Source organism: Amblyomma maculatum, chromosome 5 (assembly GCF_055883805.1).
Source record: "Amblyomma maculatum isolate TAMU_Amacu chromosome 5, ASM5588380v1, whole genome shotgun sequence".
Taxonomy (NCBI): Eukaryota; Metazoa; Arthropoda; class Arachnida; order Ixodida; family Ixodidae; genus Amblyomma; species Amblyomma maculatum.
Genome location: NC_139348.1, coordinates 144,848,047 through 144,919,576, shown reverse-complemented (window position 1 = coordinate 144,919,576; position 71,530 = coordinate 144,848,047). Strand labels below are relative to the sequence as shown.

Here is a 71,530-nt window from a genome sequence, read left to right as displayed (position 1 = left end):
GTCTGTTGTAGGCCGTCATTGCACCCGCCACCACTTAGGTGGCCGACGACGGCTGCTGCGGCGTGCGTCTTTCTCTCCCTCTTCTTTTAGAGTGCAGCTCTTTGGCGCCCGTTCCTGCCCGCCGGGGTGGTGCAGTGGTAAGACGCCCGACTACTGTGCCGGAGTACCCGAGTTCGAACCCATCCTCGACGGCTGCGTTTCGATGGAGGCGAAACGAAGAGGCGTCCGTGTGCTGTGCGATGTCAGCGCATGTTAAAGATCCCCAGGTGGTCGAAATTACTCCGAAGCCCTCCACTGCGGCTCCTCTTTCTCTCTTTCCACTTTCACTCCCATCTTCCTCCCTTCCCTTACGGCCTGGTTGCGGTGTCCACAGAAAACAAGTGAGACAGTTACCGCGCCTTTCCCTTCCTATAAATAAATCAGCTCTGGCGCCCGTTCCTGAGTTTCGCGTCAGCGTCGACCGCGTCGGCCTCGTAACCAGCTCCGCCCCCCCATTCATCCCCCCAGTTCGAGCCGGCGCTTCGGCAACCGGAGCCTCGCTGGAAAATGGGGGGGGGGGGGTACAATCAGAGGCGAACGATGGGAGCAGGAATGCGCGAAGAAATCGGAGAACACGAGGAAAGGAAGGAGGAAAGAAAGTGTGTGGGGGGGGGGGGAGGGGGGAGGGGGGTCGCTGGAGGCAGCGCTAGTAGCGACTGACTGATGCCACTGCTGCCGCCAGCGAGTCAACGTGACTGCGTAGATTGATTGATTTATTTATTTATAGGAAGGGAAAGGCGCGGTAACTGTCTCACTTGTTTTCTGTGTGTACACCTCAACGGCGCCGTAAGGGAAGAGAGGAAGGTGGGAGTGAAAGTGGAAGAGCCGTAGTGGAGGGCTACGGAGTAATTTCGACCACCTGGGGATCTTTAACGTGCGCTGACATCGCACAGCACACGGACGCCTCTTTGTTTCACCTCCATCGAAACGCAGCCCACGGCTGTCGGGATCGTACCTGGGAACTCTGACCCAGTAGTGGGGCGTCATAACTTTCTTGAGTTGTCGATAGAGAATCGCGTCCATAGTTTACACAACACCACCGAGGGCAGTCTGCCGCCCCCCCCCCCCCCCCCCCCCAGTAGTTGGCACTGTGTTTGGTTCATCAGGTGGATAGTGTGGGCACGTTCGCACTGCGTTTGGGTCATCAGGTGGTATACTGTGGGCATGTCCGCATATCATATGGGCGGTTTAGGCCTGCCTTCTCCCCGCAAAGTTTGCATCTGAGGTCGCAGGACCCAGGGTGTATATTGTGTTTAAAGGGGTTGGTGAGTTGTACCTGCAGCCTGTATTAAACCGATGAATACGCCTTAGATACGCTATCTGGCCGAGTGCGGCCGAGGTCCGCTAGGGTAGTGTCGGGGTTGTGAAGGCACTGGCCACCACTACATCATCATCGTGATCATGCTTTTTCATTATCGCATTGCCGCGGGTATTGGGGTTCACGTCTGGACAGCCGCAAGGAGACGCTGCGGTGGACAGTGATGCGACACAGCGGGATGAGAGGGCTGTGGCTGTGGAGACAAGCAAACAACGCCTTGAGAACTGGATAAGGCATACTAGATAAATAGTGTTGGTGGCGTTGCGCCAGGGCGAGACAGACTCCGTCACAGTAGGGAATTGACTTGGCTAGGACCTGTATGTTCCACCTGGTAAAAAAGGAAAGCCTCAGTACCAATCCAATCCAATCTAATTATCGCATTACTGCATCTTTAAGGAGACTTAAGTGCACCCTTAGAATTTTAGAGCGCAGTTCTTCAGCACCCATTCGGCGGTTGAGTCGCGTTGCCGCTCATGCCGTTGCCGGTGCAACCGAGGCGTAATTCCGTTCCTCAACGGCAGGGTTTCACAACTTCTTTCTCCTCACTGGTTGTCCCTGAGCGGGCAAACGGCGATTGCTGCTGAGAGGTGTCTCTGAACGCAACCTAAAGGTAACATACACTCACTGAAGGCCTGAAATTATTACGGTGAAGGTAACTGCATAGAGTAAACGTAGTCATACTGTCACCTCCTGGCTCTGTTCACGGCTGGTTTTGCGGCTATTAAGAATCAAAAAGATCACATAATGCAACCTAAAGGGGAACAAACTCCAAGAAAGATATTGGTAACTTATTAATTAATGTTGTGAATTTAAGGAAAATCAGAAAACATTGCACTCAGAGGATTCGAACAGATGTTTCAGTGCTCAGGTGAGCAGTGGCAATGCATTGCGCCACAGAAGCAAAGTAAACGGTAGGTTTTAAATGCGCTATTATTCGACATATATTTCCTCTATTCAACATCGCCAGGTTAGAACGCTCTGAAGACCCTACTGTTGAGAGAACGGAATCACGCGTAACCGAGCGAAAGAGAGCCAGGAGCCAAAGTGAATTTCTCAGAGGAAAAAAAAGAAGAGCCATAAGCACTAAGCTCGTGGCTCTTCTTTTTTTTCTTCTGAGAAATTATGTTTGGATCGTGGAAACAGAAAAAAAGTGTTTTGTAACTGTACATGCACATAGAGAAACAAACATCTGTCAAATTCATTTTTTCAGTTAACCACAAGAACGCTCAAATAGCTGCGCTCAAATTTTGCGTTATGGGAGTATCGTAATCACCCTTTGAATGTTTGAGCCATGACGTATTGCGGTGCAGACTTGTCTTCCTTTACTCAGATGATTCTAAATGTATAAATTGCGGCCAAAAAGGCACGTTAGATCATATAATATGGCAATGCGCCGATTCCCCAGGCGCCGGCATTAACATTGATAGTAGAGAAGCCTGGGAGGTTTGGCTGCGGAGCGGAGATGAAGAGTGCTGTAACCTCACCTGACCTCAGCCTGCGGGGCCCTCCTGACCCGCTCCCCGGCCTGAGTGCCGGGGGCGGGAGATGAAGGGCTCCTTTTCGGTGGAAATAAAGTTTTCATTCATTCATTCATTCATTCATTCATTCATTCATTCATTCATTCATTCATTCATTCATTCATTCATTAACTCAGATGATCTTAAAACAAGAATTAATAAAATTAATGCAGGGCGCAGACGCAGAGACGGACACATGGACGACACTGGACTAACAATTAATTCATTTCTATGAAAACCACCACATGTATACCCTTCTACAGTGAATCAGTGCATGCGCACATTGTGTGAAAAAGTAACAAGAAAGGAAAAAAATACCTGCCACGACATGCTGATTGTTACCTATTATGCTCTAGAAACGTCAAGAACCTAAAATCTTGATTATTCTAGGACACGGACACTGACAGTTACAATTATCTTCATTTTGAAGATATGATATGCTTCCAAGATTTCGCTTGCCCCAAAATGATTGTGTTCGATTTTAAGCACAGGACTCATTAATGCTTTGGGCAGTGCTTTGGCAAATTCGCCCTATCGTCAGAAGGTGCATTCCTTTCACTTATCCAAGGCGGACATTTAAAGAAGCATAGACACCAAATTCTGGTGGCATTTTTCGTCTTGTTAATTATCGTAAGGCATTCTTGTACATGGATCACCATGCGGTTTTCGCCCGAACGCTAAATAATTCTTATTTGAATGTTCTTTTCTCGCCAGTTCGATTTCAGTTTCAGTAGCCGAGAGATTACTGCGACGTCACAATAAATGGCACGAAAAAAACTGCGATGTAATCGCTGGCTCTTCGCTTGCGATTCCTTTTCTTGGGGCAGGCGGACTTGTTGTAATGAATTCAAACGACACAGAAACAATTATATCTCTATTCTGTTTTTCGCCCGTCACGTGATTCAGACTTGATCTTGACGTCACAGACATCGCTCAGCTGTTGAAACCGAAACAAGATAGAAAAGAGGGAGTTAGCAATCTTTAATAATAAATGGAGCTGGAGGTGGAGGTCACATATTGGTCTCAATGCCTGCCCCACGTGCAAACTCCTAGAGGGATAGTAGCGTGGGTCGAGCCCTAGCGCCCTTGTTGCTCGGCGTTGCCCAAGTACTGATACGGTGACGAGGCCTAAAAGGTGTGTTTTTATGATGCCGTGGTAGCCAGGGCAGTCCCACAACATTGTTGCACCGCTGGGCGGGAGTCCAAGTTGCATTTTATGCATATAACTGCAACCACGTGTTCATCGTTGTATTCTTGCCAATCTTCTGGTTCAGCAGCGAGGTCATAGTGTCTGGGCTTTGAATTCGACAGCCATTTTGCAATCGCATCTGCGGTGATTTGCGTAGCCAGTGCGCGCCCTATGTATGAGAACTTAGGCACCGGGGAGAGCCCAGGTGGTAGGGGTTGGGATTAATAAGAGACTGCGCCTCGAGGCACACCGTCTTTTTTGTCAGGCCGCGCTGACACGTGCTATCGGGTCGGGGCCATCCGATGCAGGCCGGGCTGAGTGTGGCGGGACCAACACGTGCGCGGCCTCGTTGCCTACGCCGCTCGCGTGTCCTAGTACCCAGTCCGTCCTCACCTTGAAGCCATGATCTCGAGAGAGTACGTGGCTGCATGTTTTGCTGTTGCCCAATATGCCGATGGTAGGTCTGCCCCAAGGCATTTTGAGGGCTTCTGCGAGGTCGGTATGTACAACTACTCGGCGTCCGGTTCCTTAATTTCTTTTTCCATGATTTTCTGGACTGCGGCCGAGATGGTGGTGGTGAAAAACTTTATTTAGTGGAGCCGCAAAATACTCGTTACAAGGGCTGGGCCGGCTCCTAATCACGGGTGGTGGCCAGCAGGCAGTGCCTGACGGCGACCGCTTCAGCCCAGTCGACCAGTCTCCTTTGTGGAGCCGGTTCTGAGCTGGAGACCGCGATCTCCCAAGCCTCGTTGTCCGTAAGGCGCAATTCGGCCGGTGGTTGAAACTCCGGGCATCTGAACATAATATGTTCGAATGTAGCTCTCGGGGCCTCGCAGAGGGAACATTCGGACTGATGAGTAGAGGGGGAGAAGAGTGCCAGCAGTGCTGGGGAGGGAAAGGTACGGGCTTGAAGGTGTCTCCATGTTATTTGTTGTGGTTTAGTTAAGGAGGGGTGTGGGGGAGGGTAGTGAAGTCTTTCAGACCGGTAGTGTAGTGTAATGTCGTTGTAGGTGATCAGCCGATCTCTGGCACTGCCTAGGTCCTCGGTATCTGTTGCTCGGTCGACGTATGCTCGAGCAGCAGCATTGGCCGCTTCGTTACCGGGGTTGCCCGAATGGGCTGGTACCCAGACAAGGTCTATGGGTCGGGGGGTTTGAACGTTGGTAGTTAAGATTTTGTGAGAGGCAGCATGTAGCTGGCCTCGGGCGAAATTTTGTATGGCAGTTTTAGAATCGCTGAGGATAAGGGTGGCAGTGGAAGAGACTATCGCGATGGCTATAGCGGATTCTTCCGCTTCTACGGACGTTCGGGTAATGATCGAGGCTGATGTGATGTGTTCGAAGCGGTTGGATACCGCGCATATCGCATAAGCTGAGCGTTGTGGATATTCTGCGGCGTCCACGTAGACCGTGTCGGGTTCGTTCGCATGTGCTCTGTGTAGGGCACGTGCTCTCGCTTTTCGTCTGGCCTGGTTATGAAGGGGATGCATGTTTTTCGGAAGTGGGTGGACAGTGAGGTGATCACGGACTGTCTTTGGAATTGCATAAGTTTCTACTGGAGGGGGACCTAATGGTCTAAGTTGGAGAAAGGAAAGAATGTGGCGACCAGTTGGGGTAGTGGAGAGCCGTCCTAGTTGGGCGATGCGGTGGGCTTCCACCAGTTCGCTGAGGGTGTTATGAACTCCCATGCCTAAGAGTCGATAGGTTGGGGTGCGCTTAGGTAAGCCGAGAGCTGCCTTATAAGCGTGTCTGATGAGAGCATCCACCTTGTCTGTCTCTGTTTTTGTTAGATATAAATACGGAATCGAGTAAAGAATGCGGCTTATAATAAATGCCTGTACTAAGCGTCTGAGGTCATGCTCGCGCATTCCACAGTGCTTGTTGGCTATACGTTTGATTAGGCGGGTGATCTGATGTGTTGTGTTAGTCAGTCTGGAGAGTGTATCCGTGTTAAGGCCGTTGTCTTGTATGAACATACCTAGTATTCGAAGTTTGTGAACTTGTGGTACTGGCTGACCATCTACGGTGATGAGCATAGGGGGTTGGTGGTGTTTCCGCGGGCTTGGGTGGAGTATCAGGAGCTCGGATTTGGTGGAGGAACATGCAAGGCCTATTGAAGCTGCGCATCTTGACACCATGTCTGCCCCCTCCTGAAGAGTTTCTTCCATGCTACCTACATTCCCAGTGGTGGTCCACAGGGTGATATCATCTGCATACAGAGAATGGGAGAGGTTTGGGATCTGTGACAGCTTTTTAGCCATGGGGATGAGTGTGATGTTAAATAAAAAAGGGGAAAGGACTGATCCCTGCGGGGTGCCTCTATTACCGAGGGTAAAAGTGGGGGATTTTAGGGGACCGAACCGAATTTCTGCTGTGCGATCCCGGAGAAAGGCTGAAATGTAAGCATGTGTTCGGTTTCCCACATTCAGAGTGGATAGTGCATCCAATATAGAGGAGTGATAGACATTGTCAAATGCCTTTTGCAAGTCTAGAGCCAGCAATGCTCTTGTGCGTTTGCAGTGTCGGGGATGGAGAATTTCTTCTGATATCTGTAGCATAACATCTTGGGTGCATAGGTGGCTGCGGAAACCCAGCATTGTGTGAGGAAAAAGGTCGCGGGTTTGCATGTGTGTATGTAGCCGATTCAAGACGACGTGTTCAAAAAGTTTACCAAGACATGAAGTTAGCGAAATGGGCCTAAGGTTTGAAAGAGTGAGCGGTTTGCCGGGTTTAGGTATAAAGGTAACCTGAGCGTGCGTCCACTCTGAGGGAAGCGTTCCCTCTTGCCAGTGTTTGTTAAAGAGTTCCGTTATTGCCTGGATGGAGTTTTCATCGAGGTTTCTAAGTGTTTTGTTCGTGACCTGATCGGCTCCTGGAGCAGACGTAGTGCGGAGTTGGAGCATGGCTGCTCTGACTTCATACTTTGTGATGTCTTCGTCTAGCTCATGGTTTTGGGTTCCAAGGTACTGTGGTAAGGGTGTCTTCGGTGTGGTTGTGAGGTATGTATCTTTTAAGGATTGAATAATGTTATCGTTGTCCATGTCTATGCCATGGATAAGACGCGTCACATTTTTCTGCTGTACATTCTTGGTGTGATCGGGTTCAAGAAGGCATCGTAGCAACCGCCACGTGTCCTTAAGTCCTAGGTTTCCAGCAAGGCGGTCGCATACTTGACCCCATTGCTGGTGACTGAGCTGTGCCGCGTGCGTCTCCATTTCCCTTGTGAGAGCGGAGATGCGTAGCTTCAGGGCGCGATTGTGTTTGTTTTTAAGCCATCGCTTCTGTAAGCTCGAGTGAGCTTCCCACATGTGTAGTAATCGGCTGTCAATCACCTCCGAGGTTTGTGTGCACGGCATTTCCGATGTGGCCATGTTCACGTCCTTGTTGAGGTTAGCCAGCCAATTTGTAAGGTGGTCTATCTGCTTCGGGGCCGCGGTACGAAGATCGCGAAAGCGATCCCAGTTGGTGATTTTGAGTTTCCTCTTTACACGGGGGGTTAGGGAGGATAGTGAGAAAGAGGTCTCAATTATATAGTGATCGCTACCAAGAGAGGTTTGCGTGTTTGTCCAGTAGCATTGTGTTATGTTTTTCGTGAGTGTAAGATCGGGGTTGGTGTTGTTCTGTACACTGTTGCCGATGCGCGTGTGCTGTTGTGTATCATTGACAAGGGTTATGCCCTCATTTTGGAGAAGTGTCCAGAGTCGGGCGCCTTTACTGCAAGTCGTTTTGTATCCCCATGTGATATGGCGGGCATTAAAGTCTCCTGCCACTATCAATGGTTGGTTAGCGCTGATCTGAAGGGCTTTTTTCATGGCCGCCATTAGAGGAGCAGTTTTCCCTTTCGGGGGGCTGTAGATATTCAGAATGAATAGACTCGTTCCTTTCCGCTCTTTGGGAAGCAGCTCTATCAAATGGAAGTCGATATCTGCAACGTCCATGTTGTGATCAGTTGCTGTGTAGTTGCGGTGAACCAGCGTCGCCACTCTGTACTGAGGACAGTTTGTTGGTGTATGAGGAGTGTAATTGAGCAGTTTTATAGGGGAGTTTGTTTCCTGCAGTGCGATTACCGCTGGTGTTTCATCGGCCGGAAGGGACTGAATGTAGAGCTGCAGATTACTACGCTTGGAACGAAAGCCTCTGCAGTTCCACTGCCACACCTTAATGTCCTGTCGACGTCCTGCCATTTTGGGGCTGAGATTCGGGTGGGATCATTTGAGATACTGTGGTAGAGAGTAGCTTTTCTAGAGCAGTTTGAATCTGGATCTGTTGCTGCTGCATCTGCTGCTCGAGCATCGCTATCCGCGCGTCTACTCCAGCTGCCCATGCGTTCGTGCTGGTGGTCATAGATTCAAATTTTTCCGCAAGCTTCTCTTCGAGTAAAGCTATGGAGGCGACCAGATCAGGCTTTTGGGAGTCGACCACTGTAGGAATGTCTTGGTGAGGTGCCTTCCGTTTGGCGGGTGTATGAGTTTTAGTTGTAGATTCTGTGTTGTTGCATGTGGGAGGAGGAGGCGGAAGTGGGGTGGAATGACCTGGGAGGGGAGTGGAAGAACTTTCCATTCCATCTGCGGGGGAGAGCCTGTGAATTAGCGTTTGCATTTGCTGAGTGAGCTTTGCAATATGATCATTGAGTTTTTTTATTTGATCATTCTGTTGTTGAATTTGCTTGCCCTGAGTTTCTAGCTTTTCTTTAAGTTGCTTATTTTCTCGGACAAGGGAGGAAGATCGTGGGCCCCAGCTCACCTTATTTTCCGGCGGAGGCTGGTCGGTCAGGGGCGGGAAAGATGGCGAGCGGTTCCTGGCGTTGGTCGAAGCGGCGGACGCGGCGGACCTGGAGCGGACGCGGTTAGTGGAACTCGTCCGGTGCTTGCTTCGGGATTGCCGGGTTGTTTGCTCGGCGTCTGCACCAGCTGTCGAGCGTGTCAGTCTCTTGTTGCCCGGTCTGTTGAATCGCTCCGAGCAATCGCGGGAGCCCGTAAAATGGGGGCCGCCGCATAGAATGCACTGGGGTGGACACGTTGGAGGGTCGGTCGGTACATGGGTCTCCCCACATCGTTGGCATAAGTCCTTTTTGGGTGCCGTGCACACGTCGCTGCGATGTCCCGGACGACGGCAGTTGAAGCAGGCTTCTGCTTTGGCGATGAATGGATGGCAGTGGTAGACCGCTCCATAGAAGCGCAGCTGTTTAGGTACTGATTTGGTATTTATGAAGGTGACCAGAATTGATTTGGTTTGGCCGAGTCGGCGTGCATCGGTGATGAGATAGGAGGGGCTTTGGTTGAACGTTTTTAGCTCTGTAAAAATTTCTTCAGATGTCTGGTCGTAGATAGCATTATAAATGATGCCTCGAATGGCGTTGTCCGGAGGAGCGATATACGTTTTCATTGGGTAGACTTGGTCGATTATCTTTATGGATTCTAGTTGTACATATCTGCGGGCACGGTCTTCGGCTGGCGTGCTGATCGTGAATGAATTGTGCCTGGGGTTGATTCGGATGGCGTCTTGTGTTCGCACTGCGTCTATTGGTAGCTGCAGAGCGCTGGTGACTAGAGACAGCATATAGCCCCCGTTGTGTTTACTTAGGTCGAGGCCTCCACCGGGACGGAACACGATTTTAAGGTCTCGTGTCGGGAGCTTGGGCAACGGTGGCGGACGCTTTAGAACGGTGGAAGACTTGCCTTGCGTAGGCTGCGTTGGTGTGGCTGTGCCGGCCGGGGGCTGATGAGTCGAGCTCGTGGGGGCTTGCTGGGCAGAGAGGACATCGGGGTGAGCCATACGTCGAGCCTCCATGGCTCGGTCCCATCTTGATGCAGTATCAGTAGTCCCATCTTCAGTGCGTACCATGCCGCTGTTGGTGGGCCGTGAAGTCGGGGGAGTGAAGGGTTAGGCCTAGGCCTAATGTGGCGGTGGCCGGCTCCCAGAGCAATCTCAAAGTTTATCCGCAAATTCGGGAAGACGGACCCGAAGAGAGGGTGGACAGGTGCTTAACACCTTCATGCGTCGATTGCGGCTATTCGAAACATCGCGGCCGAGATCGCTGAAAGCTCAGTTTGAGCGGAGCTGGTAGTGTGGGCGTACGGTAATTTTGCGGTTACTATGAGGCGACACCACAACAAGTGTTGCGCGACTGGTCGATGGCTCCCATGTCGCATCTGTAAACATTGCGTTTTCAGTTTTTCTTTCCGAGCGTGCTGCCGCCATTTCGCGTTCGTTCCGAGTAAGCGGCTTGGGATGCCTCACCAGCATGCACGTCCCACTATGGATCAAAGAGTCTTAGGATTGGTGGCTCATCCAGTTGACTCAGATGTTGCTGGGCAGGTATGGGATCGTTAGGGAGTAGTTTGAGCAATTTACGCCCGGCCACTGTGTTCCATCGTCGCACTTCATAGCCCTCATTACGCGCCTCGTTGAAGGCCCCCAAGAGTTCGTTGATTTGCGTGTGTCGCAGCAGTCCTGTGATTGCTGTGGATATCATGTGCCGATTCGTGTGGTACCTTACGCACCAGTGCAACCCATGAAAGCGTCCTATACTCCTTTGAGCAACGGCCCGTTTGTCCAACAGCGAAAAGGCACAAAATTGAATCTGAACTGGTTTGGTTTGTGGAGTTTAACGTCCCAAAGCGACTCAGGGTATGAGAGACGCCGTAGTGGAGGACTCCGGAAATTTCGACCCCCTGGGGTTCTTTAACGTGCACTGAAAACGCACAGCACACGGGCGCCTTGCACCGAAAGGCGGCCGCCGAGGCCGGGATTTGATCCCGCGTCCTTGGGAACAGTAGGCGAGCGCCGTAACCACAGCGCCACCCCGGCGGGGTAAAATCCTTACAGAGCGGGGATAATAGCAGACAGTTTCTGAAAACGAAGCCTTCTCTGGAATTAGCCCTGTGACTCACTGGCAGTAAAAAGTTTCCTGGATGTAACATATTTTAAGCAACGCGTTCGTGGAATTCAATGGGCAAGTTACGTAAGTTATCTATATATTTAGATCGAATATCGAGCTTTGGGCACGGGGATGCAGTCATAATAGGGTCAGTCTATTAAAGCGGTATAAGAGCAGCAATATCCATCGAAACTTCCTTATGCATACATACATACATACATACATACATACATACATACATACATACATACATACATACATACATACATACATACATACATACATACATACATACATACATACATACATACATACATACATACATACATACATACATACATACATACATACATACATACATACATACATACATACATACATACATACATACATACATACATACATACATACATACATACATACATACATACATACATACATACATACATAATTTTATTACCATTCATCAATACAGATTACATTCTCGTGCCCGCAGAAGCGCAGGTGCGCTTGTGGGCGGGCCACGGCAATCGACGGGCGCGTGCTCCATGCCAAAATAAACAATAAACAGCTAATGTCGTTTTCTTTTTCAATTAGGCGGTATTTATAACCTCTCGTGGCCTACCTAAATTTCGACGATGATTGGATTTATATTGGTTGCATGTATATATTGTAGCGCCAATCTCAATCCACATATTTAGCTCGTTTTTGACACCTAACTAAAAGAAATATTTCAAATGACTCGTGTGGCTAAAGGCTTTAGATATATTATAGTGGATGACTTAATTTTTTGTACTTTTGAATGTTCATTTTAGGCAATGGTAATCTGCAAATTGCAGTCACCAAAATTTTGGACTGTTTGGATCATGTCCTAATGAACACTCTCATCGATCAGCAGTAATTATGAATTGCCACGCAGGCCGTACCTCTACTTGGTTTTTAGGCATCGTTCTAACTTTTCTTGACACTGTACAGACACTTTTGCTGGACCTATGCTCCACGAAAAAAAAAAAAAAAAAAAAAAACAACGCCTTGCTACCATACAGATCATGCCACTCAAAGCTTGCCTCAAAATCATGCTCCAGAAGAGCTGCTTTAACATCGAGCAAGATAGCCATTTCTGCAACAAGAGCATGGTTTAAGACAAGCACGGCTCCTTATGAACGTAATTAAAGGGGACTCCGAAAATCTTCTAACGACAGGCGGAACAAATCCGGAGCCGACAAGTAAAATAAAGGAGAGATGTCATACGTGCACACACTTTTGCATAACATAAAAAGACCGCCGAACGTCGACGTGTTGAAGTCGTATTTTCAGCCCCACGTAATTAAACTAGCTAGTTTTTGCAGGAGAACTGGTAAGAAAAAAAAAATTTCTCAGTACACTGTAGACCACAAGCCAAAGACTGTTAACTGTGCAACGCAAGCTGTTTATTTGCATACCATTATCTTGTGGAAAATTGTGCATAACGTAAACGGGCGGCTGCTTATGCCCGACTTCGAGAACATGAAAAGTCGTACGTACGTTATGATGACAGGGCGAACTCGCCAACACCATTCCGGGGCGGGGCAATTAAAACAAAGAGTCAGCGTGAAAAATGAAAATTGAATGACACGTGTGTGATCTTCGTAAAGAATTTATGTGTGAATATATATATATATATATATATATTTAAAGACACATAACAATGTTTCTTTGGGACAACAAAATGATGTTAATACAACGTGAAACGTAATATAACACTATTAAAATTCAAAAGTCAACATTAGTATAGTAATGTTTATCATGAATGTTATACCAATGTTCTCTTATTTCACAACAACGTTAGACCCTTAGCACAGCCCATTTTTTGACATAATTCTAATTTTCAGTGCTACCTGGGACCAATGACGAAAATTTGTGTAGTATAACGCATTTAGCAATGAAGCCGTTAGGCTGTTCCGACACTTTAGAGGAGGAGAACGTGCCGATAGAGTACGGGTCCTGGGCTTAAACGAATATACACGAAAATCATAAATGCATTCGCATGCTAACGAAATCGCCAAGCATGTGCCCAAAGAAGTCCTAGTTACAAAAACAGAAAGAGAAAAGGTAGTTTTTCTGTGCAAAAATGAGTCGATCCATTTCTTTCATAACAGACTAGGATAGCATGGAACTTTTCGGCTTTTGGATGCTCTCCATGAGTTCAGTGACGAAACGCGCACCGCTCTGATGGCCCTGTTTGCGATATTACACTTTGTGAGCTAGTGATTCAACTGGGGCGGACGCAACAGTCAAGTAACTAAAAGTAACATACGCAAAAGGCTAGATGATGCCAAAAACCGAAACCGAAACTGAACTGTGAGGGTTATTCGTAATGTATTAGTAGAAAACAATAGCTTAGACAACTAAATTAAGAAGTTGACATATTTCACAAAAATTAAGTAGATCTACTAGTGACAAATTCATTACCAACGTTAACAGTGCACGCAGGTCGAAACCGAAACTATTAGAGTCATGTGCTGAAACGCTGAAACCACTGCGTGGTGAAAACAAATATGTACTTCCACTGTATATTGTCACCAACAAATAGATAAGAAATGGTTACCTACAGGGGCAAGTAGAAGTTTTAACCTTGCGCTAATATTTTACTTCCACAATTTTTCTCTATTGTTCGTTTCGACTCTTACCACGAGGGTGCGACCCCATCGTCATATGAAATGTTTTTTTTTTTTTTTTTCGTGCTCTTCGTGAAATGGTGGCTGCGGATGTTTGTTGTGTGTATGTTCTCTTTCTTTGACGGCGCACCTCGTTGCCCCAACCGCGTGCAATGTGACATTGAGGGAAGCAGCGAAACGGGCCTCCTACGAGAAGGGAACCAACGACGCTCAGGGCGAGCACTTCCCCGCTAACCTATATACGAGCCCAGTGACTGCTTCTGGCGCCTGGCCCAATCCGCCACCAACGAAAAGAAGCCGACGTTCCTCCACGGCGTCGTCCTCGAAGTCGTCGTAATCGCCCGACGTCGTTCCTCTTTCGGGTTGTTTCGTGAGTGTGGCGGCGGACGGGAAAACGTCACGCGTGCGTGCGTACGCGCTGCGCAGTAGTCGTCGCGTGCTGTGTTTACCTCGACCGTCCGCGGGCCAGCGACGTTAGGAACAATGAATTCGCCGCATCCGCTGCTGCTCTGCTACTGCGGCGGTGGTGGTGGTTGCGTATCGGACGGGTCGCTGTCAACACGTCGTCGCAGTCGCGCCCGTGCTGTGGGCCGCAGCTTGTTTGCGTAGTTTGAGTTAACCAGCGGCGTCCAGTCTCGTGTTTTGTGCTGTGATTGCCACCCTCACCAGTCCTTTTCTTCACTCTTCACTCTCCTCCACGTCCTCGCCCATTCTGTTACGCCACCAACAGCTGTTTTTCTGCCAGCCGATCCAAGAGAGGCGGTGGCTTGGCTGTGACGGCATCGTTTGAGGGTCAACGACGGAGTGTTTGCGTGTGTTCGGTGGTCAGGGCGAACGCAGTCAGTAGCAACAGCGGTGTGTGTGTGTGTGCAGTGTCTGTGCGTGAAGCGAGGTAGCTGCGACAGCAGTGCGTCCGTGTTTCTGAAGGTTTCTCTGATTCCCTCGCGCGCGTTCCTTCGTCGAGCCGCTCTTCTCAAGGCAACCGCGCGCGCAGCCGCCCTTCCCATGTCGCTGTCATCATCGGCGCCGACGACGGCCGCTGTGCTATGCATTCCTCGAATTCGTCACCACCACCTTCGCGCCGGCGCGGAGGACAACAAAACGGCAGCGGCGGTCACCACCCGGGTTCCTTTTTCACGATTCCTCGATGGATGGGCGGAGGAGGCAGTGGCAGCAAGAAACAGCTGCAGTACCGCAGTCTCCGCTCACTCGAGGACCCAACTCCAACGTCGTCTTCCGTGGCTGGAGTGCCATCGTCGTCCTCGACTGGACGCCGCAAGCGTCCCAGCCTCTTCGATCAGATGGTGAAACGCTTCTTCACACCGCACGTCGGTCACCACCATAGTAACCGGGGCTCGTCTTCGGATGCCTGGAACGGTGGCGGCAAGTATTCGGCGCCTTCGAGAAGCGGCTCGCTCCGAGACCTGAGGACGCGAGCCGTGGGTGGTGATCCAGGAGGCGGCGACGAGGGGTTCTTCACAGGCAAGCGTCAGGACGCGGGTTCCAACTCCACCGCGCTCCCTCGCACCCACGTGCCCGCCGTGGCTGGGATCCGCAATGAAGGCAACACTTGCTTCATGAACGCCGTGCTGCAGTGTCTGAGCAACACGGACGCGTTTGCCGAGTACCTGGTATCGCGCGCCTACCGTCAGGACCTCGCGGAGGCCAGGAGTGGCGGTCGCGGTTTCGCGTCGTCATCTTCGGGCGGTGGTGGTTGTGTTGGTGGTGGGTCGTCCTCGACGTCAGCGCTCGTCACAGAGCAACTGGCGCACGTTCTCAGTGCTTTGTGGTCGTGCCGGACAGATGGTGATTTCGCAGCGCGTTTCAAGGCGTGTGTCGAGAAGCACGGCAGTCAGTATCAGGGCAGCGAACAGCACGATGCCCAGGAGTTTCTCATGTGGCTTCTCGACAAGGTTCACGAGGAACTGGCCGACGATTCGGTGGCTGTCGGCAGCAGTGGGACGACGTCGTCCCGAACGAAGCGGGGGTCGATGAAGCGCTCCAAGGTATGCAGCTACTACGTTGTGCAGGAATTTGGTGTGAGCTACCATAGCAGTTTCGAATGGCATTTTCTTTTTTATCATATGGCCTGCCCACTTGGCAGGGGTGGTTGAGTGCCAAGGTGCAGCGTCACAGTTTTGAATCCTAAACGAAGTTTTTTTGCCTTTAGTAGTGACTTCGCGTTTTAGCTTGCTGTGAGCTATAACAAGCAATGTTCAAGCAGTTCGTTACCATCTGTTTCAGCTTTGGCTTCTTTGACTTGCTGAGAGCATCAAAATGCTCTGGTGCAAGTCTTTGTTGCTTTTGTTTTTAAATAATTGAGGTTACGGTTGGATTTGGCCTGTCATCGCGTTGTTGAATGAGATGGGGAAAACTGGGCATGCGCTTCTGATTATATGTCCATGGTAGGCTGTAGTGTCCATTGTTGTGTACCTTCACTTTCTTGGCCCGCTGGATTGTCTTGGTGACTAGGGTGCCTGATTACTGAGCTAGGCTACCTTGGTTTAAACCGACAAAGTAGGAAGTTGGTGTCTGCATACTGTGCAATATAAATGCATGTTGCCCTGGGTGGCCGAAATTATCTGGCACTCTTCAACCCCATCAGTCAAATTTTATTTGTTTGTTTATCTTACTTTCTCTCACCGGCCATATTTATCTTTCTGTGTGTGCAATTCCATCAATGCCAGCATAAGTCGGTGAAAGTAGCCTGACCGGGAGGTAGTAATGAGCAATCGCAGATGCATTTCTATCACATATGTACTTTTTTTTTATTCTTTGGCTTCACAGGAAATGATGTTGGGGGAGTGACGGTTTCCAACAGCTGTCACAGCGTGACTCACATAGCAGTGTCGAAACAGATGTGTTCAGCCGGGTACACTCTGTTCACGCTCTGGGTTGCTGACACTCGGAAGCGAAGCCTTATATGGCAGTTGTGGATTTTACGGATTGAATTGAAACTGTGACTTGAAATGGAGTGCACACACAAAGAGTTGGTTGTCAATTATCATTTATAGATCCCTTAAAGGTCCTATCAGGGACATTAGATAAGGGGGAGGGGGAGTAGACAGCAGTGTTTCCACTTTTGTTGTTTTCCGCTTAAACGCCCGAATGGTGACTCTAACATCAAAGTGTAGTTTGCGTCACCTGAGGTATGCCATGACAGTATCAAAGGTATACTGATATTCTATGAATTAAGTGCGAAATCACATAGCCAGAGTCTACACTTTTCTAAAGCAAATTATATCTTCAGCATGAATTAGAAGCCACGAATTAGGTTATGCATACATTGCTTGCTGAAGCAAGCAAGAAAGCACATTTCTCATATGTAAATGAAACCATTAGTATCACCGTGAAAGCAGATCTTGCACTTAGAGTTAGTGTAACAAGCTTGTGGTTTGGACAGCTGAGAAATGATATAGCAATCTGATAGAGCACTAAACCACGAATAGCAAAGAAAGACCTTGCATGGCTCAGAGAATCTAAAAAGTACTCAAACAGCCCTCGCATACGCTTCTAGTAGGGGGGACATACTGTCATACCACGTGAACTGGTCAGAGCTGCACGATTTCTAGCTTCCGGTCTTATTTTGGGAGATATACCTCGGCTACCTGCCATAGCGTATCCGTAGATGACATTGATGGTTGTCGTTGTGGTAGTCTTTTTCCTTTTTTTTTTTTTAATACATAGAACCTCATACAGGCTTTACAATTTGGGATAAAAAGCTATGAATGTGGGCTCTGGCCATTGTGCAATTATTGTGAAATGTCCTTCCACACAACCTTCTTTTTAAATTTTTTTTTCAGCCATTTAACCTAGTACTTGCAGTGCCCGAGAGGTCTTTAAAAAGTACTTGTGGTCTTGGTAGAATAAAGTTTTCACCTTTTTGTTGCTCTGTTCTTGTCTGTTGAGCAGCGCTAATAGTATTGTGTTTGTTTCGCGGAGAAAATGGGTTGAGAAAGTGCAGTTTTGTTTTCCCCACCGTCACATACAAACTTGTGAGAATGATTTCGGTGTTCGTGGATTCACAGTCGCTGGCTGGAATCGGTGCGGTTGTGCCTTGAAGATCCACATACACAAAAAAAAATGTATCGACGTCTTGGTAGCTCGCATTGGAAAACGGCAGGTGACGACACTGTTTCTTCTGTTGTAGTTGTCGGCCCGTAGAAGCCCCTTTTTTTCCCAGTTGAAGTAGCCTCTGTGCGTCTATAAGGCTCTGATCGATTGGTAGAAGGCAACTTTAGTCTAATCTGAGGCCCCTCTTTAAGTTTGCACTCACCTTTCAGGGGAAGTTGTTAGAGAAATTTCATTTACGAGCGTACCGCTTTCCTTTCTTGCATTTCCAGCAGTCGCAGCTACTTTGTAGACTATGAAGTAAACCATGTTCAGGAAAATGAGGCTCAGAGAGCATGCTAGGCGTTTTTATTTTTTTGTTGCTTGTTGGGCTCATTCTTCAAGAAAGTTGAAAGGGTAAGGAAATAAAGGGATACTGAAGATTACGTGAAACCAGCCTACATCAATTATGGCTTTTAAATGGCAAAAAGATTACATTTCCCGGAAGTGAAGGTTCTGCACACTAGGAAAATACAGAAAAAGAAATAAAGGTGCAGTTCACACCAGCCATCGTGAACAAACTGCAATGATGTCGGTACTTTTTCTTGGGTGTGGATTCTCTTCCATCATCCACTTCTGACTAGTGATAGTTCTCCCAGCATTGTTATTGGTGTTGCCAGTTTTGAGGGGGGTGGAAAGAAAACGCTCTCTGTTCAGCTCAAAATTCCTCGGTAATAAGCACAGGGAAGGGACCCACTTCCTGCTTCATATGTGGAACTGTAGATTATAAAACTTTGAGCGACTCTTCTGAAGCAAGGAAACCAGATTGGGGATCTCCCCATTCTAATGTGACTTTGTTTAGCCTTATCAATTGGCAAGACCTTGTCCTGCGAAAAGGAGCTACCCACTACTGTGGGGGCCCCTTATGAGGCTATTTGCATTTGCTAGTGCAAGTTGTTTTTTTTTTTTTTTTTGGTCCGTCCAGCGGCATCACAAAAAAAGGTGGGGGCGAGGGAGGAGGGGTGACCATCTAATATTTGCAGTGTGGACCAATGTATGCTGAGAAGGAAAACCTTTCTGGCCCGTTTCTCCTCCTTCATCTCTCCAATAGTTACAATACACCCTTTTTCCCCGCTTTGAGAGAGCAGAAAAGAAAGCCCATGCTATATTGTCAATGGAAATGTCCCTTGTAATCTCTTTGACTGAGGATTACTGGCTGCATTTCTGCTCAGTGTTATAACTAATGCGTTACTATTGACTTGAGTCCCTTTGATCAGCCCCGCCGGGGTGGCACAGTGGTTAGGGCGCTCAGCTACTGTGCCCAAGGATGCGGGATCAAATCCTGGCCTCGGCGGCCTCCTCTTCATGGAGGCGTAAAGCAAGGTGTCCATGTGCTGTGCGATGCCAGTGCATGTTAAAGAACCCTCGAGTGGTCAAAATTTCCGGAGCTCTCCACTACGGCGTCTCATAGCCTGGTTGCTTTAGGACATTAAACCCCACAAACCAAACCAATCCCTTTGATCACACTTTGGTTTTAATGTGGTGCTGTTATTTCTACTACACCAAATTAAAACCAAACTGCGCCCTTCTAGAAACACTTGCCTTCCCTTGGAATCCACTCTGTCATCCTTATTTTCTTATCACTTTACATTCCCTGCCCACGCCCATTTGATTTAGACTAGATTGTCATCAACTCATGTTTGTTCCTCGACCGATTTGACACCGCATTCCAATGACATAAATGGGGGTTTCACCGTAAGGGGAGCTTTTGTAGACAAGGAATTTCACGATGAAAATGCAGGTGTCGCTGTCACGGGCTGGTTTTTGCAAGTTGAGTGCGTACGTTGGCACCGACTTTTCAGGCGCATTTCCCAGAGTCGGCCTACAGAGAGTCAAATTGACCAAGAATGATAGTTAGACAGTGTTCTCCTCGGTGTCCCAGTGCAGGCCTCTTTTGCTCCAGTGAATGCGTGTGAAATGTGCACTACTTATGCTGTTGTAATGCAAACCATATGGCTGTGTGGCGAGGGTTCTCATCTCGGTGTAGCGGAGCGCACACTCGCAGGTAACTTTGTATCACAAAGCTTACCACGGTTGGCACAATCGAGTGGCCTCGTAATCTTTGTCCCCATTCACGTCGACCGTTGTTTACCAGGTGAGGGGGGATGTCCGGGACAGGAATTTCGAGATAGCGGGGGCAACAACAGGCTCATATCAACAGTGCTGAGAGATAACAGCAGCACCTGGCTCTTGTGGGCTCTTATCTTGCGCCCAGTTGTGTTGGCAGAATTTGAGGTTTCGCAGGCGCATACTATGTGTACCATTTTTTTGTCAGCTTGATAACATCGGGCCCCTTCCTGTAACTAAGTGGCGGTTGAGTCACTGATCTCTAGTTGTTTTGTTCAAATGTTTGCTTATTCATTCGGTGACGGGTTCACTTTCCGTGTCAATGTCTTTTGTTTAATGAGTTTGCTGGCAAGGTAGATAGAGCACCGGTAGAAGCAACCCCTTCATTTGGAAATCTGCTTGGTTATTAAGGTGGCAACAGTGCACATAAGTGGCAGACTTTCACGGTCGGAATTCTGCATCTCAACTGGCAGCTTTGTGTATCCTTTGTAAGAACATTGCAGTGTGCTAGTGCAGTAACATAGATCTACAGTGTAAGGTGGAAGATGGACCTGTCACTTGAAACACAGAAACAGGCAGTTTTCATCGGGGGTGTGAGTCATTCCAGACACTGACACATAAAGCTTAAGTGTGTGCTTTGATCTGAAGGTCCTCAAGATAGCAGCACAGGCTGCACTTTTCTTTGCATTATCTGCACTGCACTGCTATGGGAAGTCACAATTTTAGGGGGCCGGCTAAGCAAACGCTCCTTACAAGAAAAAGAAGAGAACCTTGTGCATTTGTGAATGACCATAGAGGGCTACAAGCAAGACGGCAGTGTTTTCTTCTGGATGCATAGTGCCTTGAGGCGTGTTCAAAGTCACTGTAAACATGCGAACAGAATTTTTTTTAATTTGGAAAACGACTGTTCTTTTTCGTATTAGGCACGTATGTACACAGGTACATACCTGCCAAGTTTTACAATTTTATCGTAAAGTGCCCGATTTTCAGGGCTTTCTTACGAATATTGTAGAGCCTAATCTCGTTTTACGATTTTTCTTGATTTGTGTGTTGGCTAAAAAAAGCTAGCAGGGTTAGACCGAGTAGACATGCAAAAACGCGAACCCAGCTGGTTTTGTGCCGCATGTGCAGTCTCGTGGTGGGCTGTATACTCCCCGGTACATCTTATGTTTGCCATATCACTTGTCGGTGCCTCTACTCCAATCAGATCATGCTTGTTCAATAAAGTACGGCTATGTCATCATCTCAGTTGTTGACTTTTCGGCTAGCCGAGGCTGTCAAGCTGTTAGTTAGGCTTACCGTGTTAGTAGCGTAGTTGCTGCGAGTAAGATTATGAGATGTCTGCAGGAAGTACTTTCAAATGTTCATGCTCAAATATTCAAGAGAATTTTATGCATACAAAAATATAGCAAAGGCGAAAGTTACGCTTTGTGCACCTACTGCCGTTTGATGTGAATATTGCACATGCTGGTCATCGGGAAATTCTGCTCCATATCGGTACAAAAAATAAGGATTCGGGTAGTATCGTTGACACCAACGAGAAGATTAGTGGGTATTTTAATTCTGAAGTGGACCAAGCCACTATTCAAGCCGAGTGTCTCTTCACGGCTTTTCTGATCAAGTAGAAGTAACCATTCAGGAGTGCACAGATGAGCAGGGCACATTGTTGGTTGCCAGTCTTCAGGACATTGAGCATACTTTCAAGTATGGCAAGCTCTCAGAAGTTATGTTAGGTATTCTGACTCTCCGATGCAGTAACGCAGAGTGTGAAAGAGTGTTTAGCAAAGTCAAGAAGACGTGCGCCAGATTTTGCTCCTTCATGTCAAAAAAGGACCTAGAACAACTGTATTGTCAAATGCAAGGAGTCTGGAGTTTGTCACGATCAGGTGTTCAGCAAGGACTTCCTGCAAAGCAGTAACCTCCTCAGTACTTTCCCAACTTTTCTCTTCAAATACGTCTTTATAAAGCTGTGTTTACGTGCCTTTTCAGTACTATAGTTTAGACTGCTCTGTTTTCCATCATTTAAAAGAGATTTTGAGTAATAAAAGCGTTTTAGTATTTTTCACCGAATTCTAGTATTTCTTGCCATCATCTGTAGTAGATTTAGCACTGTGTGGTTGGCATGTCTGCAGGTAAATCTGTGTGGGGTTGTGACCGTGCCACGTTCTGTTGCAGAGTCGGTCATCGTCAACGTCGTCCAGGGGTGGAGGTGGCAGCGGGGCGGCTGTCACACCGTGGCAGGGCAGTCCCGTGGCGGCGCTGTTTGCCGGCCAGCTGAGGCTGCGTCTCAAGTGTCCCAGCTGTGGCCAGCAGAGCAACACCTTTGACCCGTTTGTGTGCCTCTCGCTGCCCATACCGGCGGCCAGTCAATGGCTGTGTCACGTGCTCTTCGTCCCACGCAACTCTCCACCCGTGAGAGAAGATTCCGTTTTTTTTTTTCTTTTCTCTCCCTCTCACTTTTCTATAATCTGATGCAAGGAAAAATGGAGACTTGTGCTGTTAAAGAGAACATGAGATCGCGTGGCTCTCGGGCTTTACAAAGCACTTCCAAAAGAGCCGGCGGCAAACAGTCGCTCAAGGTGCAGGAGCAGTATGCACAGCCGGGTGCTTTGCCGGAGTGTGCACTTGATGTCAGCCATTCTGGCCCTGTTGTCAGTGGCAGCACCTTGCAAAGTGTTTAAGCCATGCAATCGCATGCACCCTTAACAGTGGACCGTACTATACAATGTGCAGCACAGGGGTACAACAGTTGTTGGAATTTCAGCATCAGTCGCTGCTTATAACATAATAGAAGTGGGTTTCAGGACAGAACCGGAGAGTTTTATTGACTCTTTGAGGTTATAAAATTTGCCCTATTTTCAAAATAGGGACACCTCTCATCAACAGCAGGTATTGGTTGTTGTCGCGCCCATCTTGAGCGCTCACCAAGCCGGCTACATCCCTGCAATCGTGTTATTTGAGCATAAAGTATAAACATGAGTGCGAAGAATTCAGTTACACAGACTTTTATTTGCTCCTCCATGGTGGCTCAGGGAACCCCAGGTGATGGAAGTCCTGCACAATGGCGTCCCTTGTAGCCGAAGTAATTTTGAGACATTAAACCCTATGAACCATATCCAACTTTTATTTTTATTGAGAGCACATTCTCAGTGATGTTTCATTAGATGTTTGCCATTTTTAGTTTTTGGGATGCTGGATGGGGTTTACATATCAGCATCATAGAGCAGCTTTTCTTGTTTGTTTGCTTAGAGATTTTGGGTAGCTGCCTTGACCTTCAGGACCCCTTGTAGCAATATCATGGTATGCGTGCTGTGTAGCGACGTACCATGTGGCTTTCAAGAGACTGGCTGAATTCTCAAAGGCCTTTGTGGTGCCCTCTTTTGTACCAATCTCTTTTCAATGCAAAAGGGGTTGGTTATAAATGTTAGAAGTCCATGCTGTGAACCTATTATGGCTGTTTCTTTACAAAAAAAAAAAAAATTCTGAATATTAACTGCGCACAATGTCTATGGGTTTATGATAGAATTGTTGAGTCTAATTTACTCAGGGATGGAAGAAAACGACGACACGACGTCGTCAAAAGCTAAAGGATGTGCACTGACATCACAGTTAACACTTGTTGAAAACCAGCATGATACAGTCTGCCTTGAGCCTTTAAGCTCGAAGCAGAGCAAGCATAGTTTACTTGTATGTTAGTGGTTAATGCAAAAGGGGATGGTTATAAATGTTCGAAGCTCATGCTGTGAACCTATTATAGCGTTTTTTTTACGAAAAAAAAAATTCTGGATCTTAACTGCGCACAATGTCTTTGGGTTTATGATAGAATTGTTGACCTAATTACTCAGGGATGGAAAAAAAAAGACGACACAACATCGTCAAAAGCTAAAGGATGTGCACTGACATCACAGTTAACACTTGTTGAAAAGTAGCATGGTACAGTCTGCCTTGAGCCTTTAAGCTTGAAGCAGAGCAAGCATAGTTCACTTGTATGTTAGTGGAACCAACACACTACTTTGAACGAACCACTAGTTTTGAGTAGTCGACTATGATTTGTACGTGTCTGCGCACATATTCCGGAGACATGCCCGTCCTCTTTCCAAGCTGCCACTAGGAAAGCCAGCAAGGCTGTGGAACTTTGTCGATTTTAACTTCTGTCGTACCGCACAAGATATTTGAATTACAGATGTAATTTTGAGTTGTCTGCGAACGAACTGATGTGAAAAAAATGCAAGCACGATGCATTGTCGTCGCATAGTCTCTGTCATTACAGCCAGCAAAGCTGCATTTAGTGTCTAGTGATTAAGGATGAACTCCTTCACCAAGCACTTATTTTGACTTGCTGTCGTCAGTCACAGTGTCATTGGTTATCGCCAGAATTTTGGCTACCCCATTCTCGACATGCCAATGTCCTGCTGATGTCCTGTAGACATCGGCATGCATCATGGCATTATGTGGCTCTAAAGCACTTGTTTTGAATGGCTTAGGACAGAAGCAGCTGTGATCGAAGGAAGTCGCAGGGGAATCGGGTGGGACCAGTGTAGTGTTTTGGATCGGCGAGTACACGCGACGTGCAGGGACCACATGATAAAACTATACTCTGCATTGGCACTGTCATGTTCTGAGTACACTGAACATGTCATTGAACACATTGACGGTCAGGTGGCGGTGAACGTTAGCTGTCACTTTATCCAGTGTGGCGTTACCATGCCACACGCAAACTTGGAACATTGCTAATTCTACGAGTTATCCACAATTTTGAATTGGTTGACGTCGATTAATAGAGGTTTTACTGTATTGTGCTGGAGCAACAAGCTTTCTGTAGTGGCTTCTGGTGACGTGTCGTTCATCTGACAACAACCTTATAGGAAAAGAAAGTCAGTTACAGACTGTAAACCTACTTTTGTCCTTAGCCTCCTCCGCTAGTTAAAAATGTGTTATCCGGTTCCATGAAAAGCACGAGACAAATTTTTGTTTTCCCAGTTCTCGTTTCTCACATGCAACCAGTACAGGGCGCCTCGTAATCTCTCCGAAAATATTTGGGACAAATTATTAGTTAAGGAGGGAGTTCAAAAGTACTAATAAGGAAAATAGTTGTAATGTTAGGAGGCAGGAAGGGAGCAGAGTGTCAGGGAACAAAAGCAAGTTTAATGCTATCCTGGGTTTACATAAGAAGGACGTATGTTACAAAGGAAAATTGAACGACTTTCAACAAGGATAGCAGAACAAAATTCCTAAGGAAGGCGGAAACCGTAGCTCTGGTATATGTGGCTTTATGTGAGTTGTCTTTATAGTGCATTCACAGCTTGGAGCTTCCACGGTCTTTCCAGTACCACTTTCAAACGTTTTTTTACTCTCTTTTTGCCAAAGTTAGGGGGTCTGGCCTATAAAATGAATATTGGGGGTTCGACCTACACTATTGAGTTTTTTTGTAAGGGTTACGACTCTCTTGTGGGGGGGAGGAATTCAGTACCATTCATGGACCTGTTGTAAGCTAATATATCAGTTACACAGAGACGGAGGAGACTTTAAAATAATACGCTTCCTCCAATTTTCGGTGACAGTGGCCTTCACTCCGTGTTCTCCTCTGTCTTTGCTCAGACGAAGCTGGCCTTCCACACAGACTTCGGAGCAGCGATGGATCAGGTGCGACTGCGGATATCTGCCGAATGCCACATTCCTCCGGATCAGGTACGGTCGTCTGCGTTGCACTTTTTTCCTGTTATTATCACCGCTTTACAAGTACAATTTCTGAAGCCAAACCAAGCTTTGCTGTGCAACCGTTTGTCACTGTGGTCACGTAAATCGTGCACAACAAGGTTGTGAATGGCAGATACGAGGCAGCACCCTCTGGAGTGGAATTTCTTTTTCTCAAAAATAGCCGGTTTGCGAAAAGGCACGACTATGGGGGGCTGTTGTGTTTTGCTTCAATCTTCTCCATTTACTTCTCTCCTAGAGGTATTAGCAGGGGGGTCCTGTTGTTTTCGTAAAAGAAAAATGACTTAAGCTTAATCCCAAATTGGCATGCGGAGTGATTGTTGTGTTTTTTCTGGCTTATCTCCGTGCAATTTCTGGCACTATTGGGAGTGTGTTATCATTGTGGAATCCTTCTGTGAGTGCACTTCGTGTTTGTTGACGTATTTTCATGCTGTACATCGAATGTAGCAAAACGTTATCACAGCTCTACCAGCGTTGCCGTTACCAATGCACAGTGACATACATACAATGTTTATATACTCAATTGTATGAGAGTTATTAGTTGTCAAGGAAGTGAAAAGTCACCCGTTGCATTGTAACTAAGTCAGCATTATGGATCAATTGGATAATTTTGCAGTGTGAGGCAATGAGGCTGTGTATTTTCCTCTTTGGCACTGGCAAAAATAACCGCCATGTTGTAACAATAATAGACCTGTTAGATTAAAATAAGCGTGATGTATGCGAGAGGGTACCCAAAAGAAACCAAACTAATTTTTTGGTGGGCAGCGCTTTCATAGTACCTTGTTTTGCCGCCAGGAGCGCATAGAGTGAACATTCCAGAGTTAGTCAGCCAGGTGGCGTCGCTGAAGGTTAGACTTACTAGCTTCGGCAGAGTTTATAGTGACAACTGTTTTCTGTGAGGGTCGTTTTTGCAACGGCTGATTTTCGTGAACAGCGTGCGGCGGTGAAATTGTGCTTTCTCTTCGGGAAAAAATGGAACAGGAACTCCTGAAATGTTAAAAACGGTGTACAAGGATGGTGCTATGGGGAAAACTCAAGCATTTGAGTGGTTCTCCGGTTTCAAAATTGGTGGAATGTCGATTGATGACTAACCTCGTTCTGGTCATCCTTCCACTGCCCGAACACATGAACATGTTGAAACAATTCGTGTAATTATAATTATTTGACCAAAAATGGTATCACCCCTGTTCCTCACTCCCCCATCACCGGACCTTGCCCCGTGTCACTTTTTGTTTCCCAGAATGAAAAATATACATGAAATTAATGCGTTTTGCTGATTTTGTGGAGGCAAAGAAAAAAACGACGCAGGCGCTGTCAAGCATTACGAAAGATGAATTTAAACAACTTTTTTTGAAAAAGTGGAATGAAAGTATAGACAAGTGTATTAGTGCAAGTAGAGAGTACTTTGAAGGAGATTGAAGGTTTGGGCTTAAAATGTGAATAAATAGGTTCAAAAGGAAATTAGTTCGGTTTCTTTTGGGTAGCCCCTCGTATATGCATATTGATTTTATTTATTTACTTTTTTTTTTTTTTCATTTACCATTACTGTAAACCTTGCCAGGTTCTGAAAGGCGGGGGAATGGCATCGTAAAAATTTCAAGCTTCTGACAATATGCACAAGGAAGAAAATACCAGAATCTTTGTCCAGCATTACACAATAATCATCAGGGACGTGTAGGTTGTAGAAAAAGAGTAGCCGGCATGTTTCACACCGGGCCATTTTGTTAGTAAAAAATGTTTCCACCTTCGCGGTGAACATACTCGCAGATTGCAAGAGGTTCACAAAGCTGGAGTGTACACGCAAGTCGCCGACCTGGGTTGGCTCGGTGTGGTCATGTTGCAAGTTGAATGGAGTGCGATAGTACATGTCCTTGATTTTTCCGTTATCACCAGCTTAATGTGAGTAGCAGATGCCGCCCTTCGAAGCCCCTTATGAAATAGATAATTGTGCTCCTACTGTTGCCCCCACCAATTCGGGGTGCAAGAGGCACGTAGGAGCACAGTTACCTATTATGGTGCGCATTACTCTGACTCACACATCGAAGCTAAAACCCTTTTGGAAGAGTCGATTGACGCCACCATGAGATAGTGGCTTCTCTCGCTGGAAGCCTGATGATGATATCACTGATCAGTAACTAAACGGGAACAATGAATTCAGGCTGGAAATGGTTTGGATTCATCCACAGGTAATACACGGCGGAAATCTGACAGGGTAACTCAAAATAACGGCTTGAGGGGCTAGTTGGTGCATCATCGTATTCAGATATGTGGCGCAAACAAACACAAACACGGGAGAAGATACACACCACACGCGCACACTACCAACTGTAAGAAGAACCGGAAAACACTTCCTCTTCTACACTCAGGCGCCACATATCTGAATACGCTGACAGGGTAAAATTGTAAAAAAAAGAAACATCATGTATTATGTGCGAGTCTTTACGGTAAGTGTCGCGGTGGCAAAGTAAAGGCCGACGTAGGTCAGATTTGCAGGTTTAATTCTTCGCTCTTAATGTGCTTGTTTGAACTGTTTGTAGTGATTGACGTCAAGAAATGCAATGTTGTGAGCTATCTGGAATGTCTCTAGACATTGCTGTTTAGCGTTTTGCAAAAGTGATGTAGCAACAGTTTTCTGGGCTGCTGCCCAGATTGGGACTTGCTACGGCGCTGCTTAGTTGCTGAAAGTGTGTGGGTGTGGAGTTGACATTTTGGTTTTATTTTTTGCTTAACACAAGAGTACTGTAACTTTGAACACTTGTGCACGACATTAGTTGCATACAAAACATTTATCCACAATTTTTTTTTTTCCTCGTTTTTTTCTAAATGGTCAATTTTTGTTCATTTATTGTGTGAGCCTCTCAAGTTTTCCCTATCTTGTTCATAAGCAGTGCATATTGTGGTTTCATATTAATGTTCATAAACATAGGACTTTGTTAGCTCTACTATGGTGGCCCGCGATAAATGAACATGTTTAAATGCCTGAGTGAAAAAAAAAGAAAAACATTTCATGTACATTGCCTTGAAAATGCGTTATTTTTTTCTGTAAGCTGTAAATTGTCAGTAAATTGTCTAAAATAATGAGCAGGCCAGCTGATTTGAGTCTAAACCTGCGATTGATGCATTGCATTAGACCAAATATCAAATACAATTCCGGTTTCACTTTTGCCTGGAATTTGGTACATTTGAAACCCTTCGTAGTGTGGAAACAAGACCTGCATTATGTTGTGTCGTGTGGTTCATTCTCGGAAATTCAAGCTCATGGCAGAAGCTTTTGCTGAGAGGAGGAAATGCCACGGCTGACAGCTAGCTCTTTTTTTGTGTGTTATCGTAGGAAGCACGCCTGAGCGAGGAAGCTTCTCGTTAGAAGGCACCTCCTGTTTGAGTTAGCGGCAGCTCTTCGCAGTTTTGTGCTGTATTTTTTTGCCTCGTTTTATTTTTGTAACACGTGTCTGGAATGCATTCTATGCTCGTGCACTTCCTCCATTTCTTGTACCACTGCCACTCAATGGAAACCCCATCGCCACTGCCGTGGCACGACTGTTCTGGGACAGTTAACAGGCAGAGATCCGAACTTTCACTGAAGCATGGCTACAAGAAAAATTGCTACCTTATTTGGTGGTTTACTGTGCTATCTGTGTTGGGTCCACAATGATAATTATACAGCGCAGCTTTCTAAACAGTCACCTTCTATTTTGCGTGTACTTATTAAGTATTTATTTAAGTATTATGAAGTATTTTGCAAATAGATCAACACATTTGGCATTTTGGAGCACTGATACTTTTAAAAAAGTGGTCGTACCAAGGGTTCTATAAAGCATGAATGTGACTATGTTAAAAGTGATCTTCTGCATTGATTCGCAAAGCCCGCCTTGGATGATTCTTGGATGTTTCTTGGACATCATGCAGTTGCTGCTGCTGGAAGAGACCAAGGAAGGATTCGGCACGCTGTTTGAGGGCGACGAGATTGCGAGCGCCGTGTCAGCAAACTCGCGCCTAGTGGCCCTTGAGCTGCCCCCCGCAAGCACGGACCCGACCGTGCCCAAGGACAGCCAGATCCTTGTCCTGTGCCGGTCCAGGGTGGGAACGTCCGGTCCCTGGTGAGTCTCCCATGAGCAGCCTTTTGTGGTGCAGTTGCGTTATACTCCCGGGCAAGTTTTTGTGGCTATGCAGCCAAAGCTACAGAGCCAAAACGCATCAGCTCGCTGCGCAGCAGAATACAGTCCCTCGATAAATTACGCGAATTGTGGTCTGAAATATTATATCATTATAGAAATGTCTATGTTGTTATTACATCAAGATTGTACTACAATATAGGCCAGTACAAAGTTAGTGTAGTGCATTTTAAAATTAGTATACGACACAGTGCAAACAGGATGGCGGCGCCATCGGCTGGGAATCTCCCGAAGTGTACGTCGGCTGCTGCTGCTACATTTACCCGTCGGTTTCGATGCGCATGCGTAACGCGCTTGTTTTGGCACATGATTGTCATTAACCGTGAATATGCGCTCACTTAGAACTTAAGTAGTCTAAAGAAACACATTTCTGCTTCATTGGAGACCCAGAAGCCATTATTTCAAGAAAAGGCGGAACTGAAACCGAAACCGTACCTGAGGCCAGGTATGCCAGAACTACACGATGTAGTAACACCACAACGAAAGCTCTGCCCCCGTAGCCTTGACTCATAGCCAGAAAAACTTGTCCGTGAGTATAGTAACGCGGCTGTCGTACTTGTCACGTTCGGCGATGGCATGTCACATACTATTTTCCTAATCCCTGTCGCTTCTCTCTCTTTAGCATCCCCTATTCTGTGTCTAACTCCCCGTGTTTAACTCAGTCTTGTGTGATCCGAAAAAAATGGGTCCGCAACGGTACTTGAATTACAGTTGTTGAACATTTAATCGCACTTCACTGGGACAGCCGAAAAGTTCAAATGAATAGGAATCTGGAAAAGTAGATTCTGAGAGAGGGAGAGATGAAGTTTTTAATTGAGAGCAGGCACTAGGTGGGCAACCTCATCTGTCCTGGAAGCCGTCGACCTGAGCCATGTTTCTAGTCTGGTCAACGAGACTATGCTGGTCATCCAAGCTGGGGCTTGACAGCCAGGTTTCCCGCTGCTCTTCTGTTAGGTCTCTCGGTTAGGGCCTGTTAGGTTTGTTATGGTGCCATGTGATCCCTTGCATCCCCACACCATATGTTGTAGGGTGTTTAGGACATTACCGAATGTCCATTCATATTTGTAGGTGTGGGCGAGATCCCTTGCGGTAAAGTGCAGTGGACGTGACTGTTTGTTTGTACTTTTTAGAGGGTGACTGTAGCCACTGTTTGTACATGATTGTCCACTTCTAGCTAGAATGCGGTTTCGTGCAAGTGCTCCGCGGAGCGCCTCTCTCGCGAGTGCTAAGGAACGTCTGCGCCACTTGCTGCGCTCTCCTTGTTGGAGGCTGCCGGAGTTTTGTTTCTGATTGCGCTGGCAAACTTCCTGTGAAGTCAGTATTTCCAGTTTACGCTTTGTGGGCACAAGATAGCCTGGTAAACAGTAGTAAAAATTCAAAGCATGTTTTCTTGCCTTGTTTGCTGTCTTGCCTACCATCACTAGTTTGCGAGAGTATCTATGTCTGGCTTCAAGATTCCTCCATTGTAGGAGCGGTTTCTGTAACATCTGTAATCATACGAATAGAGTATGGAAAAGTTGACGACAGAGACGAGAGTGAAAAGAGCGTTGACTAGAAATGCATATCAGAACAGTTGCAAGACAATCTGTATCTGAACTAGTTGGTTTGCGTCAAAGGTGAAACTACAGCCTAACGATAAAAACCACTAAGAAGAGAAAGTGACAGAGCAATGAAAAAGCTTTCGGAGAAGTTTCTAAGGTAAAGAGCAATTTTTTCTGGTGTGGAAATGGATTTTTTTCAAATTCAAAGCTCCTGAGAAGCTTGTGTAGCTGTAGCCATCCGTTGTATCCACGTGTCTGCGTATATGAATGGTGAACACTGACGAGTATCGTGTTTACTCACTTAATGAATGCATTTGTATGGTAAATCCACCACCATGCCTTTGTTGTGAGAAAGTGCAGCTTTCCTCTATATTTTAGGCCACCTAGTAAATGCGCCACTCTCATATATTTCAGAACTCTTCGAGGAAAAAAGAGTGCGTTTGCTACGCAAGTGAATGCAGTATTTGCTCCTTGAGTGATGTCCTCACCTTGGGTGTTTTGTCGAAATGCACTGTGTAACTAAGTTAGCCTTTCACTCTCACAGATGTGCGAGACTTTTTCGCGGCAGTGGGTGTAAATGGGGTGACGAACTATGACACGACTGTCACTTTGAATAAGCTTTGTCATTCTTTTGCATTGTTCGTGATGGTGAGTAGAGCTATTGGATAAACGTGTTGTTGCTTTTTTTTGTTTTTTCTCTTGCCTAGTTTGGGAGCCACACGTGCTGCCTGGGTCCCAAGAGAGGTCTCGGTCATGGAGCTGAAGAAGAAACTCCTCGAGGTCCTCCCCACATCAAGGCAGTCAGCACTGAAAGACCAGGCAAGGGCATTCCTGATTTGGTTTGGTGTACAGTCGAACCTTACTATAACGAACACGGATATAGCGAATTATCAGACAAAGCGAACTAAAATCGAAGTTTGATTGGTCTGTGCTTTATTTCTATGGGAGACGAAGTGAAAAATTCAGAATTTGACACTAGATTGGTTACAGTCAAACCCGGATATATTGAATTCCAATAATTCAAATTTTGGTTATATGAAACTTCGGGGAATATCCCCTTGAAAATCTCATGTAAAAGTACAGGAAAGCTGCGTTGTATATCGATTCAATTTCACCATTTGTTCCATGTATCGAACTCCGCACCATGCACTGGAAGATGTGCCTTCCCCAAAGATGATCGCATTGCCTTCGTCCTTCTGCCTCTTGACGTTTTCAAGCCAAACATGTAAGGAATGAGAGAAAACAGTTCGGCGACGGCTGCTCTAGAGCAGTGCTGCGCCCTTTCCCCAAATGCCAGCACGTGATGTTTGCAAGCCATGTGTGGGCAAGAACGAGAGAGAACCAGTTTGGCAACGGCTGGTATCGACCATACGCAGCTAATGCAGGCGTAGTGTTCGGGAGAGGGGAAACAACGTGATATAGCAAAGCGCAAGGGTGTGCCGATTCTTCTGCTGAGCTTTCTCCTTCCTCTCTCTTTCCCGCTCTTCGTTCGCAGCACGCACTATGCATGCGCCGACAAGCCAGCTCAGCCCGTGGCAGACAGAACGTCGAACGCCTTCTCCGGCGTGTGTTGTGAACACTTTGCGCACGGCGGATGACGTGTGATGTGCGTCTTGTGTCGCCATGCTGAATGTGCAGGGTAGCGTAAGCTATGGCGACTGCGGACGTTGCGGTATTTTTTTTTCTTGCGAGAGTCGACCATCTTTGTCGTGCTGAACGTGCGGCGTTAGCGTAAGGTATGACAGCTGCGGACATTAAGAAGCGGCAGATCTTAAATTTCTTTTTGTGAGAGTCGTCCATCCTTGCATCTATGAATCTACGAAAGCACGCGGTCAGCTGCGATCATTAACTGGCTTTTAGCATTGTTTGCTTCAAACTTCATTTGCAGCTATCATGCTTTCCAATGATTTTGTGGCAGTGAACTCCGCCAGCCACAAGCACAGCGTAATAAATTGAACTAGGCTTGTGCAATCAAGCCATCACGGGCACTCTTCAAAGTTCGCTCCCCGCCACTGCAGGAGCTAACATCATAAGTATAGTCAAACGATAAATACGCTGTGACGCTATCGCTGCTCAGGATCTTGGCGTGCTGCCAATAAATGAGCAGTGGATGCGACGGCCGAAACGGAGGGACACGCTACCAACTAAAAAGCTGTTTCACATGCAAATGAAAATGCTCGCGATTTCTGCCGCGGTGACGCAGAAACCTGTTTTGAGCTTTTGCGGCAGCGAGAGTGACGCAGTTCCAACAAGTTGGTAATTTTTCGCTCTGTCACTTGTCGCTGAGTTCGCTCAATCGCTTGCATGTGAACCGGCCTTAATGCTTCTTTTTATTTCAAATTCTCGGTGGCAAAAGAGGAGAGTGGGTTTATTATGCAAGTGGGTTGATTACGCGACAAATACGGCATAATTTTTACGATCGCAAGCGGCGTCTCAAGCCGATTTTTGTATATCGAATTATCAATACAACGAACTGTATTGCGCTTCCCTTTGAATTCGATATATCCGGGTTCGACTGTATTAAAAAGAGGGAAGTTTTTTATTGACTACAGTGCAAATTTTGCCCACAGGTTATAAACACTTTTCTGCAGTTGGTGTCGGTGTTTGTTTTGTTTAGCTGTTCCGTCAAAGATGCTGCGAAGCATCGCGTGGCTGCACTCCGTCTAATGCTAGCAATTGAGACGGCCAGGAAAGAGAGGTTTGAAAAGGGTTAACATGGAGTGATAGTGGTGAGCATGGCACTGAAGGTGGCACTCTCGTGTTGCATGGACCCCAGTCGGCAACAACGGTGTTCTCGCGATGCCATAGCATTGACTGTGTGGGTGCATGTGAGAGCTCGATTCAAATATGAGGTTCATTCATCTCTCTCTGCTGGCTAATTAGCATTTTTTTACTGCAGCGCATGCAGTAACTCGACTACTGGCGAGCATGTGGTAGCGGTTCAAATGAAGCGCGCTTATTTTCTGGGCACTTTCTATAGTGTCCTTGTTTCTAGTTCTGCAGTGGTACCATACCCCAACTTGTGTGGTCATGTTTGAAAGGGTGCACCTATGCCATTACAGCTTAATTGGAGGGGTGGTTTGGTGTGTAGGTCATGCTTGGACAGATGTCTCTTCCCCGCTCTCCTGATCCCTCTCCTCCGTCTGTGTGTCTTAGGATTTGGTGGGCAGGCTGGATGTGCTGGTGTGGGACGCCCGTCGGAGCCTTCCCGCAGATGTGGATCACCCGCTGTTCCTCGAGTTTGTCGACTGCCTGCTGGAGGCCTCCAGAGACCTGGCGCCGGCCCCCTTGCTCCGGGTGGTGCTTCAGTGGGAGCCGCAGGTTGCCGACCGGTGGGTGGTCTCTTGCAACTTGTCGATTTGAATATGGGCTTGATCAGGTGCAACTTCTTCTGGTGCGTTCATGCCACAGTTTGCGTTGTTTTGCTGCAGTGAAGTTTTGCTTGAAACTACTTAGGCACAGCCTCGTCCACTTCTAGCTATAACACGGTCACTGCTTTCAAAGTGTCATTGCGTCCGAGCCGGCCATGCAATAAAGCTAAGTTACAGGCATATGAAGCGGCACGTCCGGGTCCCTCTGTGCTTGCATCGCTTTGCATTGAAATGCGACTGCGTGGGACGCAATGTTGCTTTTAAAGCAGTGACCATGTTACAGCTAGAAGTGGATGACTCTGTGCATCCTTTCTTTCAAGAATAGCAGGAAGTCTCAAAGAAGAAGGTTGATGAAGACACAAAGAAGAAGCATGCTGATTTAGTGAAAGAGCTCGACCTACCACTCCCGGTATAATTTGCAGGATTATTGAGCAGCAGAGTAGTCATGAGCAGGGGGTGGTTTTACAGTCGACGACCGATTTTTCGGACACCCAATTTTTCGGACATGCTTGATTATTCTGACTTTTTCCCGGCCCCAGGACATACCTTATAAAGTCGATGTATTACGCTGCTCAAAATTTCGGACACTTTAAGGAGGGCTATTCAGTTTTTTGGACATTCCAAGTGTCAGCCGAGCCAACTGCCACACGTTTTGATTGGTGTCGCCGTCATCTTATTTGTTTTTCCTTCGATAGCCTCAAAGCCTGTACCGGCCTTGCGTGCCGCTCCTCAGCTAAACTGACGCTGGATCAAGGCTATATTATTTGCCTAGCAGCTTCCGATTCCGGGACGTCACTGCCATCGCTGCTCACCTCCAGAGTGCTTTTTTTGTTCTTTTAGCGTGATCACTTCGACTGCCTGTTCCTCTGTGTGTTTGCGTGCGTTTCAAGTGCGTTGCCGAGCGTAGCGAATAGGCCTAGCCATGGTCGTGCTGATGTGAGAACTACGTTCTGTATCTACTGTGGCTCTCATTTAATTGAATTGGCTACAGTTCTTCAAGAAGCTGTTTCCGGATTTTATGAGTTTTTTTGCTTGCAATGAGGCAGCGAGAGGTCACTCAACAGAGTGGGTGTTGTGATCCAGTGGTTGGTAGTTGGTGGTTGTAGTTCTTTGACGAGTCGGCTGCCTTGGATGAGGAGAGCATTGTCGAGCAGCTGTCAGGCAGTGAGGAGCTCATTCACGACCTTCGCACTGCTGGGGTCGAAATTTCATAGGCCGTCTCATGAGAGTTCACAGACGTGGACCACGAGTTGGAATTGTGTGCTGGGCTCACAGATGTAGAAATTATTCGCCAAGTGCTTGTGGAGTCTAGAGCGAGGATGTCGATGACTCACCTGCAGCAGCGCAGCCGACGCAAGCTGAGCTGATGCATGCGAAATTCAGGCGGACCTGTTAGCACGGAAGCGGAGTGTAGTGCAGAAAAGCATTCATAACTTTTTCCAGCCTTTTTTGGTGCACATTTGTTTTTTCGGACATTTTCAGGGTCCGTTGAGAGTCCGAAAAATCAGTCATCGTTTGTCGCATTTCACTACGCAGTGAAAAATGGTCCAACTGAACCATCTGAACTTTTAGGGCTGAAAAAAAGGGCTCCAAGTTAGGTAGCATTTTCTTAGCTTTGGTATTGAAGTAGCCCTGTTTTGGACCATGCAAATTTTAGATGATATGGATATTTTTTGTGCTCCCAATGAATTTCTGCCATAAGGGATTCTATTGTGAGGTCAAAATTGCTGCTTCCATTGGTGATGCACCTTTCATAAAAATAAAAAGGGCTCAAGAGATGAAAAAAACCTGCTACCCGTTCATTTTCACGAGCATTGTTTGTGAACTTATGTAAAGGCTTAGTATCACCTTTTCTTTTTTGTTTGCGAATCTCCAAGGCACACTGCCGCTAAGCCGCGATCGCAGTTTTTTCTGATCTACACGCAGGGTGTTCGAATGAGTTAGTAGAAAAAAAAAGAAGGTTGCGTTTTTAAATACATTTTTCCGAGGAATACTAAAATGTGACCTTTTGTTGCCAAACAAGAATCGGCGTATACTAGCGCTACCTACTTGTATCATCAGCCAATCAAAGCCAAAGCAGCTGTGGCTGGTAGCATTACATGTTTGCTGTTGCAGCAGCTTGTGTATACAGTAAAAGCTTGTTAATTCGAACTTCACGGGACCGGGAAAAAAGTTCGAATTATCCGATGTTCGAATTATCGAATGGCCTCAAAAAAAACTGACAAGAATCATTTGTATTATGGTAAATGTACTGTATTTAGTCGTGTAACGAACTCACTTGCATAATGAACCCACCTAGCCCCGATTTGTGCCTACGAATCTAAAAAAAAAGGCGTCAGTGGCTAGCGTGACAGTCCACAACAAATTTCTTGGCATGGCAGTGCGCCAAGATGCTGCGCAGCAATAAAGGACGTGTTTATCATTTGACTTTAACTCCAGCAGAGGGAAGGGGGGGAGGGGAAGAAAACTTGGCGAAGTGCCAGCGCTTGTCTGTTGTGCAAGCCTCCTTTTCAGTACCCTTCCTTTATTATGCTATGAGGGACTGGGGCGGGGCGCCGTCTACTACCACTCCAGTCATCGATAGCAGCAAGCGGCTTTTGAAGTGAAGCGAATGGTTCTGCTAAAAGCTGGGGTCCACAGTATTTGTATCCCTTGTGAGCAGAAAAGAGAGCGGGCAGCCGCCGCCGCCGCGGCCATGCACTGACCTTGCCGCGACGGCCGTCTCCTCCCTCCAACCCCGCCGGCCGCCGTGCCGGTCATGGCGCCATTTAAGTTTTACCCACTCTTCCATGATCTTACCAGGTTCCATCTTCTGTCCCTGTTTTGGGCGTGCGCAACCTCTAAATAAGCCTTCCTATCACGGAGGTCTTTGCTTACTTTTTTTTTTCCGCGTGATGTGCGCCAAGCTGCCCAGACACGGCGGTGCGTAGTTCGAATTATCTGTAGCGGAACCGGCTCGAGTTCGAATTAACGGGCTTTTTTATACACAGATCTCTATGGAGCTTGGCCGGACCAAGTAGTGTAGTTCGAATTGTCAGAAAATTCGAATTATCGAGCTTTCACTGTAGTTAAATTTATGGTTAGCTTGGTTATGGTTAGTTCTGCACGGTGCGCAGTGTAAAGTTAGAATTCTTCTGCGCTTGAAGCCATTACACTGTCAGAACCTTAGAAGAGTTACTTGCAGAATTTCTTGCGATCTTGCATGCAAGCATGAATTTGCATGCTTCGTGTCGTCGAAAAAAAGATAGAAATTTTGCGTTTGGCACAGCATTTGGACGGAACATTATCATATCTCAAGATGGCAAAGATGATTTGAAACTGGAACTAGAACTGCTTTGAGCAAAATAGCTCTGACAGATTTTTGAAGCTAGCAGAGTCCGCCAAGGTATTTGGTTGATACTAGAATTGTCATACTTTTTCTTTGTCGTAGCAATCCATGCTGCCTTTCTTTTTTCTTTTGCCAAAAGTTTGGTCACCTTCTTTCCTTCCAGGAAATTCTTTGGTTCTCGAAACAAGCAAGTATTTTCTTCCTTAATCTAACGGCTAAGTTTAGTGCTCTCTTCTGTAGTAGTACAGATAAGCCTGAGAGTAGGAGAGAAAGCAAAGTGTGTTAAGTAACAAGCATTAAGTTGACTCTGTCTCATCTGAAAGCTAGGAGGAAGGATTCACACGAGAAGAGCGTTCAGTGTGGCAAACAGCCAGCAATTGCTTAGGCCAGGGGTGTTCGCAGACTAGCTTTCACGGAGGGGTTGTCAGATTCCCTGAACTCCTAGTTCGTGCACGGCTCAACCAGCAACATTTATTTCGTCCTCTTCATTTTGAGACTATCTAATCACGTCGCAGTTGATCCTAGCAGACTGTTTCAACTTAATTGGGGCAGGCAGTGGGATGCGTTCATTTTTTGCTCACATGTTAGGTGGAAAGAGAGACTTAAGCCAGCACACACGGAGTTCTTCGATAAGGCACACATAGCAGAGGTGATCAGAGAATCAGATGGGTGGGAGAGGCCTTTCTCCTGTTTCGTTACTTTTTCACCAATTTCACTGAAGGCCCGTTTGCAGTCATGATTGCACTCATGCCATTGGCGAAATTTCTTTACAAAATTTCTTACTCTCTCTTAGGTTGTTCCTTGCCGAGGACTCAATCTTGGATGACATTGGCACAACACAGCAGGAGCCGGAGCCATCTGTGTCGCTTTCTGACTGTCTCGCATTTTACTTCACCGAGGAAAAGGTGCGTTGGGGCTTGGGCTTTCGTCTTTGTTAGAGGGGCACCGGGATGGATTTCGTCCCATCTTATTTGTAGCGAAAGCTACAATAGGCTAGTAGAAGTGAGTTTCTCCACCGTGTCTGTCATTGGGCACGACTGCGCATGTGCCGTAACCATGGCAACAAGCTGCGCCGTTCCACAGGTGTTCCACCGCTGCGCGTGACTCACGACGTCACGTGACTCGTTATGCAGCTTGCGCAAACTGTTCACTGGTCCCCTCAATTGTGCCGAGTCTCCTCCACTGTGCCTGACTCCGTATGATCACGTGACTAACTGCTCAGTTGAACTTATAAGCTGAGTGTGTGGGCTTGCTAGTCAGATATGCCATGGACGAAGAAGCGGACAGTGACCGCGTAGAGTGCGCAGCATCGTCAGAGACTGCGAGCAGCTGTGTCAGACAACCAAGAAATCATTGCTTGGCATGAGGACGCCCTACAGCACACAAATGAAACAAATGAAGGCTAAGCATGCGTTCGATATGCCGGAAGAGCGTCTTGCATTAAGGGGGCTGCCATCACTTCCGTTGATGCATCACTGTAATTGCAATTACTATAAGAGCTTATGGGTTTCACATACCAAAGTGACAAACGGGCTACAAGGAATGCTGTAGTGGAACATTTCTGATTATTTTAGACAGGCTGGGGCTTTTTTTTTTAACATGCGCTGACATCACACTTATGTTTCTCCATTTCCTCTCCACCAAAATGTAGCTACCATGTCTGAGATTAAGTCTTGCAGTGCTGGGAGTCAAAGCAACAAAGCTACTGGGGCAGTTCAAATATGACTTATGCGTGAGGAGCATGGATCTGTTACAGCAATCTGTGTGCTAGTATTGCTGCTGCAGAATGGGCGACGGGCTACAGTGGAGCTCACTGGCCTTTAGTATGTGGGGAATAAGCAGTAGAGGTCCTACTAAAGCTAGCACTTCTTGATAAGGCGCCAGTTCTTGACTGACTGCTCTTTGTTGTCTTCCTGGAAATGTGCCACTAAGGAATGAGCAACACTGCTTAGGAATGAGGGATATGCCACTTGGGATGTACCACATAGGAACAGAAGTCATCTTGTGCAGGATTTCAGAATGTGACGCTGAAGTAGGAGCCTTGTTTTTTAGAGATGTGCTCTGGGACATGCTTAGGACCAGTGGATGTGCCGACTTGAGAATTGGGGACATGCTGCATAGGGTTTAATAGTGTGCTACTTTGGAGTGGGAAATGGGCTTCTTTTCGTGTGAGATCGTCACCTATGGGCTGCAGTCAGTGAATTGTGGCATCTACTCTCACAGCTGGAACCCGAGGAGGCCTGGCTCTGTCCCCAGTGTGACAGTCGGCAGCAGTGCTTGGCCCAGCTGGGGCTGTGGCTCTGCCCAGAGATCCTGGTCATACACCTCAAGCGCTTCCATCAGGTGAGGAGCAGGGTGTTAAGCGAATCTAAAAAAACATTTTCATCCACAGCCCACAGCAAGTCTGTTCCCTTTGTGTTTATGGTTCAGAGTGGGGGGCTGACCTCAAGAGACGAAGGTACTTAAATAACTCATTGTTTTATTGCGTAAGCAAAAGCAATACTGCACCAGGTTTCGAGCTGTCGCGTATACCCGGCGGACGCCACGCTTGACTTTGAGCCACAGCTGCGTCAACACCGGAACCGCGCCGTAAGGAAAGAGAGGAAGGGGGGAGTGTCAGCATTAGAACGAAAGCTGACGCAATGCTCTCTCCCATCCTCTCGCACCCTGGCATTCCCCGGATCGCACTCTCTCACTGCATGCGATGCAAGCAAGGTCCGATGTTACACGCGCGTGTCGAAATCCAGGCACGTGCGCCAAAGCGATGGTCGGGGCGCAAACACTCAGGGTCCAAGGGGCAGACGGTCGTCGCCCAGGGTAAGGAATTGTGCAGTAATAAAATACGCAATAAAAGACGATCGCTAACAGGAGTGAAAGTGGAAAGAGAGAAATAGGAGTTCTCGTCCGGGTAAATCATTTTCTATGCAGTTCTTACTAGGAGAAGCATCGGCGATGCTACACTACATGTCGAACCTTAAGCGCAATATTGCAGTATTGCTTGCACAACTTACCAGGTTTAACAGAAGTAAACTACTGCCAATTTATTTTTGTTCTGGTGTAGGTGAATTTCTTTCTGGCGCTATCTTGTTTATTTTACAGAGCTCGCAAGGCTGAAAGCACAGGGAAATCTGTGAAAACAAGCCCATGTGTGGGTGTGAGCAAACGATGTTTCTATACAAATAGTGCTGTGATTATTAAATATAGCCATTAACTCAAAATTGTGCCTGAATATAAGCACCTTAAGCTCGCCCAACCACAAGAACAAACAAAATCATAACCACTAGGGTTAAGCCCCAGTATAAGCGACACCTTTTCTCGTTTACCTTGCTTGTCACTCTCGAAAAATGTGTATGCAGAAAATGTTTAGAGCATGTTATAGTTTATTAAAGTTTTACACGGTAGTGCGCACCAATAGTGCAGGGTGTACAATGGGTCAAAAAGTCTTTCTGCGAGAGCAGGCTGTGGTTGGCTGGAAACTGTTCATTAGTCACTGGTAAAGAAATCCAGGATTCCATATATAGTGACTGGGCTTTTGCTGAGCTGTACGCTTCACAATTTAACTGAGCCTGCTTAGTAGTCTATGCAACTCTTGCACATGTCTAAAATTCTGAGGGCATTGATGTTTTTTAGGCAATTTGTGTCATTTCCACCGTCAGCAGCCATAAGGAGGCTATGCAGTAAGACTTATTCCGGTTTGCACGTAACTCTTCCGCCAGTCACGACCACCGTGTCTGCATAGGAGACCTTCTAAGTGCATTTACATGTTTGCACGATTCTAACGCACCTCTTTTTTTCCAACAACAAGGTGTTTAAAAGGACATGCGCGTTACAATCGAACTCAGAAACCTCGAAGCCGAAAGGAAGAAACTCAATAAACCATGGCCAGCCACATTGCCATCGGTATGACCCAGCGCCTCTTTGATGTTTCTTGGTTGAGCGTTTTAGGTGCCATTTATTGCTATTGTTCTGTTCCGCTAGAATATTCTGTCCATGTACACAGAAGTGGCATGCATCCATCCTCAGTGTCAAGATGGAAAGAAAACAACGCTTTCATTAGGAGGCATCGTTTAAGCGCATAGTAATTTTCTTGGCAGAAGCAGAAGGGAAACGGGCAGCATCCCATGCATTGTGTGTCCCAGAGACGTGCACGTTACATTTGGAGGTGCGTTAGAATCGTGTGAATAAGGTACTGCATCCCTACATAATGAATGTGCCAAATATTTTGTTTGTGAATATGTAACTTTTATTTAATAAATGTTTCTCTTGAGGGGAGAGGGTGAAAACTAAGGGTGTTCGTTTGTTGCGAGTAATGTACATGAACCGCACGTGTTCTGAACTGTTTCGCAGAACGGAGGCCGACACAGCAAGCTTGCAACGCGTGTTGAAGTTCCCCTGCAAGATCTCGATCTGAGTGGTCACCTTTGCCAAGGTGCGGCAGCGTCTGGTGGCGCCCTTTATGACCTGTATGCCTTCTGCAGCCATCATGGTTCGGGTCTCCAAGGCGGCCACTACACAGGTGAGCCAGTCTCCTCCAGCATCACGGGTGTCCTTACCGGAGCTGCTCCTTGCGGAGGTCCTCGAGCTTCTACTGCGAGCGCGTTTTCTGAGCTCTTTGGACCGATTTCATGCGATGACTCATTGTGGTCGTTAGGCTGAAAAGCCGTCGCTGTACCCTAGTCTGAGAGGGAGGTGTCAGAAATATGTTGGAAAATTTATAGGTGCCACTTAAAGGCCCACTGTCCACCCTCCGGTCGAAAATATTTTCTTCCCCAATGACTGTGAGACTTCGCCCCTAGAACGCAAGGCCGCAAAATGTTTTTGAAAAGAGTAACTAATAACGCAGTTACAGCCACCGCAATCACTCGATTCTGTCATGCTTCTCTCCTTCCGTTCCCTCGCAAAGGTTTTTCACTCTCCTGCCCAAGGTCGTCTAGCCTCCGCAAGACAAATTCCCCTTCCTCCTCCGCGTTTGGTGGGAGGTGGGGCGTGGCACTCCGCAAACGCGAAAAAAAAAAAAAAACCCGGCCGAGGGAGCACGCGCCGCTGGATTCAGTCTGGCCGTGGCGAGGGAAAAGCGCGCAGCGAACGGTAGACACCCATCCTTCTCCCGTCAGTCAGCGAGACGGACCAATGGACGTCGTTCGCAGTACGTACGTCATTACTGTGGCCCGTCGGGCCAGCGCAGGAAACGGGGGAGCTGGCTTCCCAAAGGAGAGCATGAGTGAGTTTTGAATATTATTTTCGATGCTTTGCGGCGCGCGTGTCACTGTAGCATTTTGCACAGACTGTCTCTGGTACCTGGTCGAAACACTGGGCTCCTTTGCTTAAAAGGGTCGATGACAGGGCCATTTGATGTATTGCCATCTTATACTTCTGTGAATAATATGCAAGAGTGTGATTGTACTCGAAACGTTTTAGTGCCTTGCGCGCTGCGGATATTGCAAAAAACGTGATAGAAATTGGAATTGGGAAACTCCTTCCACCGACAACGACCGCCATTTCGAAATGCATGTGTGATGTCGCAAGAGAATAGGCGGCGGAGTGTCGTCTGCAATGCATGGTGCAGTATCAAAGCACACTTTTCTTTTTCTTTTGTGGACAATTGACACAGCGGTCGTCTCTCATGCAGAAGTGTTTGATGAAGATGATACTGCGCAAAAGTGATATTGAGTAAGGTATGTTTTCTCCAGCATAAGGCACGGTCACAGTCTCTGGGCTGCGTGGTTAGGTCCCTTAGCTTTTCGACGCACTGATCTATCGCATAACACTGGCGATGACGTCAGCACAGGGTTCGGGCCTATGATTTTTGAGATTACGGAGCACGCATTCACAAGCTTTAGCGGTTGCATGTTGCCATCGAGTGTAGTTCTGGCAGTAGCGACCCCAAATTGAGGACTGCTTACATCACAAAGTGCGTGCACATTGAGCGGGAAGCATTGATATGACCCTGTGTGACGAGCATAGTCGGCAGCTGTGGGCGCCGCTTGTGAGTACTTGGCGCAGGCAGGGGACGTAGCATCCACAGCGCCTCTTGCAGCGCAATTGTTGTTTGTGAACAAATAAAGGTGCAACAGGTGCGAAAAGTGCATAGTTTTGATATTGTCAGCTCAGCTTGCAGTTTATGCCGTGCAAACGAACAGCATACATCGTGTGATTACAAGAGCAAAGTAAACAAATACACTGGGGGTGAAGGGGGCGGGGGGGGGGGGGGGGGAGGGGAGGGGGCATTTGTAATCCACGAATTTTCCAATACTTTCAGTTCAGTGTTCTTTTGGTGTTTCTGATCAGAAACTGAGCTGAGTGCCTTTCAAGTGCAAAGGAAATGGCTCGGTGTACTTGCTTCTTGAAAAGTATTTTACAATAGCAGGGCTTTAAAAGGATTCTCTTTTTTTGTTCACTTGATCGTGCCCTCTCATAGCATGCTGCAAGAATCCAGTGGACGAGCAGTGGTACCTGTTTGATGATGCTCGGGTCCGGCGGGCCCTCGATGAGGACCTTGTGGCACGCGACGCATACCTGCTGTTCTACCGGAGACAGCCTCCAACGTCCCGAGTGACGCGATCAAGCCCTCTGGGCCACTGGTTCACCAGGACCCCACTTCCGACCAGCAGAAGCCACCAGCAGCTGGTGCGCGGCTCGCCGTCAAGGAGTTCCAGCATACCACCACCGGCAGTCCGAGAAGAGCCGTCATCATTCCCGTTTGCATCTTCTCCGAGCAGCAGCAGCGATGTAGACGTAATGTTTCAGTCGCCAGGGTCTCCGTCATCGTCTCCTTCCGGCCATGAATTCGTCCCTGACGCTGTCGGCTCCTTCCCGTCTTCTCAGAAGCCGGAGGCCTCCTACTCGACAGCTAGCCATATGGACAGGCCAAGTCGCCTCGACAGTTCGCCAACGACCAGAAGTCGCGGCGACGGTGTGATGGACAAGCCGCAACACCGCCTCAGTCCGCCGCCAAAAACCTCTCCGACGAAAACGTCACCTACGACGAGGGCCAGTCGAAGCAGCGGCTACCGACCCCGACCAACTTACCTCTGCACGACCTCCTCCTCTTCTACGAGGGAGTCGCCTCCAAAGAAAATCGGTGGCTGCGATGGAGGCAGCCAGAGCGTTGGTGTAGTAGCATCATCCACTGCGCTACGAAGAAACTCTCCGACAGCGGTGAAGTTGACGTGGAATTCTGCATCATCACCTGTTGGACTAATGGCCACAGACATGGGCAGCGGTGCGGCAACGAAGAAGGGCAGGGTCGCGCTCCTTGCGGCAAAGTTCTCCCAGACAGACAACAATAACACGGCCTCCTCAAAATGGCCATGCAAGTTCTTGGAGGACAATGGCGGCAGTCTTTTGCCGGAGCGGACATCGTCCTCAGGTCAAGGCGCCTACTCACCTGTGGTCAGTGACGAAAACTTCTGCCCATCATCTCCTTGTGCCCCCATCAACGGTCTGTCAGCCCACCAGAGCGAGTCTCCGAACCGTGCATTGCCCGCGCCGTTGTCCCCGGAGACACTGAGCCGCCGCGTCCTGTCTCCCCGTGTTCCACGGACGTCGAGGCAGCTCCGGAGCCGCAATGCCGATTTTGGTTATGAAAAAGTGCGTGCCATTTCTAGTTCATTTTGTTTTGTTTTTTTGTTTCAACGTCATAGGTTAAAACTGAAGTTGGCGGCGTCCTGCAAGAATCAAGGTCCAGCAAAACTGAGACCTTGCTAAGTGATGCAGGGAGTGAGCAATGGCACAAAGCAGGCATAACTGGGAAGCATTTGTTTTGGACTGGGCATGGCGAGGAAGGTGGGTGGTGTTAGGGCGGTGGAGTTGTGACCGATAAGCTGAGGGGCGGAAGTCACAGTGTACTGGTGTAATGCGCCACTCCTAATTGGCAAGTGTCGACACGGTGTCCAAACAGGGTTGTACACGCTTAGTGCAACAATAAGCATGCCTTAATCTTAATCATCGCAAAAACGTTTGAATTGAGACCTTCACTTCCATCTTGCGAATCGGGCCTCAAATTTTGTAGAAAATAGATTTTATTTGGAAAATGAAATTATGTTTTAGTTTTGATAGAATGATGCCATAGCTTGTGGTGCCGTCCACTGCTATAAAAGGGTAACACTGTATATACGGTATTTTCCGGGTATAACGCGCACCTTTGTATAAGATGCGCCCCTAATATTTAGAGGCTTTCAGCAAGAAAAAAAATTGGTATATGAGACGTGCCCTTGTATGAGACGCACCTTAATTTATTCAGGTTAGGGCAATAGGACTTGACTATATATGCTTACTCGACCATTGTGTGCTATGTGCCTGAAAGAAAATTTGTTACATGCGCGTGCGAATGATAGAAAAAAAGGGCAACACTTATGCACATGAAAACTATAGCTCAGTGAGAGCAGAAACACTTTATTAGAAGCCTTGAAAGGCTTCACCTTGGTACGTGGTCGCCGATTTCTCACGACAGCGCTCAGGTGTCTTCTTTGCACTCATAATCTGGGTGCTGATGGTTATATGTGGCAAAGCACATGCAGGAAGGAGAAAACACATATGCAGTAGCCACCAAACAATGTTGTAAATCGTAAGGGGAAAAGAGAGGCTGCTCGATAAGGCTTGTCTTCGCAGCGTGGAGAGGGCGAGGAGCATGGACGTCGCCACCTTTTGGCATTTTGCCAGTGAGGCGGCTGTAAATAAGGTAGTCGCAGGCGTCGCTACTGTTACCATTTCACGATAAAGTGTGCCTATGAACATAGCGCAAAGCGGATAAAAAAACGCACATAAGACGCACCGATGCATAGGATGCACTACGGAAAATTTTGTTTAAAAAATCGAGTCTTATACACGTGAAAATATGGTACTCGTGTAATGAGCCCGCATTTTTTTTTTTCTTTTAGGTGATACCAGTTTTTGAGGACAGTTTCATTATGCAGGAAAAAATATTTGGCAGACTTTTTTTTTTCCTAAAATTTCTTATACATCCATCTTTCTATCAGTCACCAGCAAGAGCCTGCGGTCAGTCGCAATGAAGCACGATCATATTGCGAGTTTTCTAGCGCGGCCAGCATCTAAGGGCGTTCGCTTTTACTGCGCAATCTGATAATTTGGTGACAGTGGAGGCCACTGGGCAGTGGCGATGAAGCAGGCTAAAGGGGGAGTTGTTATGCGAAAGGGGTTCATCGCTGAGGTAAATACACTCTATGTTTAGCCATCATCAGCAGATGTGACATTGTAAGGACTTCTATCATCTAACTTGACGGCAACGAATTTGTATCCAAAAATCCGTACCTGTCGTGGTTTTTACTGCTACATGTCCGTCGTCATTGCTAGCAATTTGTTTGTAGGTGGCCCCTTTCTTGTTGGCCTCGTTTTCTATGTTTGTGACTAGCTGCCACATATGATTCAACGCAGGCTTTATTTTGTATTTGTAGTGGCCTTGTACTATTGTGGATGCCTTCTTGCACCAGTCTTTGTCAAAAGTTTACAGTCCAAGGGGTTTACTTCTGAGCTGTACCATATGACTCATAATACATTCCCACAATTCTAAATTTCCTGACTCTAAGGCAATTTTTTTGTTCTATCCTTCCCAATAGGATGGAATTCTATGAGTGATAAAACAACGCCACTGCATGTCTTAGAGGCAGACCCTCTGGGCTGTAAGCTTTTGACAGAGGCTGTTCATGGGGAGGACCATTGTACCTTAACATTATTTCAACTTGTCTGCAGTGTAACAGCCTCTGTGTCATCTGTTGAAACTGCGATATGAATTAAGAAGTTCAACTGCACAGATTATTTAGCAGACACACATCCGAATCTCACATCTGAACCCCACAGGGTGATTCATTTTATATACTAATCTCATGCGTTGCCATTTTTGACATGTTGACTTGCTCATGTTATTTTTGCGACATTTTTGCGGCCTAGCCAATCAGAGGAGCCGCTTCGTTACAAGGAATGACGACACAAACGGGCTTTATAGGTGTATCTGCGTCTCTTCTCTCATTTAATATGCTAGCTTACGACTGTGTAGCAATGACTGTGTGCGGGTTAATAGAGACATAAATTAAACGGTTACTCATTAAGTGAGCAGCAAAGGACGTGTACACGACGAAGGGTCTGCGATGAGACTCGGCGAATGGGAACCATTAACACTGTCGCTTTGTGCCCTTAAATGCGAAGGGGATTCTTAAACATTGCCATAATTCAGCCTGCCGCAAATAGGTTTAAATTGCTGATTTTTCTGCCTACAATGTAAAAATGGTTAGGTGCTGATATATGATTTTTTTGTGCAGTTGGAGCTTCTCAAGTTTCAAACATGCGACTTGAGGGCGTGACGGGTAATACGAAGAAATTTTGCAGATTGAGACTTAAAACTCTGGGTGCACGTACACATCAGGACTGCACTGCTCCCTTCAGCTCATTATAACAATGTGGATGACCTATCCACATATTCATTGGGCGCAGTGTTTAACAGTGTACGCAGTGTTTGCTTTGGGATGTGTCAGCGATCTTTATTGCTGGACATTAAACAAGCTGGATATTATCTTTTACATATTCTGCCAATAAATAAACAAGCCCTGCAGTGCAGACAGCGGCGTGTTGGTGCAAAAGTATTGGCTCTAAGTGCGGATACAAGTGTCAGTAAAAATCTGGTTTAGAAGTGCTAGGGAGTATTTTTCCTTAGGAAGCAGGCTGCCATCTGCCGTACAGAAATTTTGCATGGGCACGTTTCTTTTTTTTTTTTTTTTTTTGTCAGGTGGTTTCAAACCGAGAGTGCATTTTTGAAACCCTTCGCAGGACATCCCTGGCAGTGAACACAAAAGCACTCCCGCGGCTGAAGACGTCGGGACACCGGGCACTCTGAAAGAAGCATTCTGGACGATCACCTCAGTCTGACCGCCACTCCCCTCTATTGGGCAACCATGCGAAACTCAAAGCGGTCACCGCAGGTGAACAGGAGCCCGCATTTTGTCCCATTAGGCGGTGGTCCAGGGTACCACAGCATCGTGGAGATCATGTGGAATCTTCTGTACACACCACTACTGGCCACCGTGCAAATGTACCTCGACTCGTGTTGCGGGCGACAGACGTTTGAGGTGAGGATGATACGTGCTTGGCTCGGACGTGTCTTTCAAAGGCATCGGTCAACTCGTGGAGCTGCGAAAGAGGCTCATGGATTAGCGTGGGCACCGGGGGCCGCTTCCTTCCGACAACGAATTGTTGCCGTGGCCACATTGGCAACTTTGCAAGCAGCTTGTGACGACGTAACTTGTCTAGTCTTTTCTTTCTCTTTTTTTTTATTTCTGCAGCCCCTCTATAACATGCTACGAGAACCCTGACTTGCTGCCCCGCAGTGTTTAAGCCTTAAAACAAGACCGCGCCACCGTGTTGCATTTTCATGTTGCCCGAGAGTTTGTACTATGTAATTAGCGTCAGTGTCTTTGGCGCATTGGAAGAGAAAAGCACAGTGGGATGTGCAAGGTTGTGAATGCTCTGCGGAGCATGTATCTGCTTGGCATTAGCCACCCGCTCCCTTCCCCCTGCTCCCTCTCTCCCCACTTGGCATCTCTGTTGTGTTTTAGTTGAGACTGTTGATGTTGATGTTTGTCTAGGTTCTCAGAGCAATAAGGTAGGCCGTCAGCCGTGATTATACTGTCACCGTCGTTTGCTTCCAGTTGCAGCTGTGTTGTTTGGTTCCACCTCAAAAGAGGGGAACTCTTATCATAGTCAGTTTACTTTGTGTGAAAAGCGCACTTGTCTGGGCTGAGCCAGAGCAGTCTTCTTGCTAATTGGACATTGCACGCTTGATTTAAATAAATTTCAATGGCTACTGGTAGAATTTTGTTAGCTCATGAAATCTTGATGGATGTGGAAAGCAATGGTGTGTGTTCTTTTTGAAGACGTGAAGAGACGCCAGACTTGGGTGTTGTGAGTTCAGGAGAAATTTTGTTATTCAAATTCTCTGCATGCGTGTGTAATTTGGTGCCTCGGCCGAGAGGTCTTTGGAACATTTCTAGCAGTCCTGATTTTGGTTACGTTCCAATGTTAGTGTTGTAATATGGACTTGCTTTCACTAGTACTGGAAGAAAAGAGAAAAGAAATGCCGTGCCTCCTGAGGTGTAATACATTTTGCTCACCGTTTTCTTGTGTTATGTTTGGTGTTCAAGCACCCAACTGTGCCACGTCACTGCATTTTCCCCTTGACAGGAGGGAGACCAACTAGTAAAAGTCCTTTTAGGGTCGTCCATAAATCATGAGCTGAAGACTGATCGATTTGAGAGCTACTGACTGAAAATCACCGACACAGGATAGAAGAAGTGACATAATCTATTTTGGCCTTTCAGCATTGAATGGGCGTTATGTCATCATTTTATGCCAGTAGATGTTGGGCGACAAGCTAGTGGCCGCATGCCCACTCATTGTTGCTAACATATCCTTTTCTTAAATGATGGCACAGTCGGAATCAGTCAGTATCAAGGTGATCACTTTAGGGCTAGATTGCCACCAAACGTAACCACAGTTCATTTTTGCAAAAAAGAGGCAAACAGCAGACATGGGAAAAAGTGAACACCTTCATATTGGCACTGAATGTACATATGTTATGATTCCGATCATCTGAATGTGCTTTGAACATCATTTACTCATCACTAAGTTTGACCCCACTCGTCGACGTGTGCTAAATGTTAGTTGACCACATTGGGGAGTTACTCTTTCATATACAATGATAAGGGAACGTTACCTCTGGAGATTTTATGGAATGGCTGTCTTGGCTTTGCGCATGGTATTGAACGAGACTGCATAGATGGATTACTGCGCTCCTAGAATTGGCCTTACCCATTGATACCTGCTAACTTGTAACTCTTTGATATAAAAATTAGTTTTTCATATTCACTGCTGAGTCCAGCTCAGATAATTAACATATGAAGGACTAAGTTGCATAACGGTTCTGTACATAATTAAATCACTTATCACGCAACATCCAAGCAAGTGGAGGCTTTCATCACGCGTGTGCCAGGAATGTTTTGCAAGTGTCTCGCAAATCCATCCAGTCTCTTATATCAGGACAGGCATGTGTGTATCTGTGTATCATACACTGCCAGTGAAAGTTATTTAGCTGTTTATAAAGAAAATAGGCTTAACTATTCAACCTCTTGCAAATTAACGGGAAAGGGTGAGCCACAAGCAGATATCTTTTGCGGGTTGTCATCCGACCTTGCTTTTTTTTTTTTAAAGCTTTGGCATAGTCAAGTTCTGCAAGCGACTGCGTTTTTACTTTTTTATCAGCAGCGTAAGTAGACAACCACCTGTTGCTCAGTACTGGGTCATTTTTCAGCACATGCAACGAAGCTAGAACTAATTTATTTATTTTTGCATGTTCACACACACGCACACACTCAAAGTTACACTCTGTTTGCTTGTTTTTGTAACACTTGTTTTGCTGAATGACTGGAGGGCCAAGTCTTTTGTTGTTCAGCATCCCCATCATACATGCTCATGGAAATCTTGAAGTCTATTCTTTGTGCATTCTGAAATTATTTCCTTTGCAATGTAACCCTACCAGCCGGGATGACTGGTGCACTAGATTGCTTCTTAGGTCTCTTTCAAGGCTTGTTCCATGTTACTAATTCTTAGGTCTCTTTTAAGGCTTGTTCCATGTTACTAATGTGTGCTCAGGGTCGTCACTGTTGCATTTTCACCTCGTTTCTCTTGTTGGAAACAGAATCGGTAGGTAAGCTGTCTCGTAGAAGTTGGAAATGGACACTGGCATCTATTGCCCGCTGTCAAAGCACTTGTTTCTTACAATGCAATTCTTTTTCTCATTTGCCCCCTCTAAAACCTGTCTTTAGAGGTTTTTTGATTTTTCCCTTTAGGTGTACGAAGCAGGTTGATGTATAGAAGTTTTTTCTAGCATTGTCATTTTTGACATACTTGCATGTTCACTTTTTTTCTAGAAATTGTGTGCTTTTCTGAATTTTCGAACTGACGTAAGGATGCCAGCAACAAATTTATGGGGACCTTGGCCCGTATTCAGAGTTTGCGTCGTTATTGAAAGTGTCGATATCTCCCAGACATCTAGTCAGCTGATTGGTGAAAATGACAGAACCGGGTGTTGCCACCTCTTCTGATTCCGTAGCGGCAACACCCGGTTCCGGCATTTCGACCAATCAGAGGACTCGAGGTCACGTGAGATAGCGACACTTCGATAATGACGCAAACTCGGAATACGGGCCCTAGTTTCATAGATGGCCATTCTTTAATGGACGAAGACATTGTCACAGAATTCCAAGCTCTGTGAGATTAGAATAAAAAGGGGTGAAAATCAAAAGAGTTGCAGCCACAGGCTTGCTTAGTAACTACACAGCGTTGATGTCGGTTATTTCGTTTCCCTTTTTCAGGAGTGGAAAATGAAAAACTGGGGGCCATTTTTACCAGGGTAACACTTGCATCGTGACCTCTGGTAGACACTTCACAGGGCATGCTAGAACAATAGCTAACTGTAGAAAATATAACCTAGGTAAGCAGGCTTACAACTCTCTACATCTCTAATGTAACAAGTTTGAATTGTAGTGCCGGGAAAAATTATTTCAGCATAAGTTTGAAATTTCTAGCAGTGAAGTCATCTTTTGCCACTTTGCAAAAGGCTCAATTGTTGATTATTATTTAAGTGAAGTGCCTGATGGAGTTGACCATTGGGTCCATTTATATGTACAACCGCTTGTTATGGTACGATGTCCAGCTGTGATGCTGAAATGAAGTATAAGAAACCGTTACTTGTAAAATGTAGAAATTAATGCTGCAGATACGGCTACAAAATGACCGGGAGCATTCTGGGCAGCCTATATTTTCTTGATACGCCTTGACGGTTTCCTTTTTTTCTAATTTTGACCAGCATGATTGTTATACTAGCCGCAACTACTGCTGCCAGATTGTGATTTTCTTCAGCATCTGTGTTTGTTATTGTTTTTATCTCTGCTGATTTCAGGTTCGTTAATATACCACACACTAATTTGCTCTCAGATTGCAATGTATTCCAGAGGTTTCGAAGATGACAAAGGCTCAGTGTGACACAGAGTAGACTTTGAGCTTCATTTTACCTCTGTTTGCTTCTTTACGTTCAAGCCGTAGCCACTTTTCGATGGTATGAGACTTGTGTCTCGAAATTTTGCTGGCTACATGCCGTTGTAACATAGATTCAGTCTGCGAGCCTTTCCTGCTGTATGGACCAAAACAGTCACATGTTTTTTGTGCAATGACTAAAATGTTACCATTTGTAGGCTGCTTTAAGGATATTTAAACAATGCCTTAGCTATTTTTTTGATGGCCGACTACTTGTACACACCTTGCTGTCTGACCACTGTTCCCTACACAACAAAACAAAAGGGGGGCATCAAAAGTATTGTTTTCGAGCTAGAGAGAAGCCAGGCTCTTATTATAGCATGCATGCACTCCAAAGTTAATGCAGTGTTGGAAGAGTGTTAAAAGGGTGTTGCTCTTTGATTCTCTAAAATCTGTTGGAAGGGTGCTAAAAGGGGGGTGTTAAAATGGTGTTACTACCTGAACACTCCGAGAGGCTTTAAAACACTAAATTTCTGGCATTCTCCAGTTATGCAGTGTTAGAAAGGTGTTAGATAGTTAATGCTTTACTTCCCCAAAGGGGTTTAAATTGTAAATTTTGTAAAAGGAAGTAAATACTTTACAAGTACTTTCATTTGTCACATGACAATATTTGAGCTGGCCTTCATCCCAGGAGAGTACCGTAAGGTGCTTTTATTTGCACAGCATGTATTGGCCTTCACTTTTTCAATGTTTTTGCAGTCTTTTCACACAAATTACTCTCTGACAAACATTGACTCTCCGATTATTTGTCTCATCCATGCTGAATGGTTTGAAATGATTCATCAGTTCAGCGCTTGAGGTCATCAGTCTAGTGCTTGTATATGTTTTGTGATTTTGGCAGGTTTGTCAACTGAGAACTGTGTTGACAACTGGAGTGGCTGACAATGCTTTGAGCCCTTCAAAGGTGCAACAAGAATTCATCATTGCAAAACACTATCAATATTTCCAATGCATGTGCAGTAGGAGCATTGGTTATTGCTTCATTGCAGTTCCACCACTTTCAATGTAAAAACAAAAGAGCTTACAGTATAACTTGTTCAGCCCGACACTTCAGAGGGCAGCAATAGTTGAGACTAATTTCAGGCAGCTGTCTGTGATACAAAGTAAAGCTATTTAGTATCTGTTTTTTTTTCTTTAGGCGCTGCTTTAATTAGCTTTGTGTCCTTTTTTAACATTTGTTAGTTATTTTTGGAGAGAGTAACCAATGATAAGTAGAATAGCAAGGCGATAAGTTATAATCCTTTATGGACAGAGTACACTGACCAGAAGATATGCATGTTTGGTTTATTGTATATATTTTTTCTTTTTAGTCCATGTTGCCACAAGCAACAAGGTTGAAGATATTGCTATCGGCACTGGTAGTTATTGACGTGTTTCCATCACTCTGATGTGACTTTAACGCGCTTGAACAATTAGTTTGAAGTATTTCGCCGTGCACTTTGTTCTGTTTCACCCCGTAGAGTGTACATATGAGAGTTCTGTTTTATTTGATATATAGTCTATATGCATAGTTAGAAATGCGTTATTCAGTTGTTGCATTTTGATATACCTGTGGAGTTTTTTTTTGAAGGTGCAGGCCAGTGTACAATAGAGTCACGTGACCTGAATTATGGTCAGTTGCGTCTCGTTTTGTGTGTTTGTGTCGCAACAGGTGCAGCAGACAGGTTGTGATTGCCAGGTTCTTGTAAAAGAAATTAGATCGGAACGTGGGCGTGGGCAGCTAACAATTAAATTTTTTTTTGCTCTTTTTAAGTCTCAAACAAATAAGGCCCATATCACAGGCTGGCATTTCAATTGGTCTGCGATTACGAGAGTATTGGTCTAGTCGCAAATGGCTTGTGATCATTTTTTTGTCCAGTTCGAATTCACTTGCAACACGAGTGCAATTAGTCTTCAAATAAACATTAAGGAGCTTCATGAAGTTGCCGAAAATCGCAGAGCAACATGATTGTCTGCACCGAATTATTTTTTCTGCTCAAATCATTTCATGTAAAATGGCCTTAATTCTATAGCACTGATTTGCAGCCGTCACATATAGAGTAACTTAAATTTTTTTGTTTTTAAAGGATTTTACTTTTCCTCGTTTACTCCAGAACTTTTTAAGTTTTGAACGACTCCGGGAGTTACACGCTGTGATGATTTGAGCACGCTTTCCTTGCATAGCAGTCAAGTTGCCCAGCCGTATTTAGTGCTCCATATGTCAAAGGTGTGTTGTGCTGAAAGTGAAATCCTGGCAACATTTATTAGAAAGGTTTGTGCTGTGACACGATCATATCTCGTGGAAACTTGTCATTATTGGTTTGTACTGAATGAATGCAACCATGAGCAATTGCTTGAAGCACAACTTTCCAGTTGGTTGGCCATGCTTTACATTGATATTGGAAGCGTTTCTGCTTTGGAAGTGTGTTGGAGTTGTCTGGTATTGGGCTTTATGGTGCCCTTGTATGCACCATTGTGTTTGAAAATGTCTGAAGGACTGGTGCAAAAGAATCATAATAGCCGATTTTTGTTTTTTCATCTTTCAACTTCAAGAAAGAGAGTGGTGTTTTATATGTGTGGCCTTTGATGATGTGATTAGATGGACAACGTTTTATTCGGTTCAAAACCTCAGTTGGAGCCTTTGTTTAGCATGGAACCTGGTTTGGAGGAGTAATAAATCATATTTCTAAAGTTTTATGAACATGTGTGCTGTGCAGTGTTTTTCATGCCAGTGATCCAGCCCAAAGGCAACGAAAGCCCAGACATGACGGCTCGCTTTTGGAAGGAAGCAAAATGTAAACGTTCATGTGTGCTATAGGATGTCGGTGCACATCGAGATGAACAGAGAAATTGTTTTCAGTGTGGACACTATGACCGCAATCAATTCGAACCCCTCCGTTACCAGTGTCTCTTGTCCGTCACCCCTTTCCTTCATTCCTTCAGGCAGCCACCATGAGACTGTCATTGCATCTGTCTTTTTCTCACAAAACACTGTCATCATTTTTACAAGCCTATGTGAATTACTGGCGTAGCACGTATTGAAGGCTTGAATGCTTTCACTATCATGTTCTCAAACTCTAGTTTTCACAAAATGTGGCAGCTTTGCATTCTCGAATGAAGCATTCCACTCAGCTAATGCCTGTCCAGTCTGCCAGTCTACTTATTACTCTAAACTTTTACAAGCTACACACGGTTTTAGTTTGAAAGCCTGGGTGTCACCTTCTTCATTTTTTGTTGGCGTCCCCTGTTTGAGCTGAACAGGGAAGTTCCGCTCCGGTTCCACTTGATGCTATCCTGTGCCGTGCCGGCGTAATTGGCGCTGCGTAGTGGCAGTGTACAACGGCTACTGCGCAGTGCTTGTGGAAGCTGTCCAGCATCATGAGCTATTTTGTGTTTTGTTTGAGCACGCCAGCAAACCATACCATCTGTTTCGCTTAGGAGAAGCTGTTCGCACCAACAGTAGTGACCAGGGAGGCTACGAAAGACTGCGCTGCACTTCTGAAGGCCGAACTTTCATTAGTGATGGGTGCCATTGTTAACTATGAGGATGTCTTTGTTTTCAGTTATAGTATTTCACTATTTTAATGGTAACTGTAGATAGAAACACACAGCGAATGAGCCGTATACGGGCGCTACCGAGCACGGGATTTAATACGAGAGATGCTTTCAATTCATTACCACATTAATTTGCCGTGAAGTGTGGCACATTTTCTCTCAACAGTGCCTATTCGATACTGAGCTGCCTTTATACGGCATTATATGATTTTAGGCATGTTATACACAGCAGCGTTCATTACAGTTACACCGCTAACTGCTGCTACCGCAAACCAAGCTTGGCGAATGTTTGCATCTGTGGTGTACCAACTCCCAAGTGCGAAAAGTGTTCCAGCTCGGATAACCTCCAATCAGATAACCTCCGTTTGGCTATTTCTTCCAGCTTAAAATCTATAGTCTATTTTTTCTTCGCTGTCCTTAAAATCCCGTGCTTTGAAGATGAGGTAGCACAGTGGTTAAAATGCTCGACACGCAGTCGGTCGTAGGCGGGTGCACACGCGAGTGAGCGCGGGCGAGCTGCCGGCCACGCACGGCTCAGCTAGCACGGCTCACGGTCCCTTTGAACTGTGCGCTTTTGTCGGCCTCTGTCCTAATAATTTTCAGACATAAATAATGTTTTAGATTACCTGGAAAGGTTGTATTTGGACATAGCTGTTAATTGGGAATTTACCACCTAAACGTTCTAAATGTGGATGCAGCTTCACTCAAGCTTTTTTTTTATTTGCTTTCGTACACTGCATGAGACTCTGAAAGACATGCGCAGGAGCAGTTTTTCTTTTCACATTATCTTCGTTGTGTAGATGCAGTGTACGCGTGATTACAGCGTATATTTGCGAACACATTTCTCTTCGCTATTTTACGATGCATCATTATGCGATGTTGGAGCATCTTGAATTTGGGAAACTTAGCGCAAAAGCATGCAACCACAAGACACAAGAGAGCACAACGTGACACAAAGCTTGTGTCACGCTGTTTGTGCTGTTACGTTTCCTAAATTTGCTATGCATCTTTCATGTATGCTATCTACTATATCGATTTTATTACTTATGCTGCACATCAGATACTCAAAGAATAAATGTCAGTTACCGTGGCCTTTACCTACATATTTACTTCCTTTTTTTTTTAGTAAAGGACACCACTTACCACTACTACTCTGCAGTCCACCAAACGAAATGATCACACGCGATGACATTTGCTCGCTCTTGCGCTCACTCCGCGGCGGTTCCGCAGAGGCGGCTGTGTATATATATATATATATATATATATAGCGATGCGCTAGGTGAACGCTGCTCAGTCACACAATGGACTTACTGAAGAAGAACCTACACCAAGTGACTCTGAAGCTAGTTGCTCGAGTTCTAGTGGCACCCGGTGCATGGGCAAACGAGGACGATAGAGCACAACTAGGCGACAGCGTATGGCCAATGAAACAGAAGAATGAGAAGAATGATTGCGGAAATGAAGAGAAGTCAAAGCAGCTAGGCGAGCTACTTCGAGTGTAGAGGCACAGTCTAGACAATCCAGAGGCATAAGATACAGCATGGCATGGTCTACGTCGATAAAGCAAGCTAAACGAAACATTGCTGTCGGAAATCTTTAGTTTAACCAGAGTTAAACCACAGCAATTTTTTTCTTTTTTTTTCCATTCTTATCTGTCTACCTTTTGTTCACCTTTGCGGCAGTTTTTCTGAAGACCCACATATATATATGTGCGTCCCTGACCTCTCAATTTGTTTCCTTTCTACCTGGCGACATGTTTCTTCCCCGCTCCCCTTCCAGTTCTTCAACCTCCCTGTTTTCGCCGCCACATACAGGCGTGAACAGTTTTTCATTCTCTAAAGCGGATGCGCTCGCCGTTCATGTCGTCAGGTATGGTTTTAATTTTCCAAGGCATCTGTTTATAGCAGACGACGCGCTGCAGTCGGTGCTGTTTGTACGCCAACGCACAGGATTTTTTTCTGTTGGGCTTGCTGCGGAAATGGCTATGTATTCAACATTAATCTTGTTGTCGATGGTAATACAGTTTGAGAAAACTACGCATAGGAAGTAGTTTAAGCGCTCCCGTCACGACAAGCAAAATAAAACGCACGAAACCGGCAATGACGTGCGACCGCCCACATAATTGCCGGGTAGGAACAACGTTTGCGGCTAGGAAGCCGACCGCACCCTGATTGAGTGACTATACACCCGACTGCGTGCAGCGCCACCGCCGCATGCATTACGAGACGGACCCCATCTCCATAGGGAGGAGTGCAGAAACAGAAGACTAGCAAGTTTTTCCAGGGACCATAGCGGTTATGTGGCGGAGTGGTTGCGTTGTCGCCACGCGCTGCGAAGGAACCTTGTCCAAATCCTCAGGTTTCCCAACTTTTATTGTTTCTTTACTTCTCAATGTTGCGTTGCAACCACTAAGCCGATAGCGGCTTTTTGCTACACGAGGCCCTTAACGCTATCGCGTTAAAAGTAATCAGTTTAAAAGTGTCTGTTATAAGTAAAAAAAGTGAAAGTAAACGTTTAATGCCTGCCGCATCGTCTTTGTTTTAGAGTCCCGCTTTGCGGTTGCCTGCATTTGTTCCAGACTCTTGGACTCTGCAGCTGTTGAAGTGCAATGGCGTCATCCTGCGCGCCCACAGAAGCATACCAGCGCCTTTTAAGAATATACAATCTCGGGAGCATATGTCACCACTTTGATCTACTGCTTATCATCAGCGTTCCAGGTATAAACTCTAACTCCAGATATGAAGCTATCTCTTAACGCAAAAAAAAAACAAAAAAACGCGTCAACATAAATCCGGGAACAAAAGGATTGAACATCATATGGAGAACTAAACTTACATTCTTGTAAGAAGTGCTCGCACAAAGTCCACGATCTTCCTTTTTTGTCAGGTTTCCCAAGTCCTGAACATTCAGAGATAGGTGTACAACCGCCATTATGAGGAGAGCGTACGCAGATATTCTGAAACTAAGGAAGAGCTGACCTAAGGCCATTCTCTATGGAAGAGTGTTCCCTGACTGTTTCAGAACACTTGCAGTCTAAGGGGGTAGTATCTGAGTAGCTGTCGCTTTCCACAGAAGCGGGGGTGTCCCCGTTTCACGGCGTGACGATCTCCCTCCATGGTGACGTCTAAGGGGGGTGGACTGACGAGGTGGCTGAGTAGGTGTTTCAAGTCCGTTTTTGTAGCGAAAGCTACACTGCGGTAGGTTTTCGCAGGTGGCCGCAGCTACGTCGTGAAGAGGCATAGCTACGAGAGGAAGAAGAAAAAGGGCGAAGAAGGCGAAGAGGAAAAAGAACGCTCGGTCAGCCGCAGCTAATGCTTTTGCTCCACATTCGGTTCAGCAGCGCTGAACACATCTAATTTTTATTCTTTCGGCGAGCAGCTGCCGACACGAGCAGGCTGATGCAGGCACACAAGCATGTTATGACGGGATGGCTGGCTGTCGCGTCCAGCTGCACTGGAGCCGCATCCGGCAACGTTGCGCTGTGCCTCGTCGGTACTTGGATAATTTCTTTCACTGGAGCTTGCACCACAGTGCAGTGGCAGGCTTTGCTGGGTGGTTTCGTCGCTTGTATTTTCTGTGGAGGTTCTTGGCAGGCTGGGAAATCGTTTCGATGGGTTCTGCGCTGTTCTCACTCTGATGCTCAGTGTCTTCAGACTTCTCATTAATCGTGAAGGTGTCGGAGTCCGATTCGTCTTCTCTATTTCCGCCCGAGGCGATAGTTGGGGACTCGAGCGCAGGTGCAGCTTGCGTGTCCACAGCCGCTGCTGCAGCAAAGGACCTTGGTTAGACGCAGTCAACTGTGGCGTGATTGCCAACAAATTTGCGGCACGGTTCCTCACAACCTTCTGTGGGGGGAGGGAGGGAGGTGTCTGCTCCTGCCCCTACGGAGCTGGGACTGGTAGGTCATTACCGCTTGCGGCGGGGGCTAGCCTGCAACCATATTTTTATCTGTTGTAGGCCGTCATTGCACCCGCTACCGTTTCGGTGGTGGACGACGGCTTTTGCGACGCGCGCCTTTCTCCCCCTCTTCTTTTTCTTTCTTCTCTATTTTCTCTTCTATCCGCACGAGGCAGCGGGGGTGGTGGTAAGAACATTTATTGGTTATATAAGGGTCAGGTGGTATGTTTGGACCAGCCCATTAGGGACCGGTCCTTACAAGCACTAGGGGGAGGTTCCTAGTTTGGGACCCCAGTGGCGGTTGCCGCCGCCTGGGCGCGTCCGACTAAGGCTTGTTGGGCCTGTAAGTTGTGGCAGCCGAGCAGGATCGCCTCCCAGTCCTCCCGTGTTGGGTTGGGGATGGGGGGGTATAGCCAGGTTGGAGGGGCAGGCCTACAACATGTGATAGATGTCAGAAGACACCGCTCCACAGTGTAGGCAGCTGCCACTAAAGGAGGGGTCAAAATGGTTTAGGGCATGGTTTAGGGCTGTCGGGCATAGCAATGTATTGGTGAAAAGGCGGAGAAGGAGCCTCTCATCCGCCTTTTTGAGACATTTACATGGGCTGGGGTAAAGGCGATGACAATTTTGATAGTACGTCGTGATATCTTTGAATGTGTACACCGGAATAAAATTGGGTTCCTGATCGGGTGGGGAGGAGAAAACAGCCCGGTGAGAGAGCGTGCGGGCGGCTGCGTCTGCTGCCTCGTTTCCTGCCAAACCCTGATGAGCAGCCCACATAAGATAATGGTGTGCGGGGTCCATATCTTGTATGCAATTTGAGTAGATTTTATAGTCTAGGAAGGGAGTCCAGGCTTGTTTGACAGGCTCCTCGCGAGTCGGTAATTATGTATTTTGTATCGGAGTGTGAGGCCACGAGAGCAATCGCCACCTCTTCTGCGCGTGTTGTACTGTGAGCTCTGAAGGTGAGACCGTTAACCGTTTTGCTGTTGGGAACTACAGCGGCCGTGTACCATCCCCCGTGGTGAGGGCCGGAGGCGTCCGCGTAGTATACACCTGTTTTGTTGCCATAATGTCGGGCTAGGGCTTCCGCTCGTGCCAGGCGCCGACCATTATGATCCTCGTGTGACATATTGTCTGGACATTCTCGACGCTTAAAGTGCGTTGAATAAAGTTGTTTCCTCCTCCTCCTCCTCCTTGGCTGGAAGAGGTCGCACACAGAGGGCGCGTCTCCACAGTTCCGGAATGCGAAAGTTGTCTTACATGAGAGTGGTGTGTTCGATACGAAGTCAAGAAGGCTTGCGTTTGCAATAAACGCGAGTACTGGTTGTAAGGTGCGCCTCGCGGAACTCCCGGAAAGTATTCACCACCCCAAGGGCCATAAGACGGCTGTTTGACGTAGTGATGGGGATGTCCAGGGTACGGTTAATAATCTTGCGAAAGATGACCTCAAGGGCATCCTCCGCTTGTTTCCGTAGGTGGAAATAAGGTGTCGGTGGCTCAGCTAGAGTCAATAGCAGGCCCGTGCATTTTCTTTTCCTTCTTCCATCAGTCGCAACAACCTTCTGTGTCATGTCCGTAGATGCCGCATCTACCACAGCGGGGTCTGTGGCAGTCCTTTCCAATGTGACCTGCCAGGTGGCAACATGAACAAAGCTTCTGGACGCCATTAGCCACACATCACTGTGTAGCATTGTACCGTTAGGAAATTTAGAACAGGCTTCTTCATTTCTACTCGGGCAACTCGGATTCCTGTTCCAACTCTCGGGGCAGCCTTTGAACGCTGGCTCATGGACGTGTTGTAGTACTCACGGATTGAAATAGGACACTCGGAGCGCGTGGCCGTCGCTGCATGCAGCGCCGCCCGTGGATGCTCATGGAACCAAGGTGCTGCATTGTGGTATAGCGCGAGGGGGAGAACACCTAAAATTCAGAACTGCTCCTTCCGGTCGCCAATAAGCCGGCCTGTTGTTTACCACACTGCCTTGCATGCAGCGACGGCCACGCGCTCCGAGTGTCCTATTTCAATCCGTGAGTACTGTACGTTGCCGTAAGCTGATAGCGTTGCAGCGAGTGATGCGTTTGCCACCGACAATGGTACTCGGAAAACTGATACGTGCACAATTTCTGGACCGACACTGACGAGGGGGATCGAGACGCCATGAAGCAGGATGACAGTCGGGTTTTGAGCTTTGTTGCAGCGCTTTCTTAAGCAGCAGCTACACCAAACTTTACGCCTCCCATATGCTGAAGAAACTTTACTCAGTCTGGACCGGTGACAGCTTCGAGGGCGTCAATGACACCATGAACGCTGCTGCTTTCTGGGGTGGTTAACAGGAGACAATGGGCATTCGGCAGAGGGTCCGCGTAGGCCATTTTGCGGCAGGATGGAGCCCTGGCTCCCACGGCGAACTGCTGTGATGCCCGGGCAGTTGACCTGAGGCAGGACATTTGGAACGGATCGTTGGGCAGTATCCAGGGCTTGCCTTGAAAAGCTCACCAGCGAGCACGCCTGCGTTGCAGCTCACGGAACGCTACGCCAGTCAGATGCCTGAAGACTATTCGCGGTGTTCTATCGCCCACAACAGCATACTTTCGACAACTGCGCATAGAAACTGAATGGTAGTCATTGGCTATTGCTAGTTATGCAAGTAAGCGTGTTTAAGAGTAAGAAGCACCACTTCAGTTAACATTACCTAACATAAAAATTGATGTCTCTACATCAGTATACAACATCGCAATTTATTGCTTCGATGCCTTGCAGCTATTATTGCATTCTCTGTCTGCAATCCAGAAACGAACAATATAACCTTAAGCAACTGATATCTATATAGCACAGATTAAACTGTTTTTTTTTTTTATCTAGGCGAAATCACGACGCACACTTCCTATTAAACAGAAAGCCTTTAAGGCTCGTAAGTGTGCGTCTGCTCGTGTATGCGAGTGTCCGCGAGAAGTGTGTGTACATGTGTGCGTTTGTGTGTGTGTGAACTTTTATTTCCATGAGAATGGATGGAGGCCTCCAGCCCCTGGCACGCAGGCCTTGGGGATAGAGGCCGGGACCTCCGCCATTAGAGGCAAGCAAGAGGTCTTGGCTCCTCGAGACCTCTTCCGCCAAGCGGATGGCTTGCTTCCCCTGGTGACGTCATAGGCTATGACCGGAGGTCACATCATGACCGGATAAGACTTCTTCGTGACGCCAAATCTTGTCATGTCTAATAATCGGAACTAGTGTCAGCATAACATCACGCTTGGTCATGACCGACGACTTCAGGCGGTACACGCAAATACAAAGCTGACCCCGTTGGGCCTCCCATACAGGCGTCCGTTTCATTTGGCGCTTCCTCAAACGCCGCAGCACACAGAATCAGACGCAGTACAGGAGCCATCAGCGGCGTTTCAAATTTGTTTACAGGAAACATAATTGTGGGGGTTTAAGCATGGTTTGAACCAATGTTGTTTGAACCTAGTGATAGAGCGAAAGCTGCATTGCAGCGATAGCCCCTTTACCACCCGCTTTTGAAGCGAAAGCTTCACTACGCCAGCGTTTTAAGCCGCGAGTGTCACGGAGGTTTTCACTTTTAATAGACCTTTACAGAGCGCCTTCCTTTCCCCAAAACCTAAACTGCCTGATGCCCCGCCGGGGTGGCGCAGTGGTAAGACGCCCGACTACTCTGCCGGAGTTCCCGGGTTCGAACCCGACCTCGGCGGCTGCGTTTCGATGGAGGCGAAACGAAGTGGCGTCCGTGTGCTGTGCGATGTCAGCGCACGTTAAAGATCCCCAGGTGGTCGAAATTACTCCGTAGCCCTCCACTACGGCTCCTCTTTCTCTCTTTCCACTTTTACTCCAACCTTCCTCTCTTCCCTTACGGCGCGGTTCAGGTGTCCACAAAGCAAGTGTGACAGATACTGCTCCTTTCCCTTCTTGTGAACCAACGAACCAACCAAGTACCTAATAATAATAATAATAACAATATTAGTAGTAGTAAGTACTCGGGCCCCGCCTCGGTGATGCAGTGGTCGACCCCCGACTACTGTGTCGGGGTTCCCGGGTTTGATCCCGACCATGGCGGCTGCGTTTCGGTGGAGGCGAAACGAAGTGGCGTCCGTGTGCTGTGCGATGTCAGCGCACCCCCAGCAACGTAACTAGTAGCATTGATCCCCAGGTGGTCGAAATTTCTCCTTAGCCCTCCACTACGACTCCCTTTTCTCTCTATCCACTTTCATTCCCACCTTCATCCCTTCCCTTACGGCGCGGTTCAGGTGTCCACAGAGCAAGTGTGACAGATACTGCGCCTTTCCTTTCATGTGAACCATTTATTATTAAGGCGAAAGCCTTTAATGGCTCATACTGTCGTGGACAAAATGTGTCCCGCTTTTGCGGCGGCTGTTGCGTGGCATTCCTTGGCGCGCGGTGATGTGGGATTGCAGATGGCAGGAACGCTAGACAAGATAAGACTTCTGGAGGAAAGGCGCAGTATCTGTCACACTTTCTCCAACAAGTGTGCGTTTGGATGGCACACTATCGCTCCTGTCGCGTGGCGTTCCTTGACAAGATGAGACTTCCAAGGTTTTGTCTTTCACTATTTTAGTCACTGAAGTCCCTCGTAATGTTTTATTTTTATTAATAATATTATTATTGAGTGCTCGGGGCCTCGTGCGATGTCTGCACTTTCAAGATCCTCAAGTGGAGGATACTACTCTGCAATCCTCCACTGTGGCCTCTCTTTCCACTTTCACTTCCACCTTCCTCCCTTATGGCATGGTCGGGTGTCCACAGAACAATAATATCAAAACAATAATAATCGGTTCACATGAAAGCATTTGTTACACTTGTTCTGTGGACACCTGAATTGCGCCGTATTGTGTTGTTTTTTGGCGCATAAGCAACTGAGGCTATCATGCGCCGTAGGGGAAAGGAGGAAGGTGGGAGTGAAAGTTCACACAACAAGTGGGACAGATACTGCGCCTTTAGTTTCCTGACAACCAATTATTACTAAGGCGAAAGCCTTTAATGCCTCATATTCGTCGACAGAAGGTTGTCGACGGATTGTCAGCAGAGGTGTTACGCTTTCGAGATTGAGTTAAAAAAATTAGAGGGTCTCTTAGATGTCTCTTCAGAGGAGAATGGCGAAAACCTACCCTTCTTATCCTTTAATTTACCTCCCGTCGTTAGCCTCTTCTTAGCATTCATATCAGTGCTACTTGTAAATATAACTGGTTTACAGGAAAGAAAAGGCGCAGAATCTATCGAACTTTCTCCGGCAAGCGAGTTTGGACGGTATACCATGGCTCCTTTCGCGTGGCGTCCCTTGGCGCGCGTTCACTTGTGGCATTGTGGATTGCAGGGACGCATCCCGCCTCGGCCAATCAGAACGCCGCAAAAGCGGGACATACTTTGTCCACGACAGCATGAGCCATTAAAGGATTTCGCCTTAAAATAAATAAGCGTCGTCTACACTGAGAATTCAACCTCCATCACTTGGATCCCCAGCCCAGCGCTTTACCAACTGCGCCACGCCCCGGATCGTGAAACGATATTCTTGTCTATTGTGTGGGTGTTAGCGGGATTCCGCGAGCGACAGATACTGCGCCTTTCCTTTCCTGTAAACGAATTATAGAATACCGGTGAAGTTGTGGCTGTAGGAAGAAGAAAAAGAAAATGCACGGGCCTGCTACTGGCTCTGTAGCTAGCCACCTCCGCTGCCTCGTGCGGACAGAAGAGATTGATTTATGATTTATAGGAAGGGAAAGGCGCGGTAACTGTGTCACTTGTTTTCTGTGGATACCTCAACAGCGCCGTAAGGGAAGGGAGGAAGGTGGGAGAGATAGTGGAAAGAGAGGAAGAGGAGCCGTAGTGGAGGGCTACGGAGTAATTTCGACCACATGGGGCTCTTTAACGTGCGCTGACACAACACCGCCTAGACTACTCTAGGCGGTGTTGGCTGGGCGGTGTTGTGTGAGCGCACGTTAAAGATCCCCATGTGGTCGAAATTACGCCGTAGCCCTCCATTACGGCTCCTCTTTCTCTCTTTCCACTTTTACTCTGGGCGGTGTTGGCTGAGGATGGGGCAGGGACAGGTAGGCCACCGCCGCTTGCGGCGGGGGCTTGCTTGCCACCTATTTTTATCTGTTGTAGGCCGTCATTGCACCCGCCACCGCTTCGCTGGTGGACGACGGCTGTTGTTGCGGCGCGCGTCTTTCTTTCCCTCTTCCTTTTCTTCTCTATATTCTCTTCTACCTGCACGAGACAGCGGAGGTGGCTCAGCTACAGAGCCACCTCCGCGGGCAACAGTAGCAGGCCCGTGCATAATCTTTTCCTTCTTCCTACAGCCACAACAATAACACAATGTTGGCTGACATCGCACAGCACACGGACGCCTCTTCGTTTCGCCTCCATCGAAACGCAGTCGCCAAGGTCGGGTTCGAACCCAGGTACTCCGGCACAGTGGTCGGTCGTCTCACCACTGCACCACCCTGGCGGGGCGGACAAAAGAGAAAATAAAGAAGGAAAAAAAGAAGAGGGAGAGAAAGACGCGCGCGTAAACGCGGCCGTCGTCCACCACCGAAGCATTGGCGGGTGCAATGACGGCCTACAACAGATAAGTTTGGTGGCTGGCTAGCCCCCGCCGCAAGCTACGTTAACCTACCGTCCCAGCCCCGTAGGGCCGGGAACTGCCACCCTTCACCACCTCCGCTCACCCCGCCCCGGTGATTGGATTGGATTGCGAAACATTTCGTCGCTCAAGCAGGTCTAAGGAGAGACGTACTAAGTGAACTTTGATGCGTTCAATGAAATGCTGGTTGTGTTCGATAGGGGCGCGCGATGTACCTTCATGACAGGTTATGACGTCTCCAGGCGATCCATGCATATATGAAGCTGACCCCGCCGGGCGTCCGATTCAGGCGTCCGTGCGGTGCCTTTCATTTGCAGATTCCAACGCCGCACCACACAGCTAACAGAAGCAGACCCAGATGTCTAGGAGGCGTTAGTAGAGCAGGCATAAGTTTTGTTCGGTTTGTGGGGTTTACGTACCAAAGCAACTCAGGCTATGAGACAACGTAGTCGAGGACTCCGGAAATTTCGACCACCTGGGGTTCCTTAACGTGCGCTCACATCGCACAGCACACTGGTGCCTTTGCTTTTCGCTTTTCGCCTCCACCGAAAAGCAGCCGCCGAGGCCGGGATTCGATCCCGCATCCTTGGGAACAGTAGTCGAGTGCTGTAACCACTGCGCCACCCCGGCGGATTAGCAGGCGTAAGCGGCGTTTGAAATTTGAAATTGATTTTCAGAATAGAAGAGGCGCAGTAGCTATCACAATGCTCCGCGGACGCATGTAACCCGCCGTAATGGAAGGGACGAAGGAGGTAAAGAGAGAAGAGATGGAGATAGTAGTGCCGTTGTGGAGGGCTACGATCCACCGCGCTATAATGGCTTTCGCCTAATCGCACTTTAGTGGTCCAGTGCCTTCTCAATTTTTTTTATTAATTACTCGTGCTCGGTGCCTGCCGGCGGTGGCTGCGTTTCGGTGGAGGCGAAACGAGGAGGCGTTCGTGCGGTGAGCGATGTCAGTGGACGTTAAAGATCCCGAGGTGGTCGAAATTACTCTGCAGCCCTTCCCTATGGCACAACTAAAGATCTTTAGATGTTCAAAAATAAAACTTATTATACGCAAGGGTATTGGGGCATCCTCGCACCGGTACCCGCGCGGCCCGAAGTGGAGAAGCGGGTGAGCGAAGATAGTGATCTAAAGAAAGGAAAGACGCTTGATTCTACAACCCGTGAGGGCGTACGGCGAAACGTCAGGGGCGAGTGGCGCGCCACGTGTCGGGGCAGCGCCGCACATTGCGAGGAGGGGTTCTTCTGTGTTTGCCGCAAGATGGCTCTGCATATGCGCAGAGCGCAGAAATGTAGCGGAAACGTACTTCGCTACTCGTGTAACTGCGACTTCTGTAAGTAACATGCTCATAATTACCGATATACACCGCAGTATAACGTTCTACGGCATGTTTCTAAGGCAACACCGCATTCACTAGAAGCGCTTTTGTACCGCTTTCAAGCATCGAACTCGTGGCTGAGTGGTAGCGTCTCCATCTCACACTCCGGAGACCCTAGTTCGATTTCCACCCAGCCCATCTTGAAAGTTGCTATTTATGAAGTGCATGCCGGGATTTATCGCTCACGGCCAACGCCGCCGACGACACCGGCTTTTCTGCGACACGAGCTCCTTAACGCTATCGCGTTAAAATAAGCAGCCCTCTGCTGCGGCACCCTTTTCTCTCCTTCCACTTTCAGTCCTATCCCTTGCAGCGTGGCGGTTCAAGTGTCCACAGAACAAATGTGACAGATACTGCGCCTTTCCTTTCCTGTGAACCAATTATAAGAAAAAATACGAGAAGACCGCTGATTGAAAACGCGGTGTTAAAAAATGGCTATCACTGCAACGCTTTCGCTCTATCACTAGGTTCAAGCCATGCTCAAACCCAGCAATTTTATTCGACATGGCGTCGTTAACGCGGGCGCAATGATGTAGTGGTTAAGATGCCTAACTATTCTTCCGGAGTACCCGCGTTCGAAACCGACCGCCGGCGTTGGCGTTACGATGGAGGCCAAACGGAGAGCCGTCAGTCTGCTGTCCGATTTCAATGCGACATCTCCAGGTGGCCGAAATTACTCCGAAACCCTCCAATACGGCGCCTCTTTCTGCTTTCGCTTGCACCGTCCCTTTACGGTGATGATCATGTGACCTCAGAACAAGTGCGACATATACTGCGCCTTTCCTGTTAGCAATTATTTTATTTAATAGAGGAGGTAGGGTGGCAAAAATCTAATTCATTATTCACTTCCTCCGATTTTCGTGTTACAATCGCCACGCCGACACTGCCTTTTTCTTGCCTTGTCAGATGGAAGGAAGGATGCACTGGGTGCGATCCTCCTGTGAGGGTACAGACCTCAACCTGCGACCATCATCATCCTACGGCTACCCCAGGCAAGGCCTCCCGCACCATAAGGTTTGGGGGTATTTTTTTGTTTCGGGGAGCGGGCTTTTCCCAGCCAAGGGGCTCATGCAATCCGGCCTGTTCCCACCGGGGCGGGGTCGCAGTGCATATGCACCACGTCCGCACCACCCCGGTGGGTCGAAGCCTGACGCGAGCAAGTCTTCTAATATCTCACTTCGAGTTTTCCGTTTTCTTCTTTGAAGATCACCATGGGGTGTCCCCATTCTTCAAAAAACTTCTTTCTCCCTAAGTGGCGTCTCTCTCTCTCTAGGTGGAACCATAGTTCTTTTCTGATTTTGGCCTTCACTTCATGTAGGCTCGGAGTTGCCTTACCACAGCCATTCAGATAATAGAGGCGAGAGTTTACCACGGTTATCGCCGACGGGTGTAGACTTCATACGCTAAGACATGTCATTAAACTCGTACATATGCATAAACCAGATTCGAAGCCAAGTCAAGTACTGCTTACGCTTAAGCATGAGATGACACTTGCCACCAGTTCCAACATTTCGTTTAGCATGGCGACTTTGGCTGTTAGCGTAGATGTCGAATATTTCGTTACTTTCTTTCAATAATTTCAAATTACTTTCATCCCCACGAGGCAGCCCTTTTGGTTTAACCTGAAAGATTCGAAACCAAATGAATGAATGAACATACCCCCCAGGGTATGACTTTTTAAGCAAAGCAGCCCAATGTTTCGATCAGGTACCGGAGATAGTCTATGCAAAATGCTACAAATGCTACAAAATTGCACAAAATGGCACAAAAATAGTAAAAATACAAATCAAAGCTATCTCATCTTCCCCTTCGGGTAAACCAGCTTCCCCGTTCTCTACGAGCCACGAAGCTGACGCCGGGGTAGAGACATCTAATTGGTCCGTCTCGCTGACGGATGGGGGAAGGATGAACGTACGCGACTAAATGTGTGCGCCTCGCGCTGCGCGCTTTTTCCTCGCCACGGCCGGGCTGAATGCAATGAATGTAGAGAGCCTACAGCCCCGCCGGGGTGGTGCAGTGGTAAGACGCCCGACTACTGTGCTGGAGTTCCCGGGTTCGAACCCGACCTCGGCGGCTGCGTTTCGATGGAGGCGAAACGAAGAGGCGTCCGTCAGCGCACGTTAAAGATCCCCAGGTGGTCGAAATTATTCCTTAGCCCTCCAATACGGCTCCTCCTTCTCTCTTTCCACTTTCACTCTCACCTTTCTCCCTTCCCTTACGGTGCGGTTGAGGTGTCTACAGAAAACGTGAGACAGTTACGCGCCTTTCCCTTCCTGTAAATAAATCAGTCAGAGAGCCTACATGTCCGTATGCTCTCTAAATGAATGCAGCGGCGCGCGCTCCCTCGCCCATTTCGTTTGCGCGCACGAAGAGTGCCACGCCCCACCTCCCACCAAACGCGGAGGAAGGTAAATTTGGCTTGAGGCTAAACAACCGGGCAGGATAGTGAAAAACCTTTGCGAGGGAACGGAGGAGAGAGGCATGACAGAATCGGGTGATTGCGGTGGCTGTAACTGCGTTATTAGTTACTCTTTTCAAAAACATTTTGCGGCCTTGCGTTCTAGGGGCGAAGTCTCACAGTCACCGGGGAAGAAAATTTTTTCGACCGGAGGGTGGACAGCGGGCCTTTAAGAGGTCTGACCTAGCCTTTAAAGTAGACCTGCCCTCCACTGGGGGTACCTGCCTCCTCTTCGACTCGTTCTGGGGCCGAATCCACGAACGAGTTCGCTTTGGAACGCGTTCGCTTTCTCTCTCGCCGCCTCGCTCCATTGGCTGCGCGTTGCCACCGCTGGCGCTGACGTCCTTTCCCGAAGGCGCGCGCGGACCACGAATTTCGTTGACGTCACGAGACATGTCAATCAAATGAAAGCGAACGAGTTCGGTCGCTGTGTGTGGAACTCGGAAAGTGGCGTTCGCTTCAGGGCGAGAATCATGCCGTACGTGCCCCCCGTCGCTCCGCTGTTGATCGCAGTGATCAGCGGATGTGATCGGCGCTTTTGGGCGGTCGCGCGTACATGACGATCCTTTCGACATGCCTGACGATGCCTTTCGAAGGCACTGCAGACTGTGGAAGGGGCTTGTACGCCGGCTATGCGAAG

At 47.3% G+C, this 71,530-nt stretch overlaps 1 protein-coding gene across 2 annotated transcripts; it reads left to right on the top strand.

Moving 5' to 3' along the window:
• The first annotated feature begins 13,673 nt into the window (after positions 1-13,673).
• Positions 13,674-55,678, top strand: LOC146189849 (ubiquitin carboxyl-terminal hydrolase 43-like). 2 transcript variants are annotated; one of them, XM_084604616.1, is made up of 12 exons: positions 13,674-15,605; positions 21,952-22,188; positions 25,375-25,464; positions 29,398-29,588; positions 31,912-32,023; positions 34,361-34,536; positions 38,067-38,090; positions 38,697-38,808; positions 40,127-40,246; positions 42,251-42,419; positions 44,322-45,493; positions 48,683-55,678. In XM_084604616.1, exons 1-12 carry the CDS (start codon positions 14,646-14,648, stop codon positions 48,779-48,781), a joined length of 3,462 nt encoding a protein of 1,153 aa, XP_084460742.1. In that variant the 5' UTR covers positions 13,674-14,645; the 3' UTR covers positions 48,782-55,678. The 2 variants fall into 2 exon arrangements, with proteins under 2 accessions (XP_084460742.1, XP_084460743.1); XM_084604617.1 differs by lacking the exon at positions 38,067-38,090.
• The last annotated feature ends 15,852 nt before the right edge of the window (positions 55,679-71,530 follow it).

What these genes read in the sequence shown, in the direction of transcription:
- LOC146189849 (XM_084604616.1), top strand. Translation starts at nt 14,646, where the DNA reads ATGCATTCCTCGAATTCGTCACCACCACCTTCGCGCCGGCGCGGAGGA. An exon ending in GCCACATTCCTCCGGATCAG is followed by an intron (nt 25,465 to 29,397) that starts GTACGGTCGTCT and finishes GACATCATGCAG; the next exon opens with TTGCTGCTGCTGGAAGAGAC. An exon ending in GAGCCGCAGGTTGCCGACCG is followed by an intron (nt 34,537 to 38,066) that starts GTGGGTGGTCTC and finishes CTTTCCTTCCAG; the next exon opens with GAAATTCTTTGGTTCTCGAA.